The sequence below is a fragment of the Vigna unguiculata genome, chromosome 3 (genome assembly GCF_037176805.1).
Source record: "Vigna unguiculata cultivar grain cowpea cultivar isolate G323 ecotype 2 chromosome 3, ASM3717680v1, whole genome shotgun sequence".
NCBI lineage: Eukaryota > Viridiplantae > Streptophyta > Magnoliopsida > Fabales > Fabaceae > Vigna > Vigna unguiculata.
In genome coordinates this window covers 61,997,006-62,069,094 of record NC_140794.1, presented here as the reverse complement: position 1 = coordinate 62,069,094, position 72,089 = coordinate 61,997,006, and the positions used below count along the sequence as shown (strand labels likewise).

The 72,089-nt window shown below is 28.7% G+C and overlaps 7 protein-coding genes across 7 annotated transcripts in view; 5 read left to right on the top strand and 2 right to left on the bottom strand.

The window, feature by feature from the left end:
- Positions 1–3,603: 3,603 nt before the first annotated feature.
- LOC114179477 (uncharacterized) lies at positions 3,604–5,198 on the bottom strand. The gene is made up of 5 exons (XM_028065826.2): positions 5,018–5,198; positions 4,886–4,935; positions 4,565–4,646; positions 4,070–4,131; positions 3,604–3,972 (listed from the first exon to the last, which is right to left on the bottom strand). Exons 1-5 carry the CDS (start codon positions 5,073–5,075, stop codon positions 3,808–3,810), a joined length of 417 nt encoding a protein of 138 aa, XP_027921627.2. The 5' UTR covers positions 5,076–5,198; the 3' UTR covers positions 3,604–3,807.
- A 9,769-nt stretch (positions 5,199–14,967) lies between these two features.
- Positions 14,968–16,668, bottom strand: CRR6 (chlororespiratory reduction 6). Its single transcript, XM_028062877.2, has 4 exons — positions 16,364–16,668; positions 15,839–15,970; positions 15,522–15,730; positions 14,968–15,434 (listed from the first exon to the last, which is right to left on the bottom strand). Exons 1-4 carry the CDS (start codon positions 16,566–16,568, stop codon positions 15,228–15,230), a joined length of 753 nt encoding a protein of 250 aa, XP_027918678.1. The 5' UTR covers positions 16,569–16,668; the 3' UTR covers positions 14,968–15,227.
- A 9,071-nt stretch (positions 16,669–25,739) lies between these two features.
- LOC114178960 (protein RGF1 INDUCIBLE TRANSCRIPTION FACTOR 1-like) lies at positions 25,740–27,313 on the top strand. The gene is made up of 4 exons (XM_028065117.2): positions 25,740–25,895; positions 26,035–26,280; positions 26,389–26,529; positions 26,632–27,313. Exons 1-4 carry the CDS (start codon positions 25,887–25,889, stop codon positions 26,980–26,982), a joined length of 747 nt encoding a protein of 248 aa, XP_027920918.2. The 5' UTR covers positions 25,740–25,886; the 3' UTR covers positions 26,983–27,313.
- A 7,082-nt stretch (positions 27,314–34,395) lies between these two features.
- Positions 34,396–37,648, top strand: LOC114179536 (uncharacterized). Its single transcript, XM_028065907.2, has 9 exons — positions 34,396–34,577; positions 34,656–34,861; positions 35,668–35,852; positions 36,015–36,302; positions 36,386–36,444; positions 36,537–36,573; positions 36,668–36,739; positions 36,837–37,119; positions 37,203–37,648. Exons 1-9 carry the CDS (start codon positions 34,481–34,483, stop codon positions 37,539–37,541), a joined length of 1,566 nt encoding a protein of 521 aa, XP_027921708.2. The 5' UTR covers positions 34,396–34,480; the 3' UTR covers positions 37,542–37,648.
- A 2,560-nt stretch (positions 37,649–40,208) lies between these two features.
- Positions 40,209–40,932, top strand: LOC114175535 (uncharacterized). Its single transcript, XM_028060290.2, has one exon. The coding sequence runs from the start codon at positions 40,363–40,365 to the stop codon at positions 40,699–40,701; it is 339 nt and encodes a 112-aa protein (XP_027916091.2). The 5' UTR covers positions 40,209–40,362; the 3' UTR covers positions 40,702–40,932.
- Positions 40,933–48,026: 7,094 nt separating this feature from the next.
- Positions 48,027–49,792, top strand: LOC114177624 (uncharacterized). Its single transcript, XM_028063041.2, has one exon. It carries the CDS (start codon positions 48,152–48,154, stop codon positions 48,770–48,772), a length of 621 nt encoding a protein of 206 aa, XP_027918842.2. The 5' UTR covers positions 48,027–48,151; the 3' UTR covers positions 48,773–49,792.
- Positions 49,793–69,778: 19,986 nt separating this feature from the next.
- The window catches only part of LOC114176107 (protein NUCLEAR FUSION DEFECTIVE 4-like), a 3,299-nt gene continuing 988 nt past the window's right edge, over positions 69,779–72,089 (top strand). Inside the window, exons 1-2 of the mRNA XM_028061038.2 lie at positions 69,779–70,442; positions 70,793–71,697. Coding sequence (XP_027916839.2) covers positions 70,119–70,442; positions 70,793–71,697 — 1,229 coding nt within the window. The 5' untranslated portion in view covers positions 69,779–70,118. The remainder of the gene's footprint in view (positions 70,443–70,792; positions 71,698–72,089) is intronic.

Sequence of the window (72,089 nt, the reverse complement as noted above, 5' to 3'; positions counted from 1 at the left end):
AGTTGAACATTTAAGTCAATGAGACATTCTATAATTTTTTTTAATATTTAATTATTTGTGTGATGATTATAAGTAAATATTATTATTTTATTTAATATAATTTATTTATTAATGTGTTGTGTTGAGGGAGATATTATGTTTTGAAGAGACAAATAAAAGTTGCACGAAGAGCTTTGTTAGAGGCATGATCTTATATTAGTTGTGGTGCAACGAAATGCGTGGAACCAAAATGGGCCGTATGTATAGAAGAATTATCCATTATCTAACATGTGAGCCCACATGTAAGATTGACCCTTCATAGCATTGCATTGAATGTGCCAAACATAATGGGCCCAATCGATTGCATGCGGCAAGACAATAGGGCCGTTACTCAATTAATTCTCCATAGCCTTCACTATCTACTTTGTACATTGAAAGTGGCCCCTATAATGGAAATGGACCATACTCTACTCACCCCTACATACAACTCCTTTTATGTATTATAAATAAATACAACATAATAATTGCCAAGACAAAAATTTAGTTGCAATTTTTATATGTTTTTTAGAAAAAAAATATATTTTAATTTAATATGTGATTTATATTTAACGGATTATTGAGGTTAAAAGTTGAATTAAATTGCAAAAACATATTAACATGTATATGTCTGACAAACAATAAACGTGTTAGAGTATTTATTTATTTTTGTCAACAATGAGATATTATTTAATTTTATTTTTACTTTAAAAAGCTAAACCATAGTAAACAAATTGTTAGTTCAAGACAGTTTTCTTCAAACATTTTCCAGTTTTAATTTAAGTATGAAAAAAGAAAGTGTGTCTCTTTTAGGTTATTTAGGAGAAAAAGTTAAGGAAAACATTATTTTTTTTTTCGTTTATTTAGTCAGAGGAAATTAGAAAAAACACGTTTATGGAACAGCACAGATTCTCCTTTGGTACAAACAAGATATTTATAATTTATTTAATATTTGTTGTCCTACAGTATAAAAGAATTCTTATAAAGCAAATATAGTGAAAAAAAAATATTATTATGCCATTTTGACAATACAAATAAAATAAAATACAAAATTAAAATATTTACCACAATCAACTTATATTTTCATTGTGCAAAACCTTTTTTTCCTAGTCTGGATTTTCATTTGATATTTAAACAAACACAATATTAATTTTCAATACTAGGCCTCGGTCCTCTAGGAGTCTAAAAATTCAACATATAATTCTGACTTTTCTTATAACACTTTCTTAAATTTCTCTTAATTATTAAATAAAATAGAAAACATTTTTTATGTTTTATGATATTTCTTATAATTTCAAGTTTAACTTAAACCAATTCAATCAAATTATAAGATTTATTCATATACTACTTATTATATAAATAAATCTTATTTATAATGAATCAATATGCGAGTGAGAGTTTTATTTCTTATTATATACTACTTTAGTTTAGCTTTATATATACTTACAAGATTTATTCATTTTTCAATACAATATGATAATCTAATATCTCTCCTTTTTTTTTAATTGCACTTGACATTACACTTAAAGTAATTATTCACCTCCCTTATGTTAACTTTATACTTTATTTATGTTTATGCTCATATTAAAATTGTATGTAAATATAATGGGAAATTAATGAATTTAATAACATATTTTAAACTTTTGATAGAGTGAGTATCATTAACATGAGTTTATTTATTGTGGATGTGAGATTTTTTTTTGGCAATAATATTACTTTAAAATAGTACTATAAAGATTATTACAATTACTCTTAAAAAGTTACGAAAACGATATTCCCACATGTTTGTTTAATCACCGTAAAAGTGAACAGTAGTGGAGATATAATGGGAGGGGCCGCGGCCTCCAAATTTTAGATTTTTTTTAAAATTATGTGTATCTTTAATTTTTGTTTTTTTGAATTATGTGTGTTTAGAAATTATTTGTATTTTGAAAATTTAAATTATGTGTATTTTAAAATTTTTTAAATTATATAGCTTTTTAACTTAGGTAGTTGTATATTAAAAAGTTAATAGAAATTAAAGTAAGGATTTTTTTTTTCATAAAATACAGTATTTAATATTAATAAAACAAAAAAAAAAAAAAAAATATAATTAAGAAAAAGTTTATTAAAATATTTTTTATTTTCTCTTTTATTGTTTTGTGAATTTTTTCATATATTGTATTTATCTCTCATGTTTGGTTAGTTATTGAAGACAAAAAAATTAAACATAAACTCATTATTTATACCCTATTTTTTTCATACCTTTTATTCAAATTCTTAAAGAAAAAAAAGGGTAATTCTCTCTTATGTCATATTTAACACTATTTTTTATCTTTTGACCATTTTGTATATTAATTTGTTATGAACATAGAAGAAAAAAAAGTATTATGTGATTTTTCATAACTAACTTTTAATTGTGAATTAATTATATAATTGTTTTTAGTAATTATGCTCCTTAATTTTTTATTAGATTATGATAATTATTTTTAGTTTAATTACTTTTTTGTTTTTATTTTTGTTTAAAAATGTCAAATTGGTACTCTAACTTCTTTAAATTTTAATTTGGTCATGATTTATAAAAAAATAATGCAATTTAGTCCTTTTTTCATTAAATTTCTTAAAGCAAATCATTTTTATTAACAACTTTAATTTTGATGAAAAAAATCATTGATTCACTTCAAGAAATCTAACGAAAATGACAAAATTACCATCAATTTTTTAAAAATATAACCAAATTGAAAATTAAAATAACTAGATGACAAATTTAATATTTTTAGACAAAAATAGAGACTAAAAGAGTAATTAAACAATTATTTTTTAGTCTTAACTTATTTTTTAAATAGGGACAATATATATTGATGAAAAAAAAAAGAAAAAAAAAAGTCATTGTTTAAAAGTAATAAAAATAGAAACTACCAATGAAGATGAAAACATGATAATATGATTGTTCATCGCATATAATAATGAAATGAAAGCTTGTGAAGACTTTTAAATCAATCTATGCGCATTAATAAAATGGAAGATAAATATTTTGAAGATAATATGATTATTTACATTAGAAAAATAAAGTATTTCATTGAAAAAAACAAAGTAACTTTAGTTATAATTTAAGTATCCATAAGTTCAAAAATATATGAAAATGATAGACAATCCTTTAAATTTGTATAATTTATAATTATAATTATACTAAATTATATATTTATTTTTATATTTTTATTGAATTAGTAATAATAATTAAATATATAAATTTTGAATATATTATTTCGTTTGTTTAAAAAATTGTCTTGGAGATTCATCCAAAAATGAAGGGTCATTTCAAATACTATCTGTGTTCAAATTTTACTGCAGACATTGTGAATTGAATGAGATTACTGACAGAAAATATGGATGATGAAGTTTGGACTTGGTTACAGAAGAATTTTAGCAAGCAACACATCATGAAGACATGTTTTTCCAAGCTACAGAAGAAACAAAACCAGTGAATGGTACGTTTTCAATGATTGCACTTGGTACAAAAACAACACTTGTCACATTCCTTTTCCTTAATCTTACTATAGTAAAAACAAGAAGAAAGTAAAAACTCAAGACACATGCACCGATCATGACTTAATCATGAAATTAAAAGGCATTGGAAATATATATATATTATAATCAATAAAGGTGATAGGATAATAATGTACAAATCATTCCTAGGCCAAAAAAACTGCAGCATTTTCTGCAATGCTGTCCAACATCTCTGTCTACTGTATATATTTTATTGATCCTAATATACGGAACTTTGTCAGTTTTTCTTGTTGATCCTCCCTAGACTCAGTTGTGTATTGGAGGCTTTCTCTTTGCCGGAGAATAATCCATCTCAGTTATCTCTACCAGGTCATGGTTGTGCTCCTCAGGAACATCTTTCTGCTTCCAAGACCTCAGTGTATTCACATTTCTACCATTCACCAACTCTTCAACCTTCGATTCTTCCACATTCTGTCCATACAACACATATAAATGAAAATAAATTCCGATGTTTCTGTTGCAGAAAAAAATTAATGATGTTTTTTGTTTTTTCTGTCTCTCAACGAACCTTTGAGAGGGATTTGGTAGTAGAAATGGAAGTGGCAACGAGTTTCCTATTCTTTAACTTTCCTGCAACAACACAAGAACATTCAAGAGATGTTTAATACCACGTAATTAAGATTTGTATATATATATACAAAAGAGGGTTGGTTGTTCTGGTTAAGTTTGTTAGATGATGCTTGGTGGAGATAGTTTCCTATGTTTTACTCAAACCAGAAACGAAGTTAAAGAGAATGAAGCTTTGTATTTTTATGCATAATCAGGAAATTTGAAGTCATATGTGACAACTTGCACCGAGTATAATACTGGTCTGATTTAAGACTCTGAATCATGCTTGTATTATAAGGAGAACAAAGAGAAGAAAAAAAAAAATGAGGTAATGGTCTTAAAAACTAATGGTGTCTAGGCATATGGCGTCTAGGTCCGTAGTAATCTTCATGAATGTTTGGTAAGTTGTGGTTTGGTTTTCTGAATACTTTAGATGCTCTTTTCTTCTGGCTACCTGTGCATTCGTTGTCTTTGCAGAGAAGAACAGTTTCCTCAGCATCAGTGTTACTTCTTTTCAGCAAAGAAAATTCTCCATCCTGTATTCATGAGTAAAGTTTTACATTAACATCCATACAAATATGAATGATGTCTTGAGTCCAGATTCTCAACTAAATTTTTTTTGGTACTATGTACTTTATTTTTAATATATTTTAAAATATCAAAATGTATTTTGAACATACATCAAAAATCAGTTCAGAAAAATTCAACAGAGAAGAGAATTTAAATTCACAAAGGTTGAAGTTTATTAAAGAAATGAATTCATAAAACCACCTACTTGTTGTTTCTGTTGCTGAAGTGGTAAAGACACTTTCCCCAAACGAATCCCTGCACCAAGTAAGGTAATGTTAGAAATCCAAAAACAAGGACTAATTGACTTAACTGCTGTTGAAAGTGTTATTTGAATTACCTTGAGTTTGTGCAAGGAGCAGTGACAGAATCAGAAGAAAAACCACAAAAGGTTTCATTTTGAAGAAAAATGTAGGGAAGAAGTTAGAAGTTTGAGTCCTGAAACAAGAGGGTAGAGTTTTCTTGCTGTGAAGAAGAGCTTAACTGTGTAATAAATGAGGAATTATGAGTGGTTGATGGATGAATGAGAGGGATGGCAGCTTATTATATATATAGTGGTGTACAGGGGTCCACACAGAAGTTCACCTTAAACTATAAAAGTATTTTACTTCCTTTTTATTAGTTGTCTTATGGCACCCCTCAAAGTGCCAACTGCCACCCTATATCAAAGGAAATTGCTAATCATTTGAACCTCCAATTATTTAAGCCAAGGATTAGAAGGTTTTGAGGCTAAATCATAGAAAAATATTAAGTAATTAACAAAGATGCTACTAATTGTTAGGTACTATAATATCCACCACAGTGGGAAGTCCAAGTAGAGGATAGCTAAATGAAATATGAAGAAATTATTTTTGTTTTCTATCATATATCACTTGTTACTATTTATTTTCTCTTTTCTACTTTAGGTGTTAAACAACATGTAACATTTGGTGCCTTTTCAAACCTGAAAATGGTACATTTACTTTGGAGAACGGCACAGGAAAAAAGTTGAAGAAGCCTATAATAATGCAAGTTAGCCTGCTAGTACACTGTTGTTTTTCTCTTCTCTACATGAATGCAAGCATCAATGTTTGAAAATTTCCATGATGCCAGACTTTTGTTCTGTCTGGTTCACTTTTAAGCAACAAAGAGTACAACAAGACCATGTTTTCCCTTCGTCGCCTTTAGGATACTGTCTCTTCTAGAAGACAAGCCTGATGGATTTGTTCATTTCCAATAGTGTAGCCTGTTTCTAATCACCGAAAGTTTTTCACTTTGTGTAGCTAGGTAGGCAGAAAGAGGAGTCCAATTTCAGTTAAGACAGATTCAATATCCTTGCTGCTTATGTATATCAACACTCCTTCTATAGTTACATTATCTTGTTTTTGTGAATGTTAGGAGAAAAAAAGTTATGGATCCATCACTATATTGAATGGAATACCTACCACAGGATAAAAATTTACAGCATTTTACTGTGATGGAGAGAGGAGTGAGGTGATGGACATAAGTAGGTGTTAATTATGGCAACTGGTGCATTGTGCTTCCGCAGTTGCAGCCACTAGGCCATGCAGGAGCATGAATGAGGCAACATTATTGTTGTGAGAGTGAAGGTGAAGGAAAGAAAAAGGTTTGAAAGTAAGGGTTTTGTGGGGTGATAATATTGATGAATGGTGATGCATCATGGGAATGGTTACTAGGAGTTTGTCGTGTAGTTGCCTTAGGAAGGGAAAGGAAAAGACCAATCCACGTGGAGGTCGACATCTCGGGATGAAGTGGCACACCAGTTACAACGTGGGCACCGCAACTTCACGCACCATGTTGCTCCTATGGGATGCAACGAACACATTGTGGTCATGTTTGTCAGAATTTGTCAAATGGGACTATTCAGTCACCTCCTCTTATTCAATTCACTCTTCTTCCTCCTTCAAATATCCCATTCATTCTATACTCCACTCTCTTTTTATTCTTTTCTCTCTTTATCTTCATTCTCACTGAAACTTGCATATGAGTCTCTCTCTCATACATCCCAAAGTAACGAATAAACAAAAAAGAATGCAAACTATGATATGATGGTGAGAGCTATGATCTATGAGCGGAATTTATCTAGAGGGTGGTAAGAATGCAAAATTATTCCACTGTGATTAAGATCAAAATGCATTTTTGTTAGTTACTGGAGTTAAACCCACAACTTTTACCTCTCTTTCCTTCCTTTTAACCACTAAATCACTTTATCAGAGTTTGAGATGCAAAGTATGAATTTGAGATGATTAAGGAATACTCAAATAAATTGTTAGTATTGTTTATAAAACTAATGCAAAAAAATAATAAGGACTAACATTTAGCCATGGTCACTGCCACGAGAGTCCATTAATGTGTTTTTTCACTCTGAACCTTCACTCTCTAGACTTTAACGGTATACCAAAAACACGAAATACATGTTAATTTTATAAAGTTATCTGGCCATCACAGAGTAGTTGTCATACTAAATTGTTGCCAATTATATGAGATTACAGTATCAAAATTTACGGAACAATTATAAAATTGATTAACAAATGGACCACTATAGAAATAATTGACTATATGAATATCTCATATCATTCCACATATCGCATATTTGGCAAATTTTCAACATTGTTAACAAAATAAAATTATTGAAAAAAAAGTTTCCAAATTTCAGACTCGTTGAGAGGATCATGGTGACGGTGCTAGAGAGATATATGAAACATGTACAGTAAACATTCGCTTACGTCCGCACTCATTTAAGTCTGCATCCCATCTAAATTCGCATTTGAGAAGGAAAAATTCTCGGATCAACAATTTTGTGACTTTATTTATAAAAAAAATCATGTAAAGTCATTTGACTTTATATTCAGTTACATTTTGTTATATATATATATATATCATATATCTTATATTTGTCATATTTTTTAAAATTTTTACAAATTTTTAAATCCTCATAATATTCCATATTGTAATTATATGACCCATAATATTTTATATTGTAATATGACTCTTAAAATTTCATAAGTCTGCATACCAATTAAGTCCAAATCAAACTCTCAAGATCAAAATGCGGACTTAATTGAATGTTTACTGTATTGCTTCATTAGAAAGAATTATTATTTTGAAACAAGAAGGTATTGTCAAAATGGAGAATATAAAAAGAGAAGGGAGGAGGAAGAATTTTAACTATGAGTTGTCAAAATTGGTTGAAATCCGCAAGCCAACCTGGTTCACCACGAGTTCGGGTTGGGTTGAATTTTTTTTACAAATTTCAATACAGATTGATTTTTGACCCGGCTCACTTGTGTTGAGCCGGGTTGGTGAGCCAACCCGCAAATAAAGGATCATACAAGTTTTGTTTTTTTGTTAAGTTGAACTTTGCATTTGGGTCATGTTAGGTTTTTTTTTAGCCAACACAGATAATTTTGTATTTTTGTGATTTTGGTTTGTATTTGGATTGTATTAAAATTTGTTTAGATTTTAATTAGAATTATAATCCAGTTTTGACTAAAAAAAATAAAAAAAATAAATTTTTTAATTAAGTGAACCCATGAGCCAATCCGTTTAACCCACCAACCTGCGGTGGGTCGAGTCGGGTTAGAATTTTTTTGGCCTTCTAATAAATGAGCCGGATTGGATTGGTTCATTAAGTGATCAATCCAGAGTGGGTTAAACCGGGCCGAGCTGAATTATCCGTTTTGACAACTCTAATTTTAGCAAAGTTTAAATAATAAAGTTAGGGAATATAGTAGAAAGTAATTTGATTGATTTTTAATATATGAAGTCAACTTAAAGTTAATTTAACTTATGGTAATTGATATGGATAGATAATGAATATTTTTATTTGTTTTGATTCTCCCGTATCCTCACTCCCAAACCCATCAAGTCAACCTTATAACTCTATGAGTTAGGAAGAGAAGTCGAACCCAAAATTTTCCTGGTACTCCCTTTCAACTTTATAACTAAAAAATCTTATAATTCAATTAAATTTGTGATTAAATATTCATATCTATAACTATTATAAAGAAATTCATTTCTATAACTGTGAGTAATAACTATTTTTGTATAGACATTTCATCATCAATTTTACCTTTATGAATATAATTAATTTTATTATTATATTATTCTAATTTTGGAACTATTTTTAAAAATTAAATAACTACCTCTAAAAAAATTATCTAGTTATAATTAAATTATAAAAATTATTCATTTTTTACTTTATATATATATATATATATTATAAATTTAATAAATAAAATTAATTTTATTTTTTTATTATCATGAGATAAAAGCAGGTATATGTTTACATAAAATAAATAAAGTAGGTGTAAGAGGAGTTGGATAAAGTTTTGATAAGAGAAATATTGTGACTATTGCAAAGCATTCATTACTAGAAGACATGGTTTATATTATTTGTGAACTTGTGACGTTGTGGAGATATTTGATGAGTTAAACTAATTAAGGTTAAAATTAAATAAAGAGGTTATCGTGGAATTCCAGAATGTATGTCGCCAAAACCATTCACCACGGAAGAGTGTGTTTGGCTCTGTACCGCACCAATCCCAAACACTCTTGTTTTAGTCAAATTCAACAAATCATGCATCATTTTCTATATTTTCTCTTCTTAATAGTTTGAATTTAGTTTTAGAAAACAAAAATCCGACATTGTTGGGACATCACTTTTGAGACCAAATTTGGAGTGGCTAAGAGAGTTGAAAGTTGTAGGCACCTTTCTTTGTCTCTTTGTTTTGTGTTTGATAAAGACCAAAACTTGTACGTAATTTCTGATTACGTGCCTCTTCATCACAAAACAATCCACCTTTCATTACTCCAATTTTCCACGACAATATTATACATTCCTTATTAAATTATATATAAATTTCATCTTACGTTGTAGTTCACTTTTCTTGATTGGGCAAGTAAAGAGTATTTTTACTATTGTAGTTTCCAGATATTCTGGATGTTCATTAATTTATTCCTTCCACGTCCTTTGGATAAACTATAACAATATCATTTTTCTGCTTTATTTTTTCTCTTGGACTTATTCCAGTTCACCCTTTACTATTAATACACAAATTAAATTTCAAAATTAGTTTTATATACATCAATATTCAGCCCTCGACTTATTATCTACCTAAATAATTTCAATCAAAATTATATTACTGAACATAGGGAAGTTACATGTCCGTTTTATTATTATTTTTATACTTGTATATGTTTGGATGGTGTGTAAAGATTATTGGTCAAAACAAATGTGGCATGTCTTAATAGTAATCACATATTATGTGATTATTGAAAATGTTAAAAAATATGATGGTTGAAAAAGAGTTATAAGTTTTGTGCAATGTCTCTCTAAGAAAATTTTATTCCACAAAAAATAATTACTCTTAATTTGATCAAATTAAATAACAATTACTTATATATTAGCTGGAGTGTTACAATTAGATTGAAGGTGATTTCATATTTTCTAGTATCTCAAGACTTATTAGTATCAAATCTCCCAAGTATATGTATTCATCATCTAAAAAACCCAATAATTATATAAGTAAGATCACTTCTAAGATACTTGTTGTTAAGATGTCTTTTCTTTATGGAGAGTATACCAATGTGGAAGAGATTTATATGTTATTCTTAGGTTTAGAAAGGCTGTAATATCTTGTAACAAGAAGCATAATCATCTCATAATCATTTTTACTCACATATGCACACTCCAAAATCTTGTACTGACTTGAGCGTAAAAGAGTCTTTGCAAGTGAACTTCTCTCTCATGGTAGTTCAGAGTTCGATTATACATCAACCATCAGATTAGTCCACCTAGAAAACTACTAAGCCAATTCGCTAAGATCAATTTTTAATATGAAAAAGAATGCTAAATATAAAGGTAAAAATTGGAAGTTGTCCAAATTAAAGAAATATTTCCAACACATACACAAAAATACATATAATCCATCAAAATAAATGTCATACTCACAAATAAAAAATAGATAATAATGTGAACAACAATCCCTTTCCAAACTTTCAAAGAATAATTCAACCGTTGAAGAAGAACAATACTTCCTCATGAATCTTATGACAAACAAATTCTCAATTGCAATAATTTTCTTCTCTTATACGTAAAATTAGCCGACTCATTTCTAAAAAACAAATAAACGACCTTAATCTACAAGTAGATAAAAAGTCCAAAAATCCAACACAACAATTTAGTTAGCATTTGAGGAGTAGACAAGAATTTCGTTCTATTTTGTTCTTGTTGGGATACCACAAGTGAAGTTAATCATCAATAGTTATACTTAGATACTGTCACAATCGAGATCGCGGTGGGACAGTGAAAATAATTTAAAAAAAGCAGAGGAGTCGCCACCATAGTTTATTATGGAAAATTATAGAAAAACCTTAAAAAGAATGGTCTTCGAAACCAAATTTTGGATTCGGGAGTCGGTTACGTGTGGGAAAGGTATTAGCACCCCACAATGTTCGTCTTAAGACGGTTCCTTCTTTAGTTAAGTGTGCAAGATAGAATTTGATATTTAAAATATTTGTTATTCCCCAAAAAATCAAACCAAATAAAAATACCTACAAAAATATTAAAGATTAAAACAAATTATTTTTTTTATATTTTTGGCCCGACGAGGATTGTACCTCGCTCCTACGTATTTTCATTTGAAAAATCAGGGATAACGTAATTCTTTGTACAAATATTTGTTGTTTGATATTATTATTTTATTTTTTTAATTTTCTAAATTTTTATGTGTATGTATATTTTATTAATATCAAGAGAACCCGAGATTCTACATGATAAAAGATTTAGTTATCAAGCAAATCCGAGATTTGACATGATATTAAAAATAATTTTATAATTTTATTGTTATTAATTTCCTTTTAAGAACAAAAAAAGTCTACGAAGAAGTGTTTTACCAAGCAAATCCGAGACTTTGACATAGTATGCAATACTTATATAAAAGAAGTAATATAATTTTTTTATTATTTTATTATTTTTTGTTTAGAGAGAATTAAAGCCTACGAAAGAAACCTTTTTATTTATCAAGATAAAAATAAAGGAAAAGAGAAAGGTTAAGCACGTGCATTGATGTTATAAGAGAATCATGAAAAATATTAAGAGCAAAGAAAATTTACCTCTTAAGATGAGCCTTTTGTGTGTGTTATGTGATAAAAAGGAGAGGGGTTTTTCAATGTTTTTTCCTTTGCATTGAAGAAATTTTGTGCTTATATAGGCCTCTTGGGTACCACCGAGATCATAGTATTTAATTATAATAAAATATATGGGGAACGAATTGGTCTTATTATATCGTTGCATAATATTCACGGTATTGATTATAATTATTAACGAAATATTGTCTGTAATCACTAGAATCATATTTTCTGTCACATAAAGATCGTGATCAAATCATAATATATTATTCATATAATTGATTCTAATTATTACCAGAAATACTTTCTTCTAAATATTAAAATAGTACCATTCTCTAAAAGTATTATTATCGGGAATATTTGCTTCTAATTAAAATAATATCTTCCCATACTAACAACGCACATAAGTGTAAATGCACGATATTTATTCAAATCATTATAAAAAAATATTGCTCTTAATATTATATGCTTCTCTAAACACAGAAATTATGAAATGTCCTTTTTTGACATGTCATGCGAAGAGTGTAAATAGCAAACAATGGGGGTAAAAATATGTAAGACATTTGGGCTCATGAAAAGAATGTGATAATTAACAATAAACTAGATTCTCCTGCTCTTGGGTTTTTTTTTTTCTTTCTTCGCACGGTAGAATTAAAGTTTAAAAACCTACCATCAATCAAAACATATTTTTTATTTTATTTTATTATTTATTATTATTATATTATATATTACTATTATTATTATTTTTAACCAAACAAGCACATTTATCCGGACAAAATTGGGTATTGAGAGATACGCTCATGAATACGTCATCATATACCAAATCATGGTGATTATATGTTGAATTGGGAGGGTGCGTAGAATCTCATATATATTGGTACAAATTAGATGAAACATGAAGGGTAATTAAGTATAAAAAGTATGATTAACTAAAAGGTACATACACGAATAAGATATGCATAAAGAAAATGTGATGAATGATGAAGGTGAAACAACAAAGAGTGAAGCAAACAGAGATTGAAACGTGAGTGAGGGAGTGAGGTTGTCCCTTCCATGACGGTGTTGTTGCAATTGCAGCTAAAAGCAAAAGGTGGCATGTTTGTGTTACACACGTCATTAGATTGAAAAGTTAGATACATATGTTTGAAATGTATTAATTACTGCTATGTTTTGGCCTCCCACAGTCCCATACCTATTTGTTTGTGACCTTTCATGTGGTCTCACATGACTTGTTCACATCTCATCACCACATGTCCCAAACACCCTTCAACAGGGCCCCTCTCACACAACATTGCTCACAACAAACAACATTAACTCACTATACCATTGTTTGTGGTTAAAGATTGTAACATCTCATGTAACACTCATTTTTATTTACTCATCTCAACTACACATTTGATATGTTGTTGTATCATATCACATTATATTAATTTATACTCGCCATATCTATGTTAACAAGACAATGTTTATAATAACAAAGGTTAAGCTAACTAATGTCGGCAGTTAGTGGAACATTTCTTCAAATAGTTGGATATCATAAATGGTCTTAAGGAATAATTTAAGCACTCAAAGATTATGCTCAGTATTTTTTAACAATATTGTCTCACGATCTAATTCAAATCCACAAATAGTTTATATAGCTATAGCATTAACTATAAAACAAAACCCGAATACATTTTTATAGTTAATGCGATTTAGAGTTTCATTTTAATAATTTAAATGAAAAAATTTCTATCAAATATTAGTATGTTAATAATATGAAAATTATCAGCCAGAAGAATAATTACAGTATTTATTTTGTATTTTTTTTAACTGATGTATATATAACTAGTGTCAAGGATGCTGATAGGGTAGGGTAGTAGCTCCCCGTACCCCCGGATAAATATTTGTCCTGTACCCATATCTGTCGGATATCCGTTATGCAGGTATCTGCATAATTTTTTAATATTCACGGATACCCACGGATATTTATAAAAAAATAAAATAAATATTTAACAACATATTTTAATCATAAATTCAAATAAAATACAATACATAACATTCATAAATTTTAAATAAAGTCAAAATAACCTATTTAAATAGTGTTGAATGACAATTTACAAAGAAATAAATTTTTTTTAAAACTAATTGATAAAAAATAACTCATTCAAAATCAATACGTTAATATTTTAATTATGTTTTTTATTTTTTTTAATTTTAATTAGAGTATAACTCATTACTATGATACCCGTACCTGTCGAATTAATATGCAAGTATTAAAAATATTCATATCCGTTATCTGCGGATATCTATTTATAATATTCATTTTTTACCCATTACGAATTTTATCCATAAATACTTGCAGTTACAAAATTTTTTGACATCCCCATGTACAAGCAATAAAGTATGAATTAGAAACACAATTATCATTTAGTAAGGGATAGAATAAATGGATAATATAAATATAAATGTGAGGCCAATAATATGTGAACTTTCTCCAAAGTGTAACATGCCTTCATCTAAAGCTTTCCTTATCTAGTAATAATGAATATCAATATGCTTCAATCAAACTAAGAATGATAAGTGAAATTCTTAGCTAAATGAACTGCACTTTGATCGTTGGAATTCACAATAAACTTTTCTTGATCGTGACGTAATTCACATGTGAAATTTTTCATTCATTAAATCTCCTTGTAGGCTTCAAACATAGGAAAGAGCAATATAGTCTGCTTCAGTAGTTGACAAGACAAGAAGAATTTAGGGTTTCATTTCTATATTAGTCCATAGCCACCAGCTAAAGAGAGACTAATTTGATCCTAACTTTTCTCTTTTCCTCATTCTTTTGAAATTGAATTTGGATTAACTTTCGTAGCAAAGCAATTTGAACAAAACACTCGTAACCAAGCAACGCTTTTGTATTAATCAAAGATTGTTGTTAATTTCCTTTCCTCCCACTAGGATATAGTGCATGTAGCGAGACCTCCATTGATTGATTAATCTCTGAGATCGAAGATAGAGAAGAAGAGAAGAGAAAACACCATGAAGAAGAGGGTGAAGGAGGGAAAGTTATGAAAATAGCTCATTGCACACGAGCATTCCTTGTCTAGATCCAATCACCCCCTCGTCACTTTCCATCTAAAGCAATAAGTACATTTTTATCATGTAAGAATGGAAAAAGAGTAGGAAAAACATGTTTCAGAATTGCACCCCTAGTCACATGTCATCACAAAAACTTACTCATCCCGTTTCTTTATCACATGTTTTTCTAGGATATTGGCTCCTTTTTACTTTTTAATCTTTATATCACTGCTCCTTTGCATGTGTACTTACTGTTAAAATGCTTACACTACATCATATACTGAATCAAACCAGAAACAAGAAAATTGTTATTCTCATTCTTGGCTTGGGGTACTGATTCAGAGTACTGTTGAGGCACCCCTTTACGATAGATCAAGCGGATGCTCATCAACAAAGTCATATAGTTCATCTCCAATTCTAAATCCAAGCATTCTGGCCATATCATTTGCCTTCAATTTAGGCTTGGGAATGTTGTGATGCTTCAACCAGGAATACACAATGAAGACTTTCTTCATGACAAACAGTTCCAACGCCTCCGGGTTGAAAACAATTCCCATTTTCAGATTCATCTGCAGCATAACATATAAACATACCGTGTCAGAATCAAAAACATGTTTTCCCTTTTTCACACACAAGCATGCAGTTCTTAACATCACCTGGTGTGGAACCATCATTGCAGCATACCGAGCCAGTTCTCCAGCTCTCCAATCCAACAAAACTGGCAACCATGGATAGGTAGCATCAAGTCTCACAAACCATACCCTAATATCAGGATACTCTGATAATTCTCTAGGATCATGGGGATCTTCTCTTTTATAGTTGATGGTGAAACCAATTGAGCGTTCAAGAAACTCTTTTGGTTCAACTGCAACATTAACATCACAGTGTAGCATCCAAGTTAACAATGAAGTCATGAAGGTTCATGCATGTATATCCAAAAAGTATCTAAACAACATTGAAGGTTCATACGTACCAGATAAAGGGGATTTCATGCCTGTTGCAGCTTGAAAAGGGGACAAGTCAAGCCGACTAATAATATCATTGTCAATAACAACCTCAAATCGGCCTTCAGTTGGGGGCAGAGGAGGTGCAACTTTTGGTTCATCTGTCAACCAAACTCTGTTCAATTGTAGTATAATACATTTCATCAAATGCATGGAGCACAGTTCATTGACATGAAATTAGGTGGAGTAAGAAAGCAACATTTTATGAATCTTTGATTTGAAACGGATTTAGAAGGCCCTTTAATTGAAATCAACAGTGTACATATCTTCAATTTTCATTCTGCACAGTTTTACATTTAGCTCAACTTCTACCCACTGTGAGTTCAAAACATTTTACAATTCTCAATCAATCAGAAACCAATCATGAACTTCAAATAGTTACTGTAAAAGATAACAAATCTATACGAATTTATATTACTATATCTAAGATTCAGAACCCACAATAACCGTAAAAAACTGAGAGAAAAAGTAAGTAATGATTGTGATTGTGTTACCATCATCATCAAACAGGGAGAGGTCGAAGTTTCCTTGGGGGTTGTAGGCAACGGAGACGGCAACAGGTCCTCTCTGATTGAGAGGAGAAGGAATTGGAGAGGTAATAAGGGAAATTGGTTTGCAAGAAAAGCATGAAATTGATGGTTTTGGCAAAGGAGAAAGTGGAAGCAATGGTTTGCATTTGACTGAGGTAATAGCCATCATGAGTTTGCAATGTGTGAGAGTTGCAGGCAGAGAACTGCATAAGCAGTTAATACAGTTTCTATCCACAAAATTCTCTGGCCTTACGTTTTCCTCATACTTCTATCCTCTTCGTCAAATATATAATCAATTTGAAAAATATAGAACATAGAGTTACATTGTATAGAGATATATATGTCAGAAATTCCAAAATATTATTTTAAGTGCTTTCAATTTTATCAGTCAAATTTTTTACCTTCTAAGAAAGAAAATGTTTTGGGTCCTTTTCACTTCAAACTATATTCATTTTTATTTAATCCTTAAATTTGTTAAAATTCAAAATTAATTTCTATATAAATAAGATATGTTATCTGTGTTAGTCCTTTGTAAACATAGACTAACGTATTACTTTATAATATAAAGCTACTTTTAGTATTAAAGGCAATTGTAGTCATTATCATACCATATTTTTAAATGTTATAACAGAATAAAATATTTGTCGGTCTTTTATTGTTACATTATCATAGTATTTCCCTTTTTTCGGTAACTTTCGGGAGAAAGTAAATATCAAATAAAAAAAATTGTCATGCCAGCCCAGAAAGTCCATCACTAGCATGGAGCTCACTTGACCACTAAAATAAAAGTTTGCATGTAAATTTTGTACATTATAATTTTAATTTATTATGATTTGGCACCGTTAAACGAGGTCAAGCTAGGTAAATAAGTTTTAGAATGAATACCAACTTTTTGTGCAAAATTAAAATCTTGTAATTATTTTATATAAAATAAAATTTTTTACCTTGTGTTAGGGATGAAATAATTTTAAAAAATTGAAGTATTCATTGTAATTGAATTTTTTTTTCTATTTTTAAATTGAATTATAGTTTCACTTTTAATCTGAATCTGAATCAACTTGTCTCAACCTTTTACTTTCTTGATCTATTCGACTTTTGGACTTATGAACCTTTTATATCTTATAATCGGAAAATTTTCAATTTCCTTTGATTTTTTATTGAATGGATATCAACGTACTATTTTTATTATTTGAAATATTTTTTTAAATTCTTTTAATTTTAATTTCATCTTTCAGACATGTTATGATGTTATGTTATTTTCTGTAAGAAAAAAAATCAAATAAAGTAATTAGTTTCCTAAATTACTTCATCCAAATTTACCATTAATTCTTTATTAATCGATATATAAATGCTATTACTTCGAATCTTTAACAAAATTGATTTGAGTTTACTGTTGGAAATTTTATCATTATGGTATTTTTAGTATATTTTTAAAATGAGAAATGTTAGTAACACTTTGACACATTCTTTTAAAGACGCTTACTTATTGCTTACAAATTAAGAAAATTTGTTAATGTCGCGTCGATTTAATGAATTTCTATTATAATTTTACATGTCTTTATAAGTTTAACCAATATAGAATGCGTGGAACTAATATTGAGGTGTTATCAAATAAACGAGTAGTCTGAGCACTTTAACTGAATTTTTATTAATAATTGGATTTCTGGAGTTGTTTTTATATTAAATTTTGATTATTTATTAATTTTTTAGTATTATTTCTCTGCTGATATCTACTAATTTTAATATTTTAAAATATAATATTATTTTAAAATATATTAAAATTAATATATTTTAGACTTAATTACTTATTTATTCTCCGGTTAAGTTAAAAAAATTTAACTTAGGGTCGCTTTCATTTGTATCAATCGTTTCAATTTAAAAAAAAAAATTCTTACATTGATACTTTATTAATGTATAAATATTAACGTTCCTCGCTAAGGGAATTAGTTATATATAAATATATATATATATATATATATATATATATATATATATATATATATATATATATATTATTTTTTTAAATTAATTAATTCAAAACAATTATAATACCTCTATTTTTTTTATGTATACAATAGACCTGACTATCCACAGTTTTTTTACTGTCTTATCTTATTCAACGAGTTAAAATTTAAAACTTATATTAATTTTATTTATTTAAATATGTTTTATTATTTTATATATTTGATGTATCTATAGTTATATATAAGAAGATACATATATGTGGTATACATTTTTACTTTTTTTTTTTTTTACCCTTAATATTATGATTTTTAATCTTATCTTATTTGGTAAGGATAATTATATAAAATTGTCACGAATTTCAACTTTTTTTAATTTTTTTATCTATTTATTTAATTGATTTTTAATTTTTTTCATCTTATTTTTTGGTTTCTAACTTCACTCAGAGGTACTTCTTACTATTCTTATTATTTTTATTTTTCTTTAAGTTATTTTCCGTTTCATTATTTTTTTTTAATTTTATTATTCAACCTAAGTGAAAGCATGAAAAAAATAAATTCATAGTTAGAGATAAAAGGTCAAAACTAAAATTGAAAATGAATTTGAACTTCAGTGTAACTTAAGGAAATTTAAAATCTATACATCTCATAATAATAGTGAAATCCATGTCTGATAATGTCCAAACTCAAGAATTGTATCTATAATAATATATAAAGAGATTCTCTTTTGTATCTATATTTTAAAATATTAATTTTATCCTTTAAAATATAATTATTTACAAAATTTTTAAAAATTGACTGTTACTTTTACAAAATTTTTTATAAAATCGTCTATCTTTACTATTTTTTTTTCTATTTATTAACTGTTATTTTTTCATTTTTTTTGATATATTTTACTTTATTTTTAATAAATATAATTTTATTTTATATATTATAATTTAATAATATTATATTATTATCATATACTAATATAATATTACAAATATTTAAAAAATACATACACAATAACAATGACGTGAATGACATGTTAAAAGTTTACTGTGAAGAACTTGCTGTAAGATCCACATACATACAGAAGACAAAAAAAGATTATGGAAAAAAAAGAATAACAGAACAGAAAATAGAGTAAATAATTGCAGTTTGTTGTACTTTCAAATTTTGATTAAATTTTTACTAAAACTGATTTATATTTTATTTGGTAACACTTCCGAAACTCACATTGTTTTCACTTTTATAATTTAGTTACTTTTACTAATTTTAAATTTTTAACTTACATTCTCTATTTTATTTTTTCATTATTTTGTAGTTATAAAAGTTTATATTTTTTACTAATAATTATTTATTATTTTAAAACATTTTTAACATCTTAATTTACCCTTTATAATCAAATCGACTGAATTTGAAAAATTACAATAATAGAGTAATTAAAAATGCGTACATACAAACCTCGTGTTTATATGCTTAGTAGTTTATAATTTGAATAAAAAGTTATTAAAAACAAATATAAATTACATATTTATATAAATAAATAAAAAACATTTTTTACTACAATTATTTGTAATGAAATGGGACTTTTTCGTTTTTTTTTAACTATGTAATTCTAATGGAGCGTTAGTTTTCGTGCACTATGGTTGAATACATAACATTGATAGTTTTAAAATTTTAAAATGTAACATGAATTTACATTGTGTCTCCATTACTAATATGCTACAATTAAAGGATTCATTTGGCTAATTCATATATTAGGTAATGTTTATGATCTAAGTTAAAATCTATATATCTTACGCTATAAGATCTTTTATCTTATTTTAACGATTACTACCGATATTACTTTAAATAACTACAAGCTCATTTATCATGGCATCTTTTTGTTGCAGTATTACTTTTTATTTGGGTTATACACTTTTTTTTTCTATATGGTATATACATATAAATATTATACAATTTAAAAATAATTAAACAAGTTAGGCAACTTTTTCCTACATCTGTATAAATTGTTCCATGCATTTTTCTAGATTGTGTAATTCAAAAATTAAAAATTATATAATTTAATTTAAAAAAAAAAATTATAGACAGTACAACTTAGAAGAAAAAACTTTTTTAATTGTGTAATTCAAAAGTAAAAAGTTGACTTCCAAAAGTTTAAGAGAATTAAGAAAAAAAAAACTTGCAGATTGCATAATCGAGTTATTTGACTTGCGATGATTAATAATCTTGAGGTTTGATTTTCGAATTGTGGAATTTGACATTTATTTTAAGAAAACAATGGTTTTTATTAGATTAAAGAAGTCATTTTTCATTTTTGAAAATAGCTTTCAAATTATACAATCCAAATTGTTCAAAGCATGGTGCAGGAAGAAACTCCCAAGAAGATAATGTGGTTTGACTCAATTGATATATTCTACGGATCATTTAATCATGTGATAATTTATGTATAATCTTCTTTAGTTTTTATGTGGTAATGTTTCGACTAAAACTTGATCCTCTATTTGCAGACAAAGCTAAAAGTATGATGAGACAATTTGTGCCTCTTTTCACTAAAGTTCAATGTTTAGTCGGTGACAATAATAAGGTCTGTAGATAAGAACATTACCAAAATTTTGCTTCACATAATCTCCATGCAACACTGCACCAATCAATATAAAAAGACACTAACTTTTGGAATACTTGTTTTTTCTGTTTTTCTTCTCATAACAAGCCTCTATACCAGTAAGGATCACTTGATTCATATTAGGAAAATAAGGCTAAACTTTTAAGAAACTTAGAACTAAACTTTTTAACCATAATTGTCTCAAGAGAGCTAAATTTCAGCTTCTGGAAATATGTGGAAAGTGGCAGAACTTGTATTTGCAATTACACCAGTGTAATAATTTTTTATGCAGCAGTCTCACAAAATTAACACTTCTGGCCTACCTCATTTTATTTTATTTTTCTCAACCCTGTTTGAGTTATTCTATGTACATGTGTGTAAACACATGCATGATATATATATATATATATATATATATATATATATATATATATATATATATATATATATAGAGAGAGAGAGAGAGAGAGAGAGAGAGAGAGAGAGAGATGTACGTTTTTATTCTGTATACAAAGTTACCAAAACCCTGTTACAAACACAGATAAATATATTTTGTAGATTAGTTGTAGACTCACCAAATATATATGTTGTTACTAGTAGTACTAGATCATGTGGCTATTGTGAAAAATCCTAGACCTGGGATTGATATATATGTTGTTACACATTTGTTAGTGTTGTGGCTCTCACCTTAACCATTTGAGTTGCATGTTCTTCCACATGTCTCTGTAACTGTGTTATCTGTGTCAAGTCTAACATGTCTGTGTTAGTTATCAGAGAGACTAATTGGTTACAGTGTTTGTTGCTTTGCATGGACCTATGAGAGGAAGTGCTGAATGGGCCACATGAAAAGGTTGTGTTGTGTGTGTAAAGTGCATCATATTAGGATACATCACAGTGCTGACAATTCTTGTGAAGAACATGATCCACATTGTGTAAATGCCAAATTAGATATTTGGATAGTGTGGGTCATGTTATGTATGTTGATGATAGCTCAGTAGAAATATGAGGATCCTTTATGAGGAGGCTTTAGTAGTTTCGTGAAATCGTAAAGGTCATCACGCAACTCGACCGACATCATTTTAACGTTGTTTCTTTCAGTGGTGCTGTCCCACATGACATGCTTTCATCAACAAACCAATCTCAATCATCTCATCTTATGTTACTACATTGACCTTTATAAAAGTAACAACAGCAATGCCATTCACACAATTATTGCAATCACAAATTCACACCATTTTACACCTGACCCCTGACTTTCCCGTTTTTAGTTTTTCTGTGGTCCTACTCTAATATTTATCAATATAGTCACGTGCACAACATGTATGTGTACTCTTGCAGACTCCACCAAAATAAAAATGTGCACATCAGTAGTGTGTATAGATTTATGCAGTGACTCATACCATTATGTTGCATTGCACTTCCTTTCATCAGTTGCAACAACAGGACAATGTATTTTAGTGCTGCTAATGATGAAGATACTGAGCTTTATGACTAATCTTTCACTATATATTGTAAATGTTGATTCAAACAATCACAATTCACATCTGAGGTGTTTGTGAACACATTGTAAATGTAAGATAAAACATGAATTATATACTTAAGAAATCTATCAGAGTTATCTAAAATCTATTTTAACGAGATTTGTTCAGGTAGGTGAGAAATGGAGGGTGGTTATTGAAGAGGAAGGTGAAGAGGGTTGAGTAGATGGTGTTGTGGTCATTGAAAACGGCTCTGCACGTGACAAAGGGTTTAAAAAAGAAGGGGTGGGAAATAAAATAGGAGATGTGGGATTAAAGAAGGAGGGGAAAGTGAGGGTGAGGTAGAATTGCAGTGGCTTCTGCAGATAGATCCCCTCGTGCGGCTCACCCGCTGACCCACACTTTCTCATTCTAATCTAACCTCATCATCTCTGCCAATTTCTGGATCTTTTGACCTTTGACTGCCACACCATACACACAAACTTTATAGCTTGTATTCTATCATGGAAAAGGATCCTCTACACTCTTCAATTTTCCTCCTTGGATCCCTTGCACGTGACCTCCTTTGCTCATATGATACCATTCTGCTTTTCATGGCACGTGGGCTGGGGTCACAATCCTTTTTCTTCTCTTATAATAACTTCTTTCTTTCTGTTCGCATATTTAGATCGAGTATTTACTACTAGGTCAAAAACTGTAGTTATTAGTTAAGTTACAATTCTTTTTACTGGTAAATGTAAGATTTGATTGTAACTTATCTTACTTAAGCATGGCTTGATCTTCACCACGGGACAGATGATGTTATCTGCGACAATTTGTTGAAGTTGTTGTGTACTAAAACTTCACTTCCTTTTGCTAGCTACTTGGATTTTCATGTTCATTATCATGCAATTTATGCATCATGAATATAGTTATGTTAAACGTGGCTATGAGTTACCAAATTGGCTTAGAATAATGGGTAAAAGAGCTTAGGAGCTATATAGAGCTGAAATTTGAAGATAAGTTAAACCAGGAATCAAGTTGTTTTACTAGTCTTGTTGGTGAAATTGTTTTTCCAAAAGTGACACCACGGAGTGTCAGGTATCACGCCAAGGCTAAGGATCACGTGAAACGGGAATTAGGAAAACCACATAGCAAGGGTAAAGGGTAAAAAAGGGAAAGAGAAAAAACAAGACTAATAATCTCTTATTCGTTCAAACCCCAAGAATAACTCTTGGTTATGGCCTAAAGGCACAACAAGCAATGTCCTCAAAATTAGCACTAAATTAAGCCCATAAAATAATTTGTCGTTAATTTTGCTGGTTAGTGCTTAATGAGTTGTGCCTGTCTGTCAAACGTTTGTTACAAATTTTCTGATAATTATTATAGTACACACAGATTGGTTTAGTGGAGTGGTTGATTGATTGGTTAATGTTGCCCATATTTGATTCCCCAAAAAACATGGGATTTCATCGTACATGTCTTGTTTCAGATTTTAGCTGGCTCAGTTTAGGCGATGCTGCTGCCATCTCTGTGAGCCCATATGCACAGCACATAGCACTAGGAACCAATTTTTGCACTCAGTGGCTGAATAATTTGGCTTCCAAAACATATATATCTTCATTGTCATTGTTTTAGTTAGTCAGAAAATGGAGGATGCGAAAGTTTGCACCATAACTATATCATATTCTTTGGCCTTTGGTTTTGTCTTATTAAAACACAGAACTACCCTTCATTTTTATTGTTCCTACACTTTCTATTCTAACTCACCTTCAGTAGATTAGAATTTTGGTCTGCAACAAAAGAGAAAACTGCCAAGCTGAGACAAAGTGCTAATTCCCACTACCCCACTTCCACTATTCCATAGAATTTCATGGTGTCAAAAATGAAACAATCAAATTGGTCCCATAGATTAACAAAACCTTTAAATTGTTTGTCACTACCATCAGTAACATTCCCAGCTGGATTCGAGTGTTGTTCATAAAACGTGACTTTTTCACTACATGTCATAATCATGGCTAGTTACCTACCTACAATCCTCCTCAGAATTGTTGCCAAATTCACTCTCCACAATTCAACTCACTGTTCTCAATACTTTAGCCTCTTCAATCTGCTAAACTGTTTATGCATGTGTGTTTATATTCCTTCAACCAAGAAATTGAAGCACTTGATAGGATGAACAATTGTTTTCAGAAGCTTAATTAAGACACAGGGGAGTGACCACAAAGGTTATTACTTGAATATCAAATTATTGAATAGTATGAATACTATGTATGAATAAAACCTCACAGTAAACAATTTGTTTTTTTTATAGTAGTGTATCTATGTGTAGATAGAATCGAATTTGTTTTTCTGTTTGCATCAGATAAATGTGAGGTCAATCTCTATTATAAATTTCCACCTCTGAAACAAGTATGCTCTTGATTTCTAGTACTATGTCCCATGCTATGTCCTGCTAAGTAGGTTGATGATTGGTGTCTCTATGCTCTCATTGCTTAGCTTTGAAGTCATACAGTAATATGCATTATTAATTATGCAAAATGAGGAGAACAGAGATGTGCAGAAGTCCAACATATATGGCACAGAGGAAATTAAAGAAACCTTAAAAATAATTTTTGGAGAAAAGGTGGCTCCAAGTTCTGTTCTGACCCTTTTCTTTCCTTTTTTATTCTGCTTTCATTTTTAAACTTCTGCTCAGCAACTGACCGACTTCTCCAAATAATGATAAAAAACCAATAAGAACTAATTCCATTTATATAAAAGACTCACATATGACATTTGTCCTAACAAAACTCAGCTTAAATAAAGTTTCAATTTTGTGTCTGTCATATTAAAAGTAAGGCTAGAAAAGTTTTCCAGTGAAAGAAGGTTGAAGAAAGTAGCCAAAAGTTTTGTAAAATGAATTGGCAATGAGATTTGCAGAAAAATAATGAAAAATGAAACTCCATTTCAAAGTCCAACATCAAGTGGCTATCAGCAACTGGTTGTTTCCAAGATATAGTGAATGAGAGAGAGAGATGGAGATTAATATGATATGAAGAAATAATAATAAAAATTGCAGCTAGTTCAAGGAGAGAGTGGTTTTGTTTAGAAATAGAGCTCTTAAGCCAAGGAGATGAGCAGAGAATAGTTTAGTTTAGGTGGCTAAGAAGAGAATGGGAGACACAGAAACAGCGCGCACGTTCCCCTCATAGCTTAACTTGTTTCTTTATGGCTTTCGGTTTCTCTCTCTTTTATTTCTCTGTCTCTCATATCACAACCCTTCCTCTATTATACACAAATTGTTTTCTACCTATTATTATTATTATTCATGGAATAAATATATATATTCTCTCCTCACTCCTCTTGTGAACCTCAATAAATACTCTTATCTCCCTCCTCTTTTCTCTCTCTCTGTGCTTCTCTCCTTAGTTACTCACTATACCTTGATCACAGCTCGAGGAGAATTTCAAGAGGCACTCTTGCAACTCTTAATTTTCATGATGATGGTCAGTTGAATTCCCTTGATTTTGCTCTCTTTTCTGTTCACACTCTTCTTGATGATGATGATGATGATTATGCATGACCCTTTTGGTTATAGTGATGATTCATGAGCTTTGTTATGGTTGTGATGATCGATTATCGCAGGGATACCAAAAGCCTGCATGGTTGGAAGCTCTTTACACAGAAAAGTTCTTTGTGGGGTGCTCTTACCATGAGAACGCTAAAAAGAATGAGAAGAATGTGTGCTGCTTAGATTGTTGCACCAGTATTTGCCCTCACTGTTTACCCTCTCATCGCTTCCACAGGCTTCTTCAGGTTCGCCGTTACGTTTACCATGATGTTGTTAGGCTTGAAGATCTTCAGAAACTCATCGATTGCTCCAACGTTCAGGTATACTTATGGTTAACACACTGGACTCAAATTCAGCTCTTTTTACCACAAATAAGTGAAATTGAGTTTACAATGGTTAATAAAGGTTTGAATTGTGTTGTTTGTTAGGCTTATACCATCAATAGTGCTAAGGTGGTGTTCATCAAGAAGAGACCTCAAAACCGGCAATTCAAAGGTTCGGGAAACTACTGCACCTCCTGTGATAGAAGTCTTCAAGAGCCTTTTATTCATTGCTCTCTTGGATGCAAGGTGCATATTTCCAGTTACATATATATAAACTTTTGTTCTTGAATTATTACACAGTTAAAGAGGAGAAACTAAAACATGTTTGTGGTGTGTGTGTGTGTGTAGGTTGATTTTGTGCTGAAACACTACAAGGATCTGTCTCCATATTTGAGGACATGCAACTCCCTACAACTAAGTCCTGATTTTCTGATCCCACAAGAGATGGGGGAGGAGGAGATGACTCGATCAACGGTTGTGGATTGTGATGAGCCAATGAGTTCTTCGTGTTCAGGATCATCAGGGTCAGAGAACAACATGAGCATGTCTTGCACAGAGGTTGTAAGGAAGAGGAGGAGTGGATGGAGCACTGTGTGTGCAAAATTCATGGCCAACACCAATAACAAGGTTTCTGATGAAGACATGGCCACAAGCATGAGTAGAAGAAAAGGAATCCCTCATAGATCCCCACTGTGTTAGCTACACTGATGAATGAATGAAGAAGCACCACCAGCATCATCATCATCACCACCCAGGAAAAAAAAAAAAAAAAAACAAAATAATGGATTTATGAGTTTAGTACTTCTTCAATTTTGAATTTTTTTAATGACTGTGATATGATATTTTGACTGAGGTGAAATGTTCAAAGTTCTCTCTGTCTCTGTCTCTCTCGAAATTGAAGATTTTGTTTAATTAATGACTTGGTCGGGGGTTTTGTCTTAATGGCATCACGTGGTTCCCAATTCCAAGTTATGTCTGTACATTGATAAAAGATATTATTATTATGATCATAATAATTGTGGTTAAATCATAGTCAAGAATCGTGCTTTTGACTAGACAAAATGAATCTAGAAAAGGAACAAAATTGTAAAGGTGTGTTCGTTCATTCACTGGGATGTGCTACATTCTATGCCCATTTCTAAACCAACGGTCATTCTACAGTTAAAACATCAAATAATTGTGCTTCCTCAACTTCTACCTAATTTTAACTTCCAGTGACTATTTTCATCCAATTGCATTATGATTCAATTTTAGATTAAGAAATTTTTAATGTATAGTCTATATTTTAGATTTTGATACAAGGTAAACAATTTTCAAAATTAAATTTTAGTTTAATAATAAAGATGACGAAGAAGGTAAACTGAAAGAGTTACTTAAGGAGGCAAAGTATTGATAAATAAAAAGTAAAAAAATAGGGGTTTGAGATAGTTGATTTTTTTTTTTAATACTAGAGGTGGGGATTATGTATGAAGTAAATTTCCAATAAATAAAGGAGTGAAAACTAAGAATGATTAGTAAGTAGATTGATAAGATCAAAATCGGTTCAAATTTTGTTGTATATTTTTTTAAAGAAAATTATTGTACTTAATTTAGGTTTATTCATAAAAAATAATATAAGTAATTTAATAGTTTATCTTTATGTATTTATTTAAATTTTTTTCATAATGGATAATTTGTCTATGTTTATGTTTGTGAAGTATAATTTTTATTATAGATTTTGTCTAATTTTTCATATTTTATTTTTTTAGAAATTTTTTATGTAATAACAAATTATTGATGATTTTTCGAATATCAATATAATTGAGATATCAAAATTCATAATAATAATTAACATGATTTTAACTAAATATCAAAAGTTTTACTTTTTTTTACTCTTTATATTTCTTTTAATGGCCATTTTTTAAAATATTTTTACTTATTTATCATTCTAAAGTTCAATATAATATTAATTGTAATTTTACTATGTTTGTAAACTTAGATTACAGTAATTTAATATTAATTGTTTTATCTAATTAATAATACATAACTGTTTTGAATATTTTTTTTACGAAAATAGAATGGAGCTCCTTAAAATATTGTTATAGAAAATGATGAGAAGTAAGAGAAATAAGACCTACAATATAAATTTTATTAAATCTCTTTTAGTATTAAGTAATTAAAATTTTTATATTTTTTTTTATATGTAAGGTTATTTGGTTAACATAAATATAAACGATGAGCAATTAAGTTAGTTAAAAATTAAAATCGATAGTATATAAATAGGATAATAGATGACAAAGGCTACATTCTACATTATATTTATTTTAATGAAACTCATTTAGCCAAGAAAGTGAAAGGTACAATAAAAAACACTTTTAATTTTTAATTAGGCTTAAATTTTAATTGAAATTTCTTTAATAAAAAAGGTGAATAGGTGTTACAACTAAAAAAAAAATAAAATTTAATCATAAGTCGTAAATTATGGAATGGTAACACAAATCTTAGATTTTACTTTCTACAATAAAAAAATAAATTACTAAATTAAAACCAATTCATCTGTCAATATTTTATTACACTTAAATTTACAAAATTAATCACGTCGTGAGTTCCTTAAAATCCTAACCACAGAAGTTGTAAAGGTATAAAAAAAAGTGTTTTATTTTAATTACTTTTTTAATTGATTAAAAATTGGGTAACAGAAAACACACCTTTAGTTTTAATTGAATTTGAATTTTGTTTTAATTAAAATCCTATTTATCAACTTCCATCGGTCTTTATTTTAATTGAAATTCATTGAAGAAGGTGGAAGTTCAACGATGTTGCATATCACAATACCAAAAAGATAAATTTGTAATTGTATTAAATTTCAAGTTAAAAAAAAGGAATTTTAATTGTATTTATTTTTAATTGGATGCTGGTGTGATTGATAATACATATACCAATGAATTTTAATTGCATTAAATTTTAATTAAGTTTAGGTTTTGATTGAACTAAATACATTCAGGTGGTATAGTATAAAAAATATGATTTACACAATCTTACCATTTTGTTCACCTATAATATTTATTATGATTATGTCTAGGATCTAATTTTTAAATAATATATAAAATCGTTTTACTAATAAAATTTTGGTTTTAACTAATAATTGTGTCTAGAATGATATTGGTAACCTAATAATTTGTAATTAAGCTTTACGATTACAAATGTTTGATTTATGATAATGTACGAAAGAGTGATGAGGGCCTTTAAATTTTGAAATACTGTTGGAAAATTTAACATTGGAGTAGTGTACAGAGTAAGCTTTATATCTTTCTATGGTTGTGTGTTTAATAACTTTTTATAACAATTATTTGCTAAAGATTTGAATATATACTTTTTACTATTTTTAAACTTATCAATTATGTTTTTTTATAAATTTAATTTAATACTTTTTTTATTAAATTGAATAAAAATATTAAGAACATAAGGATATGTAATTATGTTGTTTATGTGAATGACGCGTAACATCATTTTGTGAGGTAATTATGTACACGTTATGTTTTTTTTAAAAGGATGAAACCTATTTGAGAATTTAAAAATTAATAATGTTTTTAAAAATTAACTTAAAAGTAATAAAATAAACTAGTTTATTATATATATATATATATATATATATATATATATATATTACTTATTTTTTAAAATTTATTATATAACCGGTGCTTTATAAATTCAAATTACGTAAAACGTATTTAAAAAATTCAATTTTTCACATTGTTTACTTGTAACTCATGTATAACGTTTCAACTTAATTGTTAATATAAATGTCATAAATAACTTATGCTTTGACTTTATTTTAAAAATGCATTAATAATTGTGTTTAAAACTTTATTCAAAACTCACTTTTAATTAATAAAAAAACATTCATATTGGAACTTGATGAAGTTAAATTTAATTTGTAATTTTTAAAAGTGATAATTTGTTAAATATTGGTGGATTTAATTTATTTTTAAAATTAAATATCTAAAAAAAATGATAGGTTTGGAAAATGATAAATCAATCGATATTCTTAATTAATCATAAAAAAATAGATTACATTCCAAATGCATTTCTAGCTTAGAGGATAATGTTAAAAATTTCAGTGTTACTTGTTTCAAGCGAAATAAGTTTGTCAAAGCTAAAATAAAAACTTTATAAATTCAAATATAAGATTTAAAAAAAAAATTATAACAATTATAACAATTATAACATTTGTCTATAAATTATTGATATATAAATATTTGAAACAATATTTAAATAAAGTTCAATACAAAATATACATTTAAATAAACTTAATTTTGTTAAAAATATCAATTATAATAAAAATACCATTGTAAAATTTATATAAAAATTAAATTTGATATAGGAATGCAATTGATTCAGTTTTAAAAAAAATGGGACCAAATGGAGACAAAATAACAAATACAGGAACTACATTGAGATTTTTCACATTCAATAGTGACACGTGCCACTATCACTGCCACATCATTGACATGTGACAATTTTTAATTTTTTTTTAAATTAAAAAAAATTAAAAAAAAAACCAAAAAAAAAACATGTGGCACATAATTAATATCGTTACTGTGCAACTAACGGAAAGAAACTTATTGTAATGAATTTTCTAAAATAGGAACTCAATTAAGTCAAATAAAAATGGGGAATTTACTTGAAATCTCACTACAAAAATAGAAGCTCTAGAATGATTTAACCTTTTATTAATTTGTATAGGTGTAGAGTAAAAATGAACTGTGGATGTATCATCATTCTTTGAAAATAACTAACTTTATAAAGTAAAAGTTAAACTAAGTCTTATTTTTTCGTGAATGGGAGCTTGAGACACCATTCTCTTCTTCCTTCACTCACTTATCTTTTTGTTGCGATGTATAACAAGAACTGCGACCACTATGTGAGATTTATATATCATAAAACCATCGCTACACATTAGATTCATTGTAATCCAAAACATTGTCTCTTTCACGGACATTCCATTTCATCACTTTTACTTACCACCAATTTCACTATATCCACATGTTAAATAACCACACGCAGCCTTATTACCTGGACGCATAGGATGTGAAATTGGGAGGTTTTTAGGGTTTTTTAAGAGTGAGGTGCAAATAAGTAAAAAAGGTAGTTAGGTGTAAGAAAAAAATATCAATTAGTGACATGTGTTTTTATCTTAATATCAGGGTTGGTGAGCTGAGTTGGCTTATCACGGATTCAATCCAGATAAGTCGGGTTCTTAGTGAGTCGGGTCCTTTTTTGGTTCATACTAAAATTTGTAAATTTTGCCTATACGTTGACTAGAAAAAAACAACCTTATCTAACTCAAATACAAGTCCAACATAATAACAAACACTTGTATGACTTTTTATTTACGGGTTGGTGAATCAATCCGACTCACTACGGGTTCCATCTGAGTAGGATTCTTAGGAGATCGGGTTAAAAATTAATCTGTATTGAAATTTGTAAAAATAATTTAACTTAACTTAGTCTAAACTCGTAATAGACCAGATTAACTAACGAGTTCTAATCCATTTTAACAACTCTAATAATATATGTGATAAATATAACTTGTAGAAGGACTTATTCACTAAATATAAGCTAAAAAACTATAATATAAATATTCTAATTCGCATTATATATATATATATATATATATATATAATATTACTATTATATCGATTGTATATTATATATTTTTATCATTAATTATAAGATTAAATAAGTTTTTTTACTAAATTTAAGGATGTGTTTCATCCTTAAAATAAATTTGTAATTTTTTTTATTTTATCAAAATAATGCAAAAATGACATAATTTTATATTGTGTAATATAACTTAAACATATCTTTTGTTAAAAATAATGCTTTACATGACTTTCCTTTAATAAAAAGACAACATATAAATATAATTTAAAGACAAAATGCAATTTTTAGAAAAACTTTAAAAATAAAAAATATATTTACCCCTTAATTATATATAATACCAAACTTAAAATTATGACCTCCTCTTAACTTTTTGAAGATTTTTTTAATTGTGTTTGCAAAGTTCAAAATCATATTTATTATCTTTTATTAATCTTATTCCTTTTTATATTTTAAATTTTTTAATAATTTATTAGACAAGGAGATGACGACGCAAAATATTTTAATTTTTATATCCATTAACTAAAAAAATATATCTCATTTTAACATATCCCCCACCGTTAAATCATAAAAAATATATGGGATTAGGTTGAACCATTATTATTAAAGAAGGAAAATTATTTTTTGACTATTAAATTTTGACAACTTTCTCCTTATAATCTTAGATGTCATTTTTTAAATGATCTTCCATTTTTGTATTTTTTTCATTTTTAATATTCCAAAATCATTTAAAAAATATCACCTCATGTTGTAAGACAAAGTTGTCAAAATACGATTTTTCTTCTTTAAAGAAACTATGAGCCTTGACCCATCTTCTTATAAGACAACCTGTCATTTTTTTCCTTTTTAACTTTTGAATTATATATATATATATATATATATATATATATATATATATATATATATATATAAATAAGTTTTTAACTTATTAATTAATATTTGTTATTGAATTAAGATAATAATTATTTTCATACGTTAAATTATTTAATTATAATTGATATTTATAACTTAACTGATAAACATTAATGCTTTAAATTATTATATCAATGCATATTTATATCTTTTCAATATTATAATAAAATATAATTTTTTAAATTGTTTTTTATTTAAAAAATAGTTAACATATCAACCTAGTGAACCTCTTATTTAACGGATTGTTGTACTAAATTAAATATATTGAAAATAGGTAAAAATTACAATAACTTCAATTTCGATCACGTATTTGTATTTCACTCATATTTGTATTCAACTCCTATTCATGTTCGATACTTTAAGATATTTTATCCAAACATATAAATGAAGTATACAATTTATGAAGTCGTAGAAGACTACGGAATTTTTTTTGAATACTGACTAATTTGAGTGACAAAAAATAATGAGTCACTATAGTAACCAATTTAGGTATCAATTCATAATCTAAATATTATTGACAACTAAAATAATTCAAAAAATTATAACTGGTATTTAAATTGGTAACTAAAATATTTTTTATTATAAATGAGTTTATAAATTGGTAAGTAAAATTAGCTACTAAGATTTTAATTTAGATTCACACAATTATAATCATATATTTATAATGTTTTTAAGGACTATTATTGTACATTTTTTAATATTTATATTTCACTTATCTATTATGTATCATATTATATTATTTTCAAAATAAATATATCAATGTATCTAATACGTATCGTATCTAATACACGTATCGTATTCGTGCGTTGAAAATATTAACTTGCTTTATCAGATTATTATTGAGTTTGCTATACATCAAACCTGAAAATTACAAAATATTTTATTAAACTAATATATATATTATTGCAAAAATTTCTTGAAAGATAAATTAAAAAATTGAAAAAGTAATAATTAATTTGAAAATCGTTAACAAAAGGAAAAAAAATTCAAGTTACTAATATATTAATTAAAATCTATACCTATATAAAGATGATTAATGTTTTGGTGTCCACATTTTTTTTTTTAATTTTATCTTTTAAATCTATACCTATATAAAGATGATTAATGATTAATGTTAAATAGTTAAGGGATAAATAACCGTAGTCTCACTCAAAAAAAAAAAATTCAATAACAAGACTCAATTAAAAAACCACAAAAAATTAATAAAAATTAATCATACGTACCCAAATTTATTAACAACTTAAAAAATTAATTAAGTATTATAAATATATCTTTTATATAGTTTTACTACAATATCCTCTTATACTTTTAATAAATATACAACACTAATTTCACACATTCATTAAGTATTAAGGTAATTTTTGTGAGAGCAAATTAAAACACTAATATTTCCTTTTTATCAAACCTCATATATCCATACTCTTTTACACTGTTTTTTAATTAGTTTAAGAAGAGACTTTACTTTCCCATTTATGAGAGAAAAAAGAAAAGAAAAGAAAATGGGGGAAAAGAAATGATAAATAGATTATATAAATAAAAGGGAAAAAATGTAGTGGGGTTTTGGTTTTGGTTGAGTAGAAGAAGTCACACGCATGCACGCCATAGCCATAGCCATAGCCATAACATTAATCTTTTTACAATCATGCTCCGCTTCACATCAAACTCCAATCACTCTTTCTTCTTCCTCTTCTTCTGCATTTTTTTCTTTCTCTTTTCGGCTTCTGCACCAACACCTTCAGGTTATTTTTCTTCTTTCTTTAAAATCTTATTGAGCTGTTATTTTCGTTATGTCAATTCAAGATTCTTACTCTTTTCAGATGGCGTTGAAGATGTTCACCAGGAGCGGTACGAGGAGGTGGTGGTGGTGCCGCCATGGACGGCGAGGAGATCAATGGCGGAAGGTGCAAGTTTCAGGAATGTGACTCTGGTGCTTGCTAAGGAGAGAACTCGCCGGCAAGATTGGTTTAACGGTTTTAACCTTTACAACGGTGGCTGGAATATCAGCAACGCCCATTATCTAACGGTTACTCTCTTCTTCTTTGCACTGCAATTACTACATTCCTCCATTGATTACTCTAACTAAGCTCTCCAGTTAGTTTCATCTTCGCTGGTATTTGCGTCACGCGCTTTCGCCACGTGTTGTTCATGCTTCACTACTCAATGACGCGTCCAATCTCCTATTGGTTAATTTAAGTTTTCAATTTATAGAAAGAGTGTATAACACTTATTTAGTGTTATGTTGAGATTATTTTGAGATAATTTCCACTTGGTCAAATGGTGTGAAAATTTTGAGTTGCTGATGATGGAATTTTTCTTGGAATATTATATGTGGAATTAAATGTGACCATTTTTGTGCAATTTTCTTACTCAGATTGGAATTTCAAATGGAGAACGTTATTTTAATGTTGAACTTTATTTTACTTTGTTATATAAGCGATCCTTCATTTTAATTGAGAAGTAAAAACATCTAAGATTTGTCTTTTCTTTCTTTCTTGTTTTTCTTGAACTACAAATACTATCTCAGTTTCAAAATAATTGCCATTTTAATCATTGAAAAGTTTCCAATTGATCGAAGCTTTAATTTTTTTTTTATGAAGTGTTAGGTTTAATTTGTCCTTAAATAAGTATATACATGATATTTTGTATTTACAGTATATAAAAAATGTATTCAATGAGGCTGGGATAATTTTACCAAAATTGATTCACATATTTGTTATTGTTGCATTAAAAAAAATGTTTCACGTTTTTCATTCTCTCGTTTTGTTAATTGACAGAAATATTGATGCATAATTTAATTTGCTAACGTGGAATTGTTCATGGGAGGTGCAGTCAGTTATGTCCACTGCGGGTCCTTTTATCGTTGTGGCTGTAGCCTGGTTCGTGATTTTTGGAGTTGTTTTACTTATCAGCTGTGCGTTATGCTGCTGTTGTAACGGAGGAGAGTCAAGCGACTATTCTAAATTAGTCCATTATTTTTCATTGTTCTTGCTTATCCTCAGCACCATTATCACAATGTATCTCTCTGCCTTTTCATTCTATCACTCTTTCTTTTTCTAATTTTATAGTTCTCAATCGATTTCAATTAATACTGAAAATTGCTGTTATTATCTCTCTTAGAACAAATATATAATTCTCGATGTGTTTCTGATCAAGCACGTTTAATTGTTTACGCTCAGAGGTGGATGCGCTCAGTTGTACACCGGTCAGGGGAAGATTGATGGAACCACTTCCGAGACACTTGATTACGTTTTGAATCGGGCTCAATTGGTGGCTGAAAAGCTCAATACCATATCAACTTATTTCGATTCGGCTAAGCACATTGTGAGTGAGCCTCCTCTGCCACTAGACATAGATCTTGGACCGAACCTTGATGACATCAAATTCAAAATCGACCGTGCTGCGGATACTCTCTCCAACAAGGTTACCGCTAACTCAAAGATCATACGCAAAGTCATAGATGGAGTGTAAGTACATAAACTAAGATTCCATTTGGTTTTTTGAAATATTTCTTTTGCTAATCATCAATATTTGTTGTGATCATCTGCAGAAGACTCGCTCTCATTATTGTCGCTGTTGTTTTGTTCTTTGTCACATTTCTCCGACTATGTATGTTTGAGTTTGTCTTATTCTTTCTGGACTCTGTATATAATTGTTTATCAGATTATATAGGATCTCATTTGGGCTTCGTGTGTATGCAGTCTTTTGCTTACTTGGGTTGCAGTGTCCCGTGTACTCGTAAGTTGAATCAATTTATTTTTCTTCTTGATGTTTAAATCACTGGTGGGTGGATTCGTCTCTGGTTAAAGTTTGTGTTTTCTTGTGGCTGCAGCTTGGTAGTTATTGGATGGATTCTTGTCACTTGTACCTTGGTACTTTGTGCTGCATTTATTTTTGTTCATAAGTAAGTTTATCCTGATGAACTTGTGAGACAGATAAATCAAATTTTATATATGACTATATACAAACTGACATGAGTGCATATATGTTTTTTTTAACAGTATGGCTGGAGATACATGTGTTGCGATGGATGAATGGGTTGTGAACCCCACCGCCCACACTGCACTGGATGACATTTTTCCATGCGTGGAGGAAAAAGCTGTTATGGAAACATATTTAAAAAGCAAGATGGTCACGTATAAAATCATTGAAGAATTTGACAAAGTCATTTCCAACTTCACGAACGCAAATCAATCAGTCCCTCTTCTCTGCAATCCATTTAATTCAGACCTAACAAGTCGCAACTGCTCTTCAGAGGAAGTCACATTCCAAAACGCCACCCAGGTATGGACCATTCCAAAACCTTCATTCATAATTTTTTTCAGGCATATACATGTATGCAACTGGTTAACGTTTGGAACTTTCAGGTTTGGAAAAACTTTAAGTGCGAGGTTTCGTTTACCGAAAAATGTAGGAGTGTAGGTCGTTTGACACCGATCCTTTACACGAAACTGGGAGCTGCAGTGAATGTGACGTACGGTTTATTTCAGTATGGGCCATTTTTTGCTGACTTACTTGACTGCAATTTTGTTCGGAAGACGTTCAATGACATCAGCAGAACTTATTGTCCACCTCTGCGAAGATATTGTGAACAGGTTTATTTGGGATCAGTTCTGGTTTCTGCAGCAGTAATGCTCTCTTTGGTATCTTCGCTCTTCTTTGTCAGAGAGCAGTTCATGTTTCTTCACAACAACCGTGTTTTTTAGTCAGAAATTTTCCAGACTAATCGTGTACAACACAAATTTTCCAGACTCGTGTATAAAAACAAAATTATATGTGGTAGTTTAAAATTTTTTAATCAACTTATTTTAATTTTATTGAGACTTTTTCTTAAAGATGATTTTTTTTTTTTGTGATTTAAGTTATAATGAATGAAAGTTTAACAAACAATAATTGAAATCAATACCGGCATGTCAAAACAAATTTATTAGGAACAAAATAAATTTAACTTTTTAAAGTAGTTTTCGCAGTAGTTATGATAAAAAATAAAAAATAATGTAAGAAAAAAAAATTAACTCGTAATAAACTAATTTTAACCCATTAAAATGTTAATTATTTTCTCTTGTAGAAAGCTTTAACAGTTTTTTTTTATATTTTATATAATTTATCTAAATTTTTATTTATAGTATAATAATTTTAGATAGTAGTTGAAAAATATGAAATGTCATTATTACCTTTCGATAATGCTTGAAAAATAATCATCGTAAAAGGTGACCTTTTTATAAATATGGGAAACTATATAATGATGACTGCTATAGAAACATAGTTGTATATATATTAACAAGTACAATAAATAGTTGCAGAGATATGCTGTTATGTTGCACACCGATTCTCTTTTCTTTCTCTTTTTTTTCTTCTTCTTAGATATCGTAAGAATCTCTCTTTTTCTTTCTCTGGTATGTTCTCTTCATATATGTCATTTGATGAAAGTAATGTGTATTTTTTTTTACTTTAATTATTTAAGACCTACAAAATGTGAATTTGAAGATGTTTTTTCTTTAATGTTAATTAGTTATCTAAGAATTAGTGAAAAAAGAAAGGCAAGAAAGATGCTTACAAACTTAATTTGCATCAAGTTTTCTAAATCAACAAATGCCCGATCCAATTTTGAATGTCTCTTTTACGTTGATTACTGTGTAGTTGTTGAAGCATTCAACAAAAACAAATAAATGTAACAATAATTTTATTTTATTGTTTTATATATTTGTTGTATCCTACGAGTCTATTGGTGACAATAAAATTAAAATAAACTGAATAAACATAATATTTAAGATTCACTACACATAAGTATATCAAAGCTAAACTTTTCATGATCTATAGTTTAAACTACAAAAAAAAAAAAAAAAAAACTAACCCATTTGAATGTCTGTAATTTTTTCTTAAACTAAAATTTAAAATCATTGTTTCCATTATTGTTCACTATTCCTGGGTATGACCATCTAGCTCCTTGTTGTCACTAACCCAAATAAAATTTAATTTTTCATTTATAAATCTTTGAAGTTTTTCTTTTGTGGATGTTTTTGTAAATTCATGAATGTAGGTATAAGGCATACTTGAATCTAGGTCCACACACTAAAAGTGACAAAAATTTAAAATATGGAGGTGCATAAAGAAATTATGGAGGTGCACGAATAAGCGCCCCTTATTTTTTTGGGAAGTATGGGCTTGATCCAACGAAGATTTTATCTTTCTGGATTGGCCCTAAAAGTTTAAAAAAATGTAATAAAAGGCCTATTGCCTTGTTTCCTTTGAACCATATCGACTTTCCTTTACTTAAAGAACAACATTATCCTTATAATACTTTGATTAAATATTCTTTTTATCTCATTAAACTTTTCAAATTTCCTTTTAGGGTCTTATTTAAAAAAAAAAAACAAAGTAATATAATATCTTCCATCAACTTAATAGAAACGCACTTCATTCATGAGCCTACAAAAGTATATTTTGTATTAAGTTTTAAAATTTTAATATCGAAAAAAAAAAACATATCAAACATCAATGAAAACATTAGGGACAATATTTAATTCCATTTTGAAAAAACACTTAGAAAATTACTCTTGTCCCGGTTACAAAAAATAGGTTAAAAGAATGTAAAGTTGTGGAAATTATTTGGACCGGTTCTTCATCTTCTCCTGCAAGAAAGAAGATTAGTCCACTTAATTTGACCAAAAAGTCCTTTTAGTTGACTCAGGATACTTAATGATTGATCCACCATTGCTTACATTCAATGAACGACTTCTTCAACCCAGCAAAGGAAGATAACACACTCCACCACAAAGACTAATTTGCCCTTCCAAAAATATCTATCTCTTATAAACTACATTTCACACCTCAGCAAAAATAAAGAAAAAACGTTAACTTTATTATAAGGCAACACAATATAGTATTAATTTATAATTATGAAAATCTCCTTGATATTATTTAAAACAGCCAATTTTATTTTCTCGTTAAATTTTAATTCTTCAAAAAAAATATATAAAAAGTAATTATCTAACAAAATATCAGAAACGAGGTTAAGTCAAATTAGAATGTCGAGTTTAATTTTCAGAATCCAAAGCCGTTGAAAAACAAAATCGGTTGGTTGAATATTCAAACTTGTTAATATTGGACGAAATGGACGAAACTTCAAAAAAACAAATCTTCTATGGTTGGTTATGCAACAAAATATTACAGAATGATTTGATACAAAGATATAACGATGATAGATTATTGTTTACAGAGTTGGAATTACATTTGACAAGGTTGTAATTTATAACCACCTGTTTAGATCCATAGTAACGTGTTTGTGTCGTGTTTATTTAACCATTGATGCGGAAGAATGGTTGAATGAGAAGAGAAGGTTGAGAGAAAGACCGAATTGTCCTTCCAAGGAGAGTGGTTGTGCTATAAAAGTGGTGAAGCAAGAGAAGAATCTCCACCCAAAAACACAAGGCCATAAATCACTTACCCTATTATAATTACAACAACACTTTCTCCGACCTTAAAACCATTCAAACATTGTTCTCTGTTTTTTGTTCCCTTCCTTCAATGGCCTCAAGGAGTGTGTTGACATCATCATCAAGGTCCCAACATTCCCACCCGAACCAGCCCACGCGCACCTGCTCCTGCTCACCCAGCACGCACCCTGGTTCCTTCCGGTGCAGCAAGCACAAGAAGCCACCCCGAGCCATGTCTCGATCCTCGCCACGCACCCCTAACCAATGGGACCCATCCATGGTTGCAAAAGCCAACTCGTTGAAGGCGGTTCTGTTGCAGATGCTCAGGCCCTCCACCCATGACCTTCACAAGAGGAAGAGTTTCCAACCAAGGCCAACTAGGTTTTCGCTCATGAACGCCGACACCACCGCTGCGGTTGCCGTTAGTTGATCAAACGTTCCTCCACCCTTTCGATTTCCTCTAACATAAATCTAACACATTTTAATAAGGCTTTTTGTCGTGTCGTGTGTGATTGTGTGATTCTGTAATTTATGTAACTGTATATATCCCATAAACTACCTCATTTTTGATTCCCAGTTTCTCTTTGTAACGGAACCAATACTCTACTAGATTTTGTATTATCAAGTTGGACATAATAATACCATTCTTTTATTCTTTCTATTTTCTGGCTTTTTCACACGAAAATCTCACTTTGATTCAACAACAAACGAGGAATTGTAGTTAAGAAAACAGAACACAGAAAAAAACAGAACACAACACAACAGAGGAGTGACTACAGTTGGCAGATATATCTATGTTTATTTGTATATTAAATATGTTTATGTAGTTAATGTGATGGTGGATATGATCATAACTAGTATATTAAATTGGACTGATCAGCTAACATTATTGGTGAAACTTGAAACCTAATTCACTTTCTTCCACACAGAATAATAGACGTCACTTCTAGGGACGGTGACTTCGCCCTTTTAAATCCAAATTCATTCACATCAAAATCAAATATGCAGGCCATTGTTATTTACAAAACTTAGATAATATCAAGGACTTTGATACACATCTATTATATATAATACAAGGTTAAATACGTTTTTCTCAATTAAATTTTAATAAAATTTAGAATTAGTGTTTTTTTTATATTTTGACATAATTTAGTTCTCTATTTTTATAATTATATGTATTTAATTCTTTTAACTAAATTTTGTTAAGTTAATTTAACGTTTCAAACGTATTTTATAATAATATTTGAGTTGTTTATATTGTCTGACACATTTTTATTTTAATATTAGTTAAAAAATTATCTTAAAACGCATTTAAAACGTCAAATCAATTTAACAAAAAATAATTAAAAAGACTAAATTTATGCAGTTTTGAAGTTGAAAAATTAAATTAAGTCAAAATTTTAAAGAAGAATTAATTTTAATTTTTACTAAAAATTAAAGGATAGAAAGATATTTAATCTTTATGATATATAATATGCTAACTTGCGCGCAGTGATAATTTGTTTCCATTTGAAATAAATTTCCATATCTATAACTATATATAAAGAGGATCCCTCTTTTGTGTCCACATTTCATAATTTCAACTTTACCCTTTAAAATTTAATTATTTATTAAATTTTTAAAAATTAACGGTTACTTTTACAAGTCTTTATAAAACTACTTACTTATCTCCCTTCTTTTTTTCTCATACTATTCATCAACAGTTATTTTTCTCATATTTCTTTCATACATTTCACTTTAATTTTTATAAATTACTTTTTATTTTATTTATTAACTTAATAACATTACAATATCATTAATTATTAATATAATTAAAAAAATGTATACAGGCACAATAACGTTTTTTATTTAATATATCTGTCGATGAATAGGGTAAAAGGTGGTTTTGTTTAGGGAAACGAGGTTTGATTTTAACGTTAGATCGAGAAGATCGAAAGTTATGTAATGTAAATTAGTTCATTTATTATATACAGGTTAAAAGATTAGTACATATATAAAGCAGATCCAGAAACACATTCAACCTCTTTAGTGTATAAAACGGTCCTTGTAAAATGAAAAGGACATTTTTTAAACTTTTTTGAATCGAAATGAGAGACTTTCAAATGTTTCAAGAAGTTTCACAGTTACACAATTAAAATAAGTGAAATTGATTAGACCGGTGGTTGAGAAATAAGTTCACATTAATGAATTAAGAAAAGGTACAAGAGTGTCGGAAATCAGTGAATTAAGGTATTAAAATATTTTTAAACTAAAAACGTTATTTAAATTAATAACTATCATTCTTTCACATCTTGACCATGATCAACATGTAAATTTGTAAACGAAAAAATTGATACTACCAACGCAATTGACGGATAAAAAACGTTATTTAATTAAATAATTTAATTTTACACGTACTTCTAGATTTAATAATATTATTATTATTATTAATTGACTTAATTATTTTTCATTAGTTATAATGAACTAACTGTTTTTTTCAGTTACAATTAAATTTCATATTCCAATTTCCAAAGAAGTTAAGAAAAAGAGAAATGGGGAAGATGAAAAAAAAAAGTCAAATTAAACAAGTGAGATTTCTAAAACTAAAAAAAAAATTATACAAACCCAATAAGATACTTTAATAAATATTAACAATTAATAAAATTAAAAAGCACTTGACTTGGAAAAAAAAAATTATTATTGATGAAGTTTGAAGATAAGTAGGTTAAGCCTAAGCAAGTTGACCTTGAGCTGGGAAAAGATGACTGCTAGCCGCAACATAACTCTCTCCACCAATTATTGGACCCAACAAGAACTTCCCAATTTCTTGCTTCTGCCACGCCACGCCACCATTGTTGAAAACAAAACCACACGATTCTATCATTCCCATTCACCTCTCATTTTTCATTTCAAAAATCTTCTTATCACACAATATCTTAATATATTTTTGTGCCCAATTATATGATTTACATAAACAAGGCAACGAAAAAAATTATTAAATTAAAGCGAAATCATCTCGAAAATATATATGGTACATTTTTCTAATTTACTACGCCGTAACTATTAATAGGTGGTGGTGATGTGCATGTTCATGACTAATGCTGCGAATCTTCTTGCACAAAACCTCAGATTTTGTTGAATTAATGCTTGCTTGCTGGTATAGTCACATTTCTACGCGTTAGTCAATGTTTCATTGAACAATTCATATGAGAAATAGTGTGACATACCATTCTTTCATTTCATGCTTCCTTCAGACAAATAAGATGGGTTTCGCGACTTTGTCTTCCCCGTACTATATTTTGGGAGTGAAAAGACATGATGGAATCGAATGTCTCCTTAAATAACCTTTTACAAAATAAGGAAATTTCCTTAAAATCTAACCTTCTGTTCATCGGTAACACTACAGTGAACTAAATGTTTGACATGCTATGCTACCAACACGGTGGGGTCAGTGTGAAGTGCATTCCAACTGTTTGAACTGTGTTCTGAGATAAAATATTAGAACGACACGAACGAAGAAGATTTGCAGTGTCATGCGTGCCGTAGATCAATAATACTGTGTGTTTTCAGATAAGCGTTGACCCTCTCTCGCTGTTACAAATCCTTTTGTTTAAGATAATGGCTTTTTGTTTTCTTTCTCGTCCTTCATCATTCACTACGCTATCTATGTCTATCTCAAAGTAGAACACTAGCTAACCCTTATCTGCCACGATTAAGTGATCCTAGACATGTACACTGAATCGTGTAAATCCTTTGTTTGAATACTTTCTAAAATTTCTGGATACGAAAGTGCTTAAAAAATATTATTTATTATTAATTAAATTTTCTTTTAAATTAAAAATGTCTCTTGTACGAGTGTATAACATCTTTGGGTATATCACGTAACATGTGTTTTATTTTATAATGATTTGTTTCACTGCATTTTCATACTCAAAACTAAAAAACTGACCTAATTTTATATCTCGGTTTGGCTAATAAAGTCGTAATGTGACTGTTGAAAGGCAACCACATTAATAGGAGGCTTCGGTATTCAGTAGTTGTCGTTTTTATAGTATTTTGGTTTGGTTTTTATTATTTGAGAATGTTCCAAAATGAAAATTATGAGTGGAAGGAAAGTTTCAGTGTCATGCAGCTGGCTAGAGTTGATATATAAATATAATTTCTCCCTCTTTAGCCAACTCCAACATGGCTTTCAGCAATTTGCATTGTGATCAATAAAAATTCATAAATAAGAGTGTCCATGACCCATGTGTCTACTATATCAAAACCCTATATTTTAGTGGATGAGGTTTGATTTTGCCTAGAGAGGGTCCTATGGTTTGGTTTATGTGCTAAGAATTGTTCAAACACATGGCTATTTCGATTGGTTGAATTAATTCTTGGAAGTTCGATTCAATCCAAAATTGAGAACTCCACACAAGATGGCCATTTAAAATAGACAATTTTTCAGTAAAGAAAATCCAGATAGTGATGTAGATTTTTAGGAATATGGATATCTACAACGTAACATCCTTAATTACGGAGTTTTCTTCTCTTCGTCAGGTTTTGCTCTGCTTAAGTACAAGTTTGGCTCCGTACGCGTATAATGTTCTAGAGTAATTAATTAATTAATTGCGTAGAAATACGAAAGAGAAAAAAAATTATCATGGTTACCGAAAAACATCATAAATGACGAATGTTAATGAATAAAGAAAAAAGGGCGATGTTATAAAATTCAGTTTATACCTTTTTTTTTTTAATTTCCTAAACCAAACATATCCTAAGCGCCTAAAAAGATCTTGTGATATTCGTCCGACAAAATATCATGTACTTCTTGTGGAGAGTTGTTCCGAAACCAAGTGCAATTTTATTCCTAAGATTCTATCATCTTAAACATTATTCAATTTTACAATGGAAAAAGATTATTTTAGGAGTATTATATTATTCACATATTCAAGTTCTCGTGTTCATAAATAAATTATCTTTAGATTTTTTCAGGAAAAATTCTTAAATATCAAAAAAACAACTTAACTTTTGGTAAGATAAGAGCACACCTTTTGGAATTTCCATTAAGTATGTTTCTAGATCTATATAGATTCACTTAGAGATTATCAATAATTCGGTTACAATATGACTTAACCACTCTAATTAGGATTATAGGTTCTAAAGATCAGTGAATTACTTGATAAAAAAAACCATGATGACATTCTTTTTTATCTATTTAATTATAACAATACCAGTTCCCAACCTACTAAGTAAAATGTCTTTCAAAAAGTGTTGGTTGACCTTTTGATATATTTAACTATACATATTATTATTATTATTATTTAAAGTGTATCAGATTATAAATTATTATTTGTTTGTAAATCTTATAAAGTCTTACGAATTATTATTTACATTAAAAATGTCATTAAAATGACAAGCATACGAATCAATTTCACACCATCTTAAAACTTTACTTTTAAGAAGTAATACTTGAATAGTCATTTTGTAAAAAGAATGACTAGCTTATAAAACAACCAAATTGGTCTTTTATTTTGGTAAGTTTGTGTTTGGACATACCATACTCAAACTTAACTTATTTTTAGAGAATGCAATAATAGATTTTCGTGTTATGAGTGTTTGATATTTAATCTAAGTTTTATGGTTTTTATATTGTTACATTATGATTTTTTTTTTGTAATTTTTACCTTAACTCAGTTTTATAAAATTCACATTTTTATTAGTATTTTACTTAATTATCTTTAAAATTAAAAATAAGAGAGGGAAAGAAAATGGTTGAAAAGAATAATTATGGTAAAAAAGTTTAGAATTGAGTGTGGTGAGAGTAGTAAAAATAAATAACCAATAAATTTATGATTTTAAGTTTTTTTTTTATCTATTGAAATTTACATTACTTGTCTAACATTTTATCAACTGATTAGTTTGGGCTAAAATAAATTGGAGGTGAAGAAGACTCACATCCAAATATAAGTTAACCTTTGAGTAACTTTAACTTTTTCATCCAAACCATAAATATGAAATTTCAAATGTTAAAATGTGAAACCACCACTAATTATATTGAAAGCGTAAAACAATTTTTTTTTATGAAACCTTTTTTTAAATTTTTTCTATTTCAACTACTTCTTCCCAATTATGACTAATAAACAACTTCAAACCAAATATGGTGGTGTTTGAGAGCTCAAAAGAACCATGTCAAATTACAAAAGAGAGCTTGGATAGATAGTGATAAATGTATATTTCTTAATCCCACTTAGGATGATATTTAGACTGTATTCTTTTGGGTGGATGTACTTTTTGTAAGAAATGATAAGAGATGATTAGAAGGTGAGTAATTTATTCTTTTGGAGGTGATGTGAGGAGATTATTAGAGGGATGGACTGAAAATTCAATCTCACCATCTATATATAATGAGATTAGAGAGTGACATAACTGGATTTACTAAATTACCCTTCATTATTTAATTTTTGTTACATGTAATTTAGCGGTCAAAATCAATACCCATGGTAGTTTTAGTTCACTTTCTTAATTATATGTTAACGGTAATAATAATTTATTATAGTTATAATAAAAATTTATACTTCTAAATTTACTATTAAAAAGAAAAAAAAGTTTCCATGTAAATTAATTATTTTCTAACTTATATATTAAATTTATTTTTATACAAAATATATTGTATTATTCATTTTTTATAAATAATTTTTTTATATTTTCAATCATTCAATAAAATTTATAAAATAATTTTAAATTATTTATATATAACTTTATATTACCTATAACAATAGGGACATTTTGGTAATCTAATTTTTTCTATTAAAATATTTTGTTTAATATATTACATTAGTCAATTTAGTCACAAACTTTCACATACTACGCTCTCTAATTCACTTTAAAATCACCTTTGAATCACTCAAGAAAAACCACAACAACTTCACCCTCTGATCCTTTCGATCTCTTCCTCTCCCTCTCCCTTTAATCATTTTTCTCAAAAGAACATATTCTTAATGTCTCTAAATTGTTTTTGTTTCCCCTAAGTTCTCGTAAAATAATTAACTTTTTACCTAATTTGTGACTTAATCATTCAGAAAATATAAAAAAAAAAAATCAACCAATTTTCAGATGTAAAAATAAAAGAGTGTTTCGAAGTGAGATCCTCCAAATCTTAAACGAATAGTGGTTGTGTTTGTGTAACAAAAGTATGAAAGTGGCAGTGGAATAAAAAAAGAATGAGAAGGGTAGTTTAGTGACTTACAAGTGATAGTAGTACGTGGGAGAAGGATAGAGAATTAGGAGGGGAAGCGTAAAAGACGTGTCAGTGGAATTAAAACGGCTCAATATTTTTTTGTCGTTTTTTATTATTATGCCCACTGCTGCCCATAGCTTTCTCAAACTTAAAGCGGTTCCATTGCAATTCCGAGGGCTCCACTACACTTTTGGTTAACTAACCCAACCCCTTCTTCACCACTTCTCTTCTACACTATTCTCCACTTTTGCTCTTCCATCCTTCACCTTTCCTTTTTTTCTTTCCTTATCCCTCTACTATTTCTTTTAATCGCCCTCGTCTTTTTCACCATTAATCTCAATTAACCACTATCTACAAAAATATTTATTCTATCAATAAATAACCCTCTGAGACTTATACCAAAGAGACACGGAACTAAACAAAAACAAGAATCGGGGGCTACAAGACAATTCCAAAAAGTTAATACCCCAAACTCAAATTACGTCATTCTTTCTTTGCCTACGCCCAACACACTATTGCTCTTCTTCAAAATTCTATATATACATGCCTCGAGTAAAGCTAGGTTTGCCAAACCGAAGAGCCGAAACCGGCCTTTAGGGAGAAAAAAAAAATAAAAATCCCCTACTCCTTCTCTTTCCTTTTCCCCTCTCTTGCGATTTTTCTCCAGAAGAGAAAAAAAATGGCGGCAGCTTCTAGAAAATCAAGAAGCGCAGTAATTGGATCCCTCTCATCTACTCCTAGATTCTACAACTCTCACTTTCGCTCTCACACTTCTTCTTCTTCTTCTTCTTCTTCACCCTCAGGTTTTGCCTCCTCCACTTCCAGCTTCTCTTCTGGTCCCACCACCTTTTTAAACCGCTCCTCCTCTCCCACGCGTGTCAACCTCTGCGGTTCCTCCGCTCCCTCCGTCCGGTTCTCCCTCGATCACCGCTCCGTCTCCCCGAACCGCTCCATCGCGGTCGCACCGCGAAACGCCGCGTCCAGGCAGGGGAGTATTAACCCGCACCAGCCGAAGCGGACATGCATGTGCTCGCCTACGACGCACCCTGGCTCCTTCCGCTGCAGCCTCCACAAGAAGAGCCACGCGACGGCACCGGCGCCGTACTCGCCTAATCGCCTCAACGCGCGCAGATCCGCGATGACGAACTCGCTCGTGAGAATTCGTGGAGTTGAGGGAGATCTCGTCAAGCGAGCTCTCGCAGCGTTGATTCGACCTTCCTCTCACCAGCAGAGACGGCGTGGAGACTTTCACCCGAGGCCGAGTAGGCTCTCCGTTATGACAAAAGCAGAGGACCTTTGAATCGAACGACGCTTTGGTTTTGGCTACCTTCACTATTCCGTGCCACGGCGGCAGCGGCGACGGATCCTGTCACGCTGGCTTGGGATCTGACGGATTTCAAAATCTAACGAAAATTGATTATGTGCTTGGTCTGTGTGCGTGTGTATCTGTGTGTACATAATACAGAACTTATATTAATCAGTTGCAGCCATTGATGGCCATTCGTGGAGCTTCTGGACCTAATTTTAAGGAAAATGATTTTTGATTCAAAATTAAAACAAACAACAAATCCTAAATTAAAATTCAATTCTAGATCCAGTCTAAACTTTGTTCAAAACAATCTTCTCTGTCTTTCAATTTTTTTCCGCTTCACTATAGATTCTCTGTTTTATTTTTATCTTTTTTGTAAAACTTTTTAACACCTCCCGTGACGTGACGTTTGTCATAAACTTTTCCGTGGTATTCGCTTGTCACTTCTTCATCTCAGCCTTGTGTTTTTTATCAACTAGGTCTTTTTTGAAACTGTTTGTTTTCTTTCATCTTTTGAGTTTACTGTCCTGTATGCGTTTGGCTTGGTGTAAATACGTATTAATGTTTTTCCGTTATGAGTTTATTTGCTTATTTATAATTATGCTGTTTTAATGTTTTGTGATTTGATATTAAATAATTGTTTGTTTTGCAGGGAATATATTTTGGGTGGCTAGTGGGGGAGGGCAACACGGAAGAAGATAACGCATAACGGGACTGTGTTGGGTACAAGAACAGGATAAAGTTATGTTGAAAGTTTAGTGTGATTGTAAAACACATAATCTTTATCCTGAATAGTGTGATTGACTCACTGGATCCCATGGCTGGATGAAATGATGAATGGCAATGGCGTGAATATATTTGTGGAATGTGACGTCCGGCACAAGAATTGGAGTAGAAAATGACTTGACTCTCAAAAGAAGAAAAACATTATGGGATGGGTATTTCTCATGGTAAAGGAAAACATTACTATACAATTGCATACTTTCATAAAGAAAAAGAAAAATTGTGTGATTTTAAAGTGTTTTTACACAATATTTGAATTTTATTTTAATATATTTAAATAAACAGAACTTTTTGAAGTTTGTAAATAAAAGTTAAATGTTTATTTTTTATTTTCTTTAAAATTGGTTTTCATTAAAAACAGTTTCTCTTTGCACTTTCTCTGAGGCGCAAATTTAAAGGGTAAAGAATTTCATGTGCAAATTACTTTTTTATTTTAGTAAATATAGGAAGGTTTTCATTCTTTCTGTAATCTCTTGGATTGTTTGTTTAGAGAAGATATTGTTGGTAGAAGGGGTTATCTTTATGAATATATTGAGATTTGATTCGATTTTGAAAAGTGTAAAGAAAATTTTCTTGAGCTTAAAAATATCGGTTTTGGGTTGAGTGTTGCTTAAGGGATTGAAAGCACACTATTTAACCTTATGTGCCAATGAAGAAAGTAAGATTACAAAAAAGAGAAAAGAAAAAGAAATAGAGCATAAAGTTTCTGAGTTAAACCCTCCATAGCCTTTGAAGAAATACCAAAAATGATAATATCATCTACATAGACAATAATGATAGAGTCTGTTATTTGAATAAAGAGAGAAACATCAAATTTTTATGGTGAAAACTCAAGATGAATAAGAGTGGATATCAATCTTGCAAACCAATTAGGTTGTTTCATATAAACTTTTTCTTGAATGTAGTTATTAAGAATGTATTGTTAATATCAACTTGTCTTATTTATCAGTTTTGGAAATAACAATGCTAAGAACCACTTTTATTGTGATGATAATAAATGCCTGTCTATGAAAAAAAACTTGAGCAACATGCCTTGTCTTATGCTTAGCTATTGTTCAATTTGGTTTACACTTTATTTTGTATGTTCACTTTGAACCTATCGATTTATTTAGGTGGAAGAGGAACGAAACTTCGTGTCTTGTTTTTGTGGAAGAGCTTTGTATTCTTCACTTACTATAGATTTTGTAATTAGAGAATTAAGTTAATCTATTTATTTAACAGATGATAGATGATGGAACAGTTTCTAAAGAAAACACAGTAAATAAAAAAACTAATCTTTTAAAATTTTTTATTTTAATTTTTAAGTCCCATTTTAAAAAAAACGGACCACCAAGTGAATTTGTCTTATCTCATCTCTCACCCACCAACTTAACTAGTCAAGCAAGATAGAACAAAGCAATACAAAAGTTATGTTTTAATATATGATAATTTATGTGAATATTTTTAAAATAAATAATTTTATAATTCACAACTTTAAAGTACAACTGGGATTAGAACATATTTTTGCAACATTAAATTAAAAAAATATGAAATATGAAGTGGTATATAAATGTAATTTTTTATAAAAAATTGTGTTTGTGAATAAGGAGTAAAGAAACATGCAACAAACAAGAATTGGTATCGAATATCTCACATTGACTCAAGAAAAAACGATTTAGTATTATATAGGTAGATGCAAATCTCACCTTACAATCTGATTTTTGTGAAGTTGAGTTAGGCGTAAAGTCTAATTCTTAACAATTGATAATAATATGTATACTCTCACTTCACACCATGAAGTTCTAAACTCTTTTAAAAAATATATATTCAACTAGTGGTCAATTTAGAGACAGATTCTTAATAGAATGTTGTTCAATAATATTTGAATAGTGATTGTCATCTCATGGATTGTTTAAAAAATTATTTAAATATTTAAAAATAAATAAATAAATAATTATTTTTTGTGGGTTGATGAGCCAATTCATTTATCCCATCAACCCGTGGTGGGTTAAGCCGGGTTGTAAAATTTCTATCTCACCATAAAGTGAGCCAAATTTGGTTTACTTATTTTCAACTCGGCTTGTGGTGAGCCAACCCTTGTGAGCTGGATTGAGTCATTTTGACATGTCTAACTAATTGGGTACTAAGTTCAAGGCTAATTGGATTAGTGTTTGAAAAATATTCTTTTAGCCTTTAGCCTCTTTTAGGCTAAAGTTAAGGAGATCATGTGGTGTTAAGTTCAATATTAATTGGGTCCTAGGTTCAAGGTCGATCGAGTCTAAATTTAATATAATAAAATTATTGTACCTACATAATAATATAATAAATTAGTGATAATAAAAAAGAAAAAGAAATTAGAGGGTTGAAAAAAATATGACTAAAAGGAACATTGAGGAAAGAAAAAAAAAACACAATTTCAACTTTTTACCTTTTGACTAAAATAATGATATTAAATGTTCAAATTTTGATCATAATTTCTCTATTATATACTGATTTTCATAATAAAAATATATACTAGGAAAATCAAAGTTCATTATAAAATTTTATCCATAAAAATATTATTCTTCAGTCTTCTTTAAATTAAATACATTTGCAGTAAAATATTTATTGATATCTAATTTAATTTTTAAATAAATTATAAGAATTTTTTTAGTTCGGAAAGTTTAGAATAAGAAATCTATTAATAAATTATTTTATACTGAGGTTTTAAATTAAAAATAGCATTATTATTATAAAATAACAAAATCTAAATGTTGATATAGTTTTTAAATTATTTTATTTTTGTATATCAACAATCTAAAGGAAACATATGTCATTTTACTTTTTATTTTATGCCTTTGTTACCAACAATTACACGAAATATAGAAAATATTTATCCCTATATTAATCTCCAATATTCTTTTGTTTATATTGTTATTTATTTTGTATCATTATTAAATCTACGAGCCGAAATAACCGATAATAGATTCTAAATTTCATAAAAAATGAAGGATTTTTTACACATATTTAGCAAAACAGTTAAATTATGAATATTACAAACGGGAGGTAATATAAGTAGAAAAAAATACATTCTATTTGAAAGACTTCTCGTTTAAAAATTACTTTTAACCACTATTATAATTTATTAAGTTCGCTAATTCGAGAAAAATATCATATTAGGGATGTCAAAAAAATCTATACTCACAAGTATACGTGGATAAAATCTGCAATGATGGGTAGGTAACAGATATTAAAAATGAATACCCGTTACCTACGAGTACGAGTATTTTTGATACCCGCATGTTAACGGGGCGGGTACAGGTATCATAGTATCCGTATCCGCTAAACTTTAATTCAGAAACATACCAATATATATATATATATATATATATATATATATATATATATATATATATATATATATATTAGTAAAAAACATTTTGAGTCTTCATTCAATAATGGTGGTCAGATTCTTATCCCACATCGGAGTATGTTACTTTAAGATATTGTAGAGACATTGATGTGTCTCCAAGACTTATTATGGACCAATATGGAAGATAATGAAATTAACATTTTTACTTAGATATTTTAATTAAGTGATTGCTATAAATTTTTAATGAACTTCTTATGTTTTCAGGGTCTTTTAGATTAAAATTGGACAACATGAAACTTTATACAATATTGCAAGATGTGGACATTGATGAAGTTAGTAATTTCTTTAATATTTCATTCAAAAATGAACTATAATATAAATTGTTAATGATTTTTTATTTGTTTGTTTTTCAAGAATCAATCGGCGGTGAAAATGGAGCTGTTGATCCAAACACTAATTATGGTTAAATATTTGTTTTTTAAAATATTTTTGTAAATATCCGCAGGTAACTGTGAATACCCACAAATATAAAAAAAATAGACGAATACCCGCATAACGGATACATAATAAATATGGGTATGAGTACAAGGTGAATATTACGGAAAAATTATTATCCGTACCCTAATCACGCTGTTCATACTCCTTTTTATTTTTAAGTTTCATTACCATAAATACCATTTTATAGAAATAAAAAAAATTACAAACACTATTTTTCAAACCTTGTCTTCGTTTTTCTCTGATTCTTTGAACTCATTTCCTCTCTCCATCATTTTTCTTTGTCGAAGGTATGGAATTTCGCCTTCATCTTGTTTCATTACAATCTTGTATTGAATTTAACCTAATTTTTTTATCAGATTATTATTTGGCGATTAAAAAAAATACTTTGTATTACTACTTTAAAGAATAATCATAATGTTGACAGAAAATACTTTTCAAAGTAGAGATAAGTGTTTTCCAAAATCCTTTTAATAAAATTTGCATTACATATTTGTTTCTCTGTAAAAAATAATCAAAGACGCAAATGATTGAAGTGAAATCATTATAGAAGTGAACTAATGTAAACACTAATGAAAGAAAGTGAAAGAGTTGGATATTAATAATCTACAAACGAAGATGATGAATATATTTTAAAACAATGTTATCATAAACAGAAGAAGAGTACCAATTATTAATGTCTCTCAAATCTTGAAATTTAATAGTAGATATAAGATTCCATACGACTGTTTATATAATATAGGCAAAGAGTTGAAATTTAGTGCATAGTTGAAACCATTTAATTTGATAATGATAACATTTTTTTTCTAAGAAAATATGATTCATTTGAAAATTTAAAAAAACATTATACGAGAGAAAAATAATGTAGATTATATGAGAGAATTTCTACTGATTCTTTTATATATATATATATATATATATATATATATATATATATTCTAATTTTAGTTATTTTTTTCTTCTTTTCTTTTTTTACAGAATTGCTTCCTGTTCCTGAATGCTTTCTCTAAATATAAATAAATAATAAATTGAGAATAAAAAGATTGGATGATATTGGTTAGTTGAGAATATTGAAGAAGCACTAGAATTGGAAAGAGAAATATTAGGTTTAAGTTAATAAAATGAAATTTGTATGTTTGAAATAATTAAGTTGGGGTAGAAAAAAGGGATATAATATAATAATAGTGACGCAGATTGGTACAGGAGTCAGCAACGGCAATGTGAAGGTATTCATTCATTAATCCAATCTCTTTCAAAAACAAATGCGTGCCTTCTTAATCACTTTTTCTTCTCTTTTCTTTTTATTTTTTCTCTTCGTCTTTTGTATTTCTTATCTAAGTTCTTGTCTTTCACATTTTATATTTTTCAGAGTGTAAATGTATCTCGCAGTGATAGAGGAGTTAAAGATATTTTTATCTGATTAAAATTTTAAACCGGTTTACTTTATTTTTTTTGTTGTTATAACTTTCATTAGTGAAGGAAAAATTTCGGAAAGAGTTATTTGATTTCAGTTTAAGACACGAGATATATTTAATCGAGGCAAAAAGTGGTGAATTTTCTGTCTTGATTCATAATCGAGGCATATTCAGCCTTTATTATTTCAGTTATGGAAGTAGTCAAGGCAAAAAGTTGAGAATCATTGTCTTAGTTATGAAATAACTAAGACCTAATAGACATTAAAAAATAAATTAGATTGCAAGTTTTAGCAATTTTATAGTTTTGTTGCACCTCACGTTTCCAAAAATTGCAGAAACCAACGAAGAAAATTTCATCCACAAAGAATTTGAATCAGCTAACCAATCTATTACGCCTAAACAAAAACGCACAACAACTCACTTTATCTTAACCAACCAACCAAATGAAGAAATTTCATACTTACTTCACCTGACACCGATGAATCTTGCTTCTCTTATTTTGTTCCAAATGAATCATTTGTGCAACTTCACACAATAAAAGACCAAGCAACTTGAATCATCATTTCAACTGTCTTCACCACTTCCAAAGTTGTTCATGCGGAGCCCTCCGAAATCAAGGACAATTTGATAATTTTATTTCTTTTTCAATTAAACTTAATTTCTAATCTATCACATCAATCAATTCACAAACTTTACTTCTAAATCCACTTACTTTCACCTCCAAATCTCTTAAAAAGAACAACGCAAACTCCACCCTCTAATCCACTCAAATTCATCATCTCCCTCTTCCGCATATCAGTCTTCACAAGTGAACACACCCTTCAAGTTTTGGGTCGAAGGTGGTATCGATCCCTTATGTATGGGTTAGACTCATGTCTCATTGGTATTGTATGTCACTGGTGATCCTCTATCGAAAAACCCAATAATAGTAGAGCTTGGTTTGTCTTGGTGGTCGGCTCTTTTGTATTGAAAGTCTTTACTACGAGAGGTTAGACAAATATGTCTTTTTATGATAAAGTGTGGTTGTTGTATTTGAATGAACTTGAATAATTAATATTTGTTAACTAAAATGTCATTTTTTCTTCTTAATAAAAATATGTTTAAATAGCTTACATCTATTATGACGGTTAGAAATTCAAGTGTCAGTCTAAGTCCCATATAAAGTAAAATTAATAAAGTTGAGTATCATATAAGGATGAAGACCTATAAACTCATTATATTAAGGTTTTTGATTAAGAGTAATGTCATATCTTATGTATGGATTGAACTTATGTCTCATTTGTATAGATTGCATCTCCTTAGTGATCATTTATCGAAAGACCCACAATATCACCAAAAGTTAAGTATGTGAGTAACTACTTATTTCATAATAATTTGGAACAATCTATAAGAGATACATATTTTAACAACTTCTGTTATGTACATATTTTATTTTTTTAATTTTGTATTTAATAATTATTTTAAAAATTAATTATATATTTCTTATTAATTTTAAGTCAAATTTTTAAAAAATATTAAAGAAAGAGATTTTCCCTTGTTTATTTTTTATTGTTAACTAAACTTACAGATAGTTTACTTGAATACACTACTACCTACCATTAATAGTTAATTTGATTCAGTCTTGCAGTATTATTTAAATTTTTTATTTAGTTCGATTTAGTTTTTTTCTTTTAATTAAAGCAACGAACAATAAGTATTGTAATCATAATCATACTTTTGAATTTAAAAATATTAATTCATTATCTCCAAATGAGTCAAACTAACATTCTTTTTTAAATTCATATTAATTCTCCATTAACAAAACACACCAACTAACTTGGATAATTTATATGAACTAATTAATATTTAAAATATTTGCAGTGAAAACTATTTTAAATAACTTTTATTAACTAGTGAGCATGGATTTACGAAACGGGGTTAAGAGTTGTTGGTTTTGAAAAGAAAAGAAGGAGGGTCCCCATGGGCATGCATGGCACAGTAAAAGTTGCAGAGGGAAGAAGATGATCTGGAACAAACACAAGTGGATAAGCTGATAAGGTTGAACCTCTCGAATACGACATGTCTTTATGGACATCGCTTTTGTTTCCTTATTTGGATACTTATCTTTTCTGCTATTTCTCTTTCAACTTCTGCATCTTTCTATTATCTTCATGTCCTAACTTTCAAATCTTAATATTTCAAACACCATTCTACCAAGATCAATTCACTACTTCTAATTTTTTATATCATGAGAAACAAATGTCATACATTGTTAGTTTTACAAATTTATTTAGTTCCACATTGCTCAGTTGTGGCATTGTGAAAGTGTTTATATACAGCGACTCTCAGAACAACTACAAACTTCCAAAATGCACAGTAAATGAGCATTGTGAGGAAGACTGTGCAAAAACGTTGAGGAGGGCATTTTGGTGGATGAGTCTCTCAATAATTGAGAGTACATGACATGCTTCACCATCATTTGCTTCGACACGAACCAAATTAACAAACTATTTGTCGTACTATGCTTAGAATGGAACCCTAAAACTGAGTTTCGTATGTGGTAGTGTTTTTTTTACATGGTGGGGGAAGGTTTAAAACGAAAGGTGGAGTGGGTCCCTTCCAATGTATATGTTTTGGGATTTCATGGGTCACTATGTGACAAGGCCATGTGAAGATATGAGTAAGTCGGTTTGGATATGATGTGCAGAAGAAGACGGTGTTTCTGTCTTCTTATTAGGCCTCTGTCATTGCACACACCATGTTATAACAATTTTCTTTTTTTTTTTGCTTAAATATACATTTGATCCCTATTTTTGTTGATTTTATTCAATTTGGTCCCTATTTTCGTTTTATGTTCAATTAGGTCCTCATTTTCGTCAAATTGTGGTCAATTTGGTCATTTTCTCTAACGGTGTTTAAATAGTTAACGTTTTTAAACAGTACATGCCACGTGTCAGCTTCTAGTTTTTTTGATTTTTTTTAATTCTTTTTTAATTTTTTTAATTTTTTTAAAATTTTTTAATTTTTTTTTTTAATTTTTTTTAAATTTTTTTAATTTCAAAAAAAGTGTCCACGTGTCAAGTCACAATTGTGCCACGTGTCAATGCTAGTACCACGTGTCAATTTCTGATAGTATTATTTTTTTTGTTCAATTTAGTCCCTATATTTGTTATTTTTGTTCAATTCAGTCCCTATATTCGTTATTTTTATTTAATTTAGTCCCAAATTTTGTGAAAATAGAACCATTTAATTTTTAAAATTGACATTATTATTACTTATTTTTTAAATTTAATTATAAATTATAATATTTAATTATTAATTGAATATAATTCTTAGATTCAATTGTTAAATAGAATATAATTATTTAAATATTATTAAAATATAATTATTTAAATATTATTACAATATAATTATTAAAATTTTAAAAATATATATTAACATTTGTAAAATTTACATTTAAATTTAAAGTATTTAATATTTTTATTGCATTTTAGATATTAAAATCTAAAATATTTTATATGTAAATGTTAATTTTACAAATATTAGTTTATTTTTCTAAAATATTTTGAATATTTAAAATATTTTTATATATCAATTTTAAAAATATTTTAGAATATAAATATTAGAAAAAAAATTAATAATTATATTTTCATAATATTTTAAATAATTATATTCTATTTAGAAATTAAATATAAGAATTTATTCAATTTATAATTAAATTTAATAATTTATAATTGAATTTAAAAAATAATAAATTTAAAGATCAATTTTAGAAAAGATATTAATATAATTTGTATAAAAGATATTAAATTTAGTGTCAGACTAAATTGAACAAAAATAACGAATATAGGGACTAAATTGAACAAAAATAACGAATATAGGGACTAAATTGAACAAAAAAAATAATACTACCACAAACTGACACGTGGCACAATTATGACTTGACACGTGGACCACTTTTTTGAAATTAAAAAAAATTAAAAAAAAAATTAAAAAAAAATTAAAAAAAAATTAAAAAAAAATCAAAAAAAAATCAAAAAAACCAGGAGCTGACACGTGGCATGTACTGTTCAAAAACGTTAACTATTTAAACACCGTTAGTGAAAAGGACCAAATTGACCACAATTTGACGAAAATGAGGACCTAATTGAACATAAAACGAAAATAGGGACCAAATTGAATAAAATCAACAAAAATAGGGACCAAATGTATATTTAAGCCTTTTTTTTTTCTTCAAAACAGTTGGAGATGCTATTTATTTTACTAATGCAACTAGTTGACGCTCCTAATACTTATTCTATTTTATTTTATTTTCTATTACATGATTGTGTCGGGTGTAGGGATTAAGTATCTACCGTAAAAATTCAAATTATTCTTTAACCTTTTTGTGTTTTTTTCAATTAGTTCGTCAAATTCTTTGTCCAATATAACCTTTTTCTTCCACCGCTCGGTCACTTAGGCGATCGATGTACATGTCTAAAAGACTCTGATGCTTAAGTTATTTAACGCTGATCGGTAAGTAATAATAACTATGGTAATAAATGTGAGTTAAAGATCCTCACCGATCTACCTTGGACCCCTATTCATAGTTTTTGGTGTAAGCCTATGATTAAGATTTCTTAATCATGACCCAATTGCTTTTTAAACTTGATTACTAACTTGTATTGTCTTAAATTCTGATCCAGGTTTTGGTCCGGATGTCCGACCAAGAAATGAAGATAAATGAAATTTATTTAAATAAAATAATGTAGATTATATGAGAGAATTTCTACTTGTTCTTTTATATATAATCTCATTTTAGTTATTTTTTTCTTCTTTTCTTTTTTTTACAGAATTGCTTCCTGTTCCTGAATGCTTTCTCTAAATATAAATAAAGATCGGATGATATTGGAAAGAGAAATATTAGGTTTAAGTTAATAAAATGAAATTTGTATGTTTGAAATAATTAAGTTGGGGGTTGAAAAAAGGGATATAATATAATAATAGTGACGCCGATTGGTACAGGAGTCAGCAACGTATTCATTGATTCATGAAACTAAATAAAGTCGCTGCTGATTGCTCCAATCTCTTTCAAAAACAAATGCGTGCATTCTTAATCACTTTTTCTCCTCTTTTCTTTTTATTTTTTCTCTTCGTCTTTTGTATTTCTTATCTAAGTTCCTGTCTTTCACATTTTATATTTTTTAGAGTTTAATTGTATCTCTCAGTGATACACGAATTAACGATATTTTTATCTGACTAAAATTTTAAACCGGTTTACTTTTTTTTTTCTTTGTTATAACTGTCATTATTGAAGGAATGATTTCGGCAAAGAGTTATTTTAGTCATTTGATTTTATTTAAGACATGAGATATATTCATTCTAGACAAAAAATAGTGAATTTTCTGTTTCAATTCATAACCAAGACATATTTAACCTTTATTATCTCAATTATGAAAGTAATCGAGACAGAAAATCGAGATAGAAAATTGAGACTTATTATCTCAGTTATAAAATAACTGAGGTCAAATAGGCATTAAAAGTTAAAAAAAGAAAATAGATTGCAAGTTTTAGTCATTTTATAGTTTTGTTGTACCTCACTTTTCGAAAAATAACAACACACAATGAAAGAAATTCCATCCACAAAGAAATTGAATCAGGTAACCAATTTATAACGTCTAAACAAAAACACACCACAACTCGCTTCATCTTAGCCAACCAACCAAATGAAGAAATTTCATACTAAGGAATCTTGTTTCTCTCATTTTGTTCGAAATGAATCATTTGTGCAACTTCACGCTATAAACGACCAAGTAGCTTGAATCATCATTTCAACTATCTTCACCATTTCCACAGTTGTTCATGCAGATGAACCCTCCGAAATCAAGGACAATTTGATAATTTTACTTTTTTTCATTTAAACTTAATTTTTAATCTATCACATCAATCAAATCACAAATTTTACTTCTAAATCCACTCACTTTCTCCTCCAAATCTCTTAAAAAGAACAACGCAAACCTCACTCTCTAATCCACTCAAATCCATCATCTCCCTCTTATGCAAATCAATCTTCACAAATGAAGACACCCTTAAAGTTTTGGGTTGAAGGTGGTATCGATCCCTTATGTATGGATTTGACTCATGTTTTATTGGTGTTATGTCACTGGTGATACTATATCAAAAAATCCAATAATAATAGAGCTTGGTTTGTCTTGATGGTGGGCTCAGACCAACTTTTGTATTGAAAGTCTTTACTGTGAGATGTAAGACAAATATGTATTTTTATGATAAAGTGTGGTTGTTATATTTGAATGAACTTGAATAATTAATATTTGTTAACTAAAATGTCCTTTTTTCTTCTTCTTAAAAATTTGTTTAAATAGCTAACATCAATTGTTGACGACTGGGAATTAAAGTATCTGTCTAAGTCTCACATCATGTAAAATTAATAAAGTTGAATATCATATAAGGATGAAAATCTATAAACTCATTTTATTTTAAGGTCTTTTGTTAAGAGTGATATCATCTCTCATATATAGATTGAACTTATGTCTCATTTGCATAGATTGTATCTCCTTAGTGATCATTTCTCAAAAAATCTAACAATGTCAGCAAAAGTTAAGTTTAATTAGTAATTAATTATTTCATAATAATTTATAACACTTTATAAAGAGATACATATTTTAACAACTTATTTTATGTACATATTTTATTTTTTTAATTTTATATTTAATAATTACTTTAAAAATTAATTATAAGTTTCTTATTAATTTTAACTCAAATTTCTAAAAAAATTAAAAAATATGATTTTCCCTAGTTATAATAATTTGTTTATTTTTTATTGTTAACTAAACTTACAGATAGTTTACTTGAATACACTACTACCTACCATTAATAGTTAATTTGATTCAGTCTTGCAGTATTATTTAAATTTTTTATTTTATTCGATTTAGTTATTTTCTTTTAATTAAAGCAACGAACAATAAGTATTCTAATCACAATCAAACTTTTGAATTTAAAAATATTAAGATTTTCATTATCTCCAAATGAGTCAAACTAACATTTCTTTTTAAATTCATATTCATTCTCCATTGACAAAACACACCAACTAACTTAGATAATTTATATGAACTAATTAATATTTAAAACATTTGCAGTGAAAACTATTTTAAATAACTTTTATTAACTATTGAGCATGGATTTACGAAACGGGGTTAAGAGTTGCTGGTTTTGAAAAGAAAAGAAGGAGGGTCCCCATGGGCATGCATGGCACAGTAAAAGTTGCAGAGGGAAGAAGATGATCTGGAACAAACACAAGTGGATAAGCTGATAAGGTTGAACCTCTCGAATACGACATGTCTTTATGGACATCGCTTTTGTTTCCTTATTTGGATACTTATCTTTTCTGCTATTTCTCTTTCAACTTCTGCATCTTTCTATTATCTTCATGTCCTAACTTTCAAATCTTACTATTTCAAACACCATTCTACCAAGATCAATTCACTACTTCTAATTTTTTATATTATGAGAAACAAATGTCATACATTGTTAGTTTTACAAATTTATTTAGTTCCACATTGCTCAGTTTTCGCATTGTGAAAGTGTTTATATACAGTGACTCTCAAAACAACTTCAAACTTCCAAAATGCACAGTAAATAAGCCTTGTGAGGAAGACAGTGCAAATGAGTCTCATCAATTATGATGAGTACATAACATGCTTCATCATCCTCTGCTTAGAACATTTGCAGCGACACGAACCAAATTAACAAACTATTTGTCGTGCTATGCTTAGAATGGAACCCTAAAACTGAGTTTCTTATGTGGTACGTGACATCATTTTGCCCCCACAAACTTCCAGCCAATAAACAAACAGTATATTATAATTAAAGTCTACTATCCCCAAGATTCAAATACCTATTTTAGATTCCTAAAATATTATGCAATGTTTACATAAAAAATATAGTAATTCTTGTAATGTTCACATACACTTAAAACCAACTTAAAACCAAGTTACATGCGTACCTTTAATCACTCATTATTTTGATATTTTGTCAAGATTAACAACAGAAGAACTAGAACAACTTCTCCGTGATTTGTTCCGAAAAATCATCTTCAAAAGACAATTTCTCCGAAAGTGAGAAGGATGTTTTGTTATAACTAAATATTTATCTGATGATGGATCAACATTTAAAATCAGTCACTGTTTATCTTCTTCTAAGAGTGGTAGAAGATGCAAATCCCTGAAAAATTGTACGGCTATGGGCCCATGTAACTGAACTCCCTTATGAACTTAGAAGATGCAAATCCCTGAAAAATTGTACGGCTATGGGCCCATGTAACTGAACTCCCTTATGAACTTTGCCATCTCTCGGACATTTGATGATTGTGAATATTTTAATAATTTAAACGGAGACGGAGATATGACGGGGACGGATATTATGGCAGGAATATGTACATTCTCATACCCATCCCCATATCCAATTGAAAAAGCTAGGGATTCCCAGGTTTATTTGCCATCTACCCCGTAGCGAGTTTGATTGTCTCACAAGTAAGGAAAACTAATTTCATAATCAAAGTGCTTAAATTATGTTCATATATAAATGTTGATATTTAGTATTTCAATTGATGTCAATTGGCCATCGTTAGGGAACAACCACCGCATTTCCGAGGTATTGTTTGCTTTGAAACATTTTAGCTCCGTCACAGTTTTATCCTTAAAAGGCGTCTCAGAGGGTGGAGGAAGGTAAGAGTATTTAAACTTCGCTTGACCTCGACTCCTAAGCGATGTGGGACTTATTGGGTGTACCGGAACATTATCCTTAAAGCCTAAAGCGAATACTTTACTCGTTTTATCTTTGAGCCGACCCTGTATTGTGTATGTGTAGTTATAATACTCATGTCAAATATATATAAAAATAAACTAATTTCATTTAAAACATTAAACACAGAATATAGATTACATTATAATATATTTATTAACAATTTCCTCAAAACACGTTATTAGTTTTACTATCCAACTCTTAATAAGAAAAAGAATATTTACTTTAAAAAAAACGGTGAGTTGGACTTTTGTTTAACTAAAAATATAAGAATTTCTTTGTGTTACACGTTTCATTGAACATTTACGTTATTGCTCAAGTGATGGTAAATAATGCGTATAATAATTATTACATAGCCTAGGGATACATACCTATTTTAAGGAAACAACGATTAATGGATTTCCATTCACTTCCAATAAAAATAAATTATTTAGCATGCTTAGTAAAATATGCATTTAAAAAATTAAAAATTAAAAAGAAGCCAATTACTTGCATCGTGGTGATGTCTTTCACGGTTAACCTATGCTTCAGCGCTTAAGAGAAAAAGGTAAAGCGTGAATGTAACGTTTAACATCCTTTTTTCGTTTTTTTTTTTTTTTTATATTCTTCTAATATTTATATGATTATTATTTTAATAGTTGATTACAATTTTTAACTTTTTTGAAATTTTATTTTAACAAAATAAGATTTTTATTTGAGAGAAATTCTTATATATTTAAAATTGACAAAATAAACAACTGCGAAAAACTAATTTTTTTAGTTGAGTTGACCATCCCCTGCTTTGTATTTCTTTCTACCAAAAATAAATAAATTTAAGCTTATAGTTTATGATGATGTGTACTATCTTAGTTACTATATGCAACAACTATTTATTATCGTAAGAATATCTTTTATGTAAAATATTTTTTATTTATTTTATCAATTTAATATTTACTATAAATTAAGATAACATAAACAATTATTTATGATAGATAATTCAGATAGTGATTTTTAATCACTATATATCACTTTCATATAATTTTTGTAAAGAAATCTCTGGTCATGATTGGAAATATAACTAATTCTAAGAGATATCTCATCATACTCAAAACTAACTTCAAATCTGACATACATATCCAAACTTTTGAGCCAGAAGTATTAACTAGCCCAATATTTTTACTTGGACCTGGCTGTTAAAGCACAAGAATAGGGCTATTTCTTCCTGTACCCCTCTTTTCTTTCTGCACCTCGTTGTAATCCCAACCTACCACTTATTAAAATTATAATAAAAATCTCTATACCTCATTATTTTTATATTTTTTGGAAGGTATTTTAAAATCTGAAAAATGTTTTTGAAATATTGAATCTGAAATTTTTTTAAAAATACAATTTGAATTCAATATTCTACAAGTCATTTCCGGAAATGGAGGAAAACTTGCAAATAAAATTTTGAAACAGTCATTTTGAAATGTTAAAAAAAGAAATTCAAAACATCTAATTTAGAATATGTTTGAAATTTTATTCCAGAACAACTAATTTAAAATATAAAAATATTTTTCTAAAGTTGGAGAAATATTTCTAAATCCAAAGGCATCTTCTGAAATGAGTATTTGGAAATCCAAAAATATCCTCCCAGCTTCTTCTAACACCATTTTTCTTCTATCAAAATTCCTTTTCGTCCACTATTCATCATATGTTTTTATAATTGAATTGAGGGGTAAAATGAAGATTAAAGATTTGACGGGTGCAGGAAGAAAAAATGGGTGCGAGAAGAAATGACCAACATGGGTTATGCAAAACCCAACTTTTAACTGTCCAAACAAACCCTACAACTTACTGAAAAATTGTTTAAAACAATATTACTTTGAATTTTTGATGGTGACTTTGGTAGGTTGAAAAAAGAGGGGGAGAGAAAAGGGAAAAAATCAAAGCGATTAATTTTCTTTTTTTATTCATGAAAGTATAGGTCATAAATTTTAAAAAAATGTGGAAAAAGAAAAAGAGGATCTCAAGTAATAATTTTTCTCTTAAATTATTAAATGTAGAAAAAAACAATGAAAATTGTTGACGTTTAAAACAAATATTTTCTCTTAAAATTTATTTATTATAATAAAATAAATAACAAATAATATTCACAATAAATCATTTTGATTTCACTAATTATTTATTTTTGGTTTTTTTTTTCACATCTTTTCAACCAAATATCCACTATTTGAATAATTTTTCACTTTTTACTATTTCTTAATTATATGTCATACTTTTTTTCAGTCATTTACTTTTACTATTATTTTCACCCTTCTTTTGAAATAAATATCTTATATTATGAGAGTCGTTTCCTTTTCAACTTTTTCACTTTCTTTTATTATTTATCATTTCTTTGCTCTACACAGAGTTTGAAGCAGACAAATGCATCCACTTTTAGAAATTATGACTTTGAATATTCACACTCAAAAGGATAATGCATTTGAATTAGTTCGTGGATGCAATAATATATATATATATATATATATATGAAAAGTATTTATAAAACTATTATTTTATGACCTTCAACCAAAGAGTTGGTGGTCCTGGGCGGTGATTTCCGGTGGAGGTCTGAACCAGAACGAGTTGCATGTCAATTTTGAAAATCGTGCATCGAAAAAGACTGAAATCTTACAATAAATAAAAATTATTTAAATCTTCATATAATGTTTTCATATATTTATATCTATTAATTACTAAATTATCTATTAATATGCTAACAATTTCTAATAAAATAATTAATATAAGTAGTAAAATATAATTTTTTATTGGAAACTATATAGCCTAGTCATTTACAAATTTTTATGAGACAATTTCAATGTTTTATATACCTCATAATAATATCTCCGGTCAAGTGATATAATAACTATAGCAAATATTTTCACATCTGTGCACAATCTTAGCCATTATTAATTAAAATTGATATTAAAATTATAAGATATAACATTGTTAATAGTAATTTTAAATTTAAATTTTATACATGATTATGTATAATAAAATCATTAAAATTATTGAACAAAATCATAAAATAATTAAATTGCATATATATATATATATCAATAAGAAAATAATATTTTTCTTAAAAATTCACAATGGGAAACAAAAAGTGAATGATATAGCCAATTTAAAATGATATAGTTGTTGTGCAATTAAAGTTGAAAATGAAAGCATGTAACTACTATAATTGAGTTAAAAAAAATGAAAATAATAGTTGATATTGTTATTGTACTACAGCCAAATGCTACTGTCAAATTACTTGCATTGAAAATATCAAAAGGGTGATTGAAGCATTTAACTCATTCCATTGAAATGTTTAATTATTCTCTGTCATACTTATCAGAATTTATTCTATTCAGGTTGTTAAATCAAAATTCAACCCCACTCACTCAGAATTGGCTTTTACCACAATTTTTTTCTTCCTCATTTGTTTGCGGTTTTCAACTTCACCCACCTTTGAATATCAAAGCAAGTACACAATTCTAACAACACCAAATGATTTTATGTAAAATGATAATTATAAAAAACGAAAACTCATCTTAAAATTTATGTAATTCTGAACAATATTAGAGAAGGAATATGAGTATATGAAAATATTATTTAGTGTTTATTAGATATTGCCATTTAATATTTTTTTAATTTAAATATTTTTTATTTCTAATAAAAGAACTGTTATTTTTTTAAAATAAAATAACCTTTCTATCTCCATTTTTTAATTTATTTATTGATTTATACTAAATGGACAATTAAATGACCAAAACAATTACTGATTTAGTTACGTAAACGATACCTTACCACTTAATTAATATATGAATAAAAATAGAAATACCACTTTCATGTGAAATCATATTCTTTAGAATAAGAAACAAAATTAGCAAACACATTAATCCAAAAACTTATCTTTAGAAATTGGCATGATGATTTAGCCAAGTGATCCCTTGATAAGTTAATCATTTGTTAAAAAATATTCATTCAATAAATGAGAGCAACTTAAAAATTAACGTTTTCACAAACAATAAGGGAAAATTATTTAGTATCAAAGAAAAAAAATCATAAAATTATTAGAAATAAAAAATATTTTAAGTATAGTCATTTTTTTGTTAGTATTTATTGTTTTGTATGTTTATTTAAATTTTTTGTATAAATCACGAAATTTCATAAATACTTTAGAGATTCTGAAAAATATTACATAATTTTTTATTTGCAGTCCATATTTTTTACTTTGTTCAATAATAGATAATTAAAATATAAAAAAAACATTTGATTGTAACCCCTTGTGATTGTACTATAAAATGCAGCGTGATTAACATAAAAAATTTGTCCAAGCCAAGCTGAGTTCAAAGATGACAACTCCTAGATGGGAACATATTTTATCATTCTATACTCATGTTTTGAATTAAAATTTTATTTTCATCTCTATTTCATAAATGTTTGTATATTGTCGTCTTTATCAAGTAAGTATGATTATACTCATATACTTTATTACTGTTTTAATATTAACTAATTGTTTTTTATAAAAAAAAAAACTAAAAACATAAAAAAGAGGTTAACATTCAATATAATAATCAAGGTTAACTATTTAGAAGAAAAAATATAATTATATAAATGTTAAATTAGAATATAAAAATATAAAAGTGAAATAATTATATAAAATATTTTACATAAATATAAATAAATTTTTATGACGACCAAAAAATATATTAATTTTGTAATCATTAATTAAACAAAATAGATAAAATTAAAAAATATTTGAAAAAAGTAATAAAATAAATAAATATTCAAGTTTAAAAATATTTAAACTTTTTTTAAAATTTTTTCAAATTGTAATGAAATTTTATTAAACAAAATTGTACATAAAAAATTATTAAATTAATAATAATTTAAATTGATACATAAATCTTTAATCTTTTAAAATGTAATATATATTGGATGATGTAAATAAATTTTATAACAATTAAATTATTATGTTACATTAAAAGAAACATTCTTATACAAGTATACCATTGTAGTGGTAAAGTTATATTTCTGATAATAAATTAAAAATACAAATAATTATATAAAAAATCATAAAAATAATATTCTATATATATATATATATGATAAAAATAAATAATAAATAAAATATAAAAATAAATTATCAAACATGTGTCTCGAAAATGATTTGACACGGTTTTGAATAAAATTGTATAAAAAACATATAATTATGAATATCATTAGATGAAAATTACATTCTAAGATTTGTGAAAATTTTCAAAATATCATAATAGTAAAACTGTTTGAAATATAATAATGAAAATTATTTAATTAACCTTTTATATTAGCAAGTAAATTAAAGATTTATGCGATTGAAACATAATAAAAATTATTTAGTTAATCATTTATACTAGCCAGTAAATTAAGAAATTATGTAATTGAACATTTAAATTTGAAAATCATATATTTTTATACGAAAAAGATAAACAATAAATAAAATATATTTTATTTACTAAAATTAATAATATATTATTTGAGCAATATAACAACAAAAAAGAAAAAAATATTTAATTAAGATTATGATAAAAGATAAAATATTTAACGAATGAATTTTATAAATATAAAATAAATCAAATAATTAAATCAGAGAAAAAAAATAAAAGAATATATATAATATTATTTAATAAATTATAAATACTTTAATAATTTAAACAATATCAAAATGAATATTATCTAGTCTCATTTTCTTATCTCTTATTGTATAAAAAATTGCCCGTTAAAACAGGAATATGTTTACACACTTTGGATTCATTTCCCTCTCTTAAGTGAGCCTGAAATGTAAAACTTTAGACCAAAGGAAAGAAAAGTTGCATTATCTTTTAAAAAACTGCATTCTTTAACCAATAATGACCCATCTTTAAGAAATTGAAGTGTGTTGATGAAGAAATGTGTCTCTCAACCTCACAAAAATGCGATTGATCACACCACCTCAAAGAACCACCCATTGTATACGAATACGAAGCATCCTAAAAGCACTTTACACATCACATGAGACGTGTTAGTAGTGCCCAAAAAATAAAGAAACCAAACTAAGCACAGGAAAAACAGCTTCCAAGGAAGGTGCATTTCACCAACACCATAACCAAGTTTAAAACACTTTTGTATCTAAGCCAATTAATTAATTAGTACAAACACGTTCTCTCCACAGAATTTAAGGAAATTTTTAATTTCTAAAATCGATAAGAACCGTGAAAGAACCACTGTATCAATCCTAAACCGAACCAGCTGAGAGAATATTTAAATCATGACTTTCCTCAAAATAAATTCATCAAAAACCTTTCTCGGACATAAATTGTATAAAATATTAATTTTTTACCTTTGTAGTGGTGATGTTTTGGCCCGGTTTTGGTAGTAGACCACAGTGACCATCACAGATTTATCTCGTTCTCTGACTCCACACTGATTTATTCTGACCATATGCTTTCTTTTTGGTTCTCCATTTTGTAAAGGAAAGGCCTTTGGTGTTGTGTTGTGTGTGTGCTGTTGTTGAGCTGAAGTGAGGGAAATGTTGAGAGTGAAAGGAGGGAAAAGGCCACCTTGGGTGGGACTTGGAGCTGCGGTGTGGGTTCAGATTTGTTCAGGAAATGGCTACACTTTCCCTCTCTACTCTCATTCCTTGAAATCCGTTTTGGGTTTCAACCAGAGCCAGATCACTCTGCTTGGTGTTGCCAATGATATTGGTGAGAACGTTGGCATTCTTCCTGGTCTCGCCTGCAACAAGTTTCCCCCTTGGCTCATTCTTCTCATTGGTGCTCTCTTATCATTCCTTGGTTTTGGTGTTCTCTGGCTTGCTATTTCTAAAACATTTGATTCCGTTCCTTTCATTGTGGTAACTTCTTCATCTTCATATCTTTTTTCTTTTTCGCTTTATATAAACAATTTTATGTTTTCAGTTCTGTTTTACTGCCTTGTTGTTTGCTGGGTATTTGATATCTTTAGACAAACATGATCTGAGACAAAGATGAAAGCAGTTATGTAGGATAAGGATTTTTATATGAGAATAGCTACAGTATTGAACATTTTCTATAGCTTGTTTGATATTGAGATTCCATGATTGTTTTTTATGTTTCTCAATCTACAGTTTTCCTTTCAATGTATTGTTTTTTGGTTCATTTAACAATTGTTATGGATAGAAAGGGCTTAGTTCACAATCATCTCTTTTTATGTATGGTGTTGCAGCTATGGCTTGCACTTGCTGTAGCGACCAACAGCTGTGCATGGTTATCTACTGCTATTCTAGTCACCAACATGAGAAATTTCCCTGTCAGTAGAGGCACAGTTGCAGGAGTCCTGAAAGGTTATTCGGGGCTCAGTGCTGCAGTTTTTACGGAAATTTACAGCGTGGGTTTTCATAATTCTTCACCCAACTTCCTGTTGTTCCTTGCCATTGGTATTCCTGCTCTATGCTTCAGTACCATGTTTCTTGTTCGGCCTTGCACTCCGGCTTCCGGTGAAGATTCTTCTGAAAACATGCATTTTCTGTTCATCCAAGGTGCTAGTGTAGCCTTGGGTTTATACTTACTTGCAACAACAATACTTGACAACTTTGTCCCCATGAGCAATACAGTATCATTTGTTATGTTGGCCGTGATGATTCTCCTTCTCCTGGCTCCCCTTGCTATCCCTATAAAGATGACACTGTGTCCCAGAAAAGCATCTGCAGCAGAAACACCAGAGCAACATGTTGGATCTTCCGACTTTCTGGTTCAAGATGGCAAGGTGGACAACACAGAACCCTTGTTATCATCTTCATCGACCAGTGGCCTTGGAAGTTTTAATGATGTGGATGGTTCAGCTGAGGTGGCCATGCTTCTTGCTGAGGGTGAGGGTGCAGTGAGGAAGAAGAGAAGGCCCAAGAGAGGGGAAGATTTTAAGTTTACCGAGGCTCTCGTAAAAGCAGATTTCTGGCTACTGTTTTTTGTTTACTTTGTTGGGGTTGGAACGGGGGTTACTGTTCTCAATAATTTGGCTCAAATAGGCATTGCACAAGGTATGGAAGACACCACTGTTTTGCTGTCATTGTTCAGCTTTTTCAATTTTGTGGGTCGGCTAGGTGGAGGAGTTGTTTCAGAACATTTTGTCAGGTAAGTAATTATTCTCTGTTAAGTTAAGATTTTACTCTCGCGCCCATATCAGTTAAGAGATCATTGTAATCATCTCAGAAAATTCGATGCCGTGCTACTTTTGACTAGCACCAAAAATTTGCTGTTTTGCCCACCACAAGTAGGTAGCAATTGTGTTGAGGTGTATGTTTATTTTTAGATGCTAAATAAAGTAGACTTTTCTAATTTGTGAAAGTAAAAGTAGGTAGTGATGGTGTTGAGTTGAAGTGGATGTTTATTTTTAGAATTTTATAGTTGCATATCAGTCATTAATAAATTGTTTTGATATACTTTTAAGACAATTACTATAAAACTAAATACACTTGTAATTTATTTTATACACATGTAACAATGAATGACCTTGCATGAATAAA

What these genes read in the sequence shown, in the direction of transcription:
- LOC114179477 (XM_028065826.2), bottom strand. Translation starts at nt 5,075, where the DNA reads ATGAAACCTTTTGTGGTTTTTCTTCTGATTCTGTCACTGCTCCTTGCA. An exon ending in GCTCCTTGCACAAACTCAAG is followed by an intron (nt 4,936 to 5,017) that starts GTAATTCAAATA and finishes TACTTGGTGCAG; the next exon opens with GGATTCGTTTGGGGAAAGTG. An exon ending in TTCAGCAACAGAAACAACAA is followed by an intron (nt 4,647 to 4,885) that starts GTAGGTGGTTTT and finishes TCATGAATACAG; the next exon opens with GATGGAGAATTTTCTTTGCT.
- CRR6 (XM_028062877.2), bottom strand. Translation starts at nt 16,568, where the DNA reads ATGATGGCTATTACCTCAGTCAAATGCAAACCATTGCTTCCACTTTCT. An exon ending in CATGAAATCCCCTTTATCTG is followed by an intron (nt 15,731 to 15,838) that starts GTACGTATGAAC and finishes TTAATGTTGCAG; the next exon opens with TTGAACCAAAAGAGTTTCTT. An exon ending in CAATGATGGTTCCACACCAG is followed by an intron (nt 15,435 to 15,521) that starts GTGATGTTAAGA and finishes GTTATGCTGCAG; the next exon opens with ATGAATCTGAAAATGGGAAT.
- LOC114178960 (XM_028065117.2), top strand. An exon ending in TCGATTGCTCCAACGTTCAG is followed by an intron (nt 26,281 to 26,388) that starts GTATACTTATGG and finishes GTTGTTTGTTAG; the next exon opens with GCTTATACCATCAATAGTGC. An exon ending in ATTGCTCTCTTGGATGCAAG is followed by an intron (nt 26,530 to 26,631) that starts GTGCATATTTCC and finishes GTGTGTGTGTAG; the next exon opens with GTTGATTTTGTGCTGAAACA.
- LOC114179536 (XM_028065907.2), top strand. Translation starts at nt 34,481, where the DNA reads ATGCTCCGCTTCACATCAAACTCCAATCACTCTTTCTTCTTCCTCTTC. An exon ending in GCAACGCCCATTATCTAACG is followed by an intron (nt 34,862 to 35,667) that starts GTTACTCTCTTC and finishes TGGGAGGTGCAG; the next exon opens with TCAGTTATGTCCACTGCGGG. An exon ending in CTCAGCACCATTATCACAAT is followed by an intron (nt 35,853 to 36,014) that starts GTATCTCTCTGC and finishes GTTTACGCTCAG; the next exon opens with AGGTGGATGCGCTCAGTTGT.
- LOC114175535 (XM_028060290.2), top strand. Translation starts at nt 40,363, where the DNA reads ATGGCCTCAAGGAGTGTGTTGACATCATCATCAAGGTCCCAACATTCC.
- LOC114177624 (XM_028063041.2), top strand. Translation starts at nt 48,152, where the DNA reads ATGGCGGCAGCTTCTAGAAAATCAAGAAGCGCAGTAATTGGATCCCTC.